We start from the raw sequence: 72089 nt of genomic DNA on the forward strand, positions 1-72089 counted from the left end.
AATGAATTTGTGTATTCAGGCGAGCAGTGTCAAAGGCAATGGTAGAGAGAATTCCAAATTTTGCGGCCCCTTATGTTCATAGAGTTTTTACACAGTGAGATATGGACACAGGGTACACCAAAAAGACATCTGTGTCTTTTGTTATGGTCATGTGTCCTGTTAAGGTTGGTGAGGAGAAATTTTAGTGGAGGCTTTATGTTTGAGTGTGGTATTCTATATATGTAGTAGGCACATGAATAAGTATGGATGTTCTTTACAGTGAGCAGTTTTAGACTTCTAAATGTTGGTGGAGTATGGTGTTGGAAGTGGGAATCTTTTATCATTCTTACTGCAGCCTTTTGCTGGGTTATTAGTGGTCTTACGCAATTTAATGTTGTTAATCCCTATGTACAAATTCCATATGTGAGGTAAGAGTAGATGAGTGAATGATAAAATTCAAGGAGAGCTGATTGTGGAACATAGTACCATATATTTGACAGTATGTCTACTGTCTTAGAGAATTTCTTGGAAGTTTGTTGTATATGGGTCTGGAATTTGAGGCTTCTGCCAAAGGGGATTCCTAGGAATTTTCCCTCTGTGAATCTTGTGATGGGTGACTCGTTTAGCATTATGTTAAGTAGAACATTTGGAGCTCTGTTTCCAAACCGAATGAAATAGGTTTTGTCACTATTGAGGATAAGCTTATTAGTCATCACCCAGGTAGATATTTTCTGCAATTCAGCATTAACAATGTTGGCCAGTATGACTAGGTTTGGGTGAAAGAAGACGTATGTTGTGTCATCTGCAAATAATATGGGTTTCAGTAGTTGTGATGCATTCGGAAGATTGTTGATGTAAATGAGAAAGAGGAGTGGGCCAAGTACACTTCCTTGTGGGACACTGACTGTAATTGGTTGAGTGGAAGAGTTTACTCCATTTGTGTACACATATTAGCTTCTGTTTCTAAAGTATGACTTCAGGTAGTTGAGGGAGTGTCCTTTTATACCATAGTGTGTTAATTTAATGTGCAACAAATCATGGTCGACTGTATCAAAAGCTTTACGTAAATCAATGAAGATTCCCAGCGGGACTTCTTTCTTCTTGAGAGTGGTGTATATTAGTTCTAGCATTGTATAATAGCATCACTTGTGCTTTTATTAATCATGAATCCAAAATGACAGGGGTTTAGTATGTTATGTGAGATGAGGTAGGAATACGTAGATCTGTCTGTGAATTAATTTATCAAAGATTTTAGAGAGCAGAGATAAGTTAGATATTGGTCTATAGTTATTCAAGTCCACTTGATCACCTCCTTTTTGGATTGGGGTGACCCCTCGCTATTTTGAGAATTGCTGAGAAGGTGGCGGATTCAATGGATTTGTTAACCCTTTGACTGTTTCGGTCATATATATATGTCTTATGAGCCACCTTGTTTGACATATACATACTCATAAATTCTAGCGGCTTCAAATCAAGCAGGAGAAAGCTGGTAGGCCCACACATGAGAGAATGGGTCTGTATGGTTAGTGTGCACCATATGAAAAAAATTCTGCAGCAAGCAGTGCATAATGAGAAAAAAAACTTCAACCTTTTTTTTAATTAAAATGCTGAATTTGTGGTCTATTTTCGTATAGTATTTATGGTTGTATTCTCATTTTCTTGGTCTCATTTGATAGAATAGAATATATATTATAGAAATAGAGGTGATTTTGATTGGTTTTACTATAGAAAGAACCTTGAAATGGAGCTCAAAGTAGGGGAATTGCTTGATTTTTGCCTGTGTTCAAAAGTAAACATATGATGTCATTGTCCAATAAATGTCCAACTAGCCATTCTGATATGCACTCATGAATGGGTTGACATTATTTATACAATTGTTGCAATATTGCAGTAGTCTGCATAACAGTAAATCTTCTATTTTTGTTTGAATAAAAATTCAAAATAGAAAGCAAGAGTAATATCAGAGGGGCCTGGAGATGTGATTGATGAACAAAGAAAATGTTATTTTAGAGCGAGGAATGTCTGCATTGTTCATTCTGGACCCTATTTTGAAATTGTCATACTTTTTAATTTTCGTGCAATTGGCCAAATTGTAAATTCCTGACCATGTTATTGGGTAGTTGAAATTGGTAAATGGGGAGTTTCTTGTACTCATTTGATAGAAAAAATGGAGTTCTAAAGAAATAGCTATGAGTTTGGTCGATTGGAGCAATGGAATTAGACAAAAACAGGGCTAAAAGTGAACAAAATCACTGATTTATAAATATTGCTTAGGTCACTAACTTAGCGACAGCGTAATTCCATCAGTTTTCCATCAAATTTCGTTCTTTTGGTATCATTACAGCGGGAAAAGATTCTCTATCTTTTATAAAAAATTTTTTTTTTTTAAATTTTTGTGACACCAGAAGACACCTCAGGATTTGGGGTTGTGACAGTCAAGGTGTTAAAGAGTGTTGCAATAATTGGTGACAATACTTTTGAAGGTTTTTTTGTATATGAAAGTTGGTAAGTTATTTATTTCTCCTGCCTTGTTTTTAAGAGTGTTGATGATCAGCAAGACTTCTGTTGGGTTGGTTGGGGCTAGGAATAGTATATTTGGGTAGGTGCCCATGAAGTAGTAAGAGGTGTTTAATCTTGGGATTTTGCTCGCTAGATTCTTTCCTATGGTGGAAAAGAAAACATTGAGTCTGCTGTTCAGTTGGTGGGAGTAGGGGTTTGTCTGATTTTGTTAATTTGATTGTTTTATTTTAGTTCCTAGAATATCAGATTTGTTTTCCAGGTCTTTTTCATATCACCTTTTATGTTACATAATCTGTTCTCAAATTACAATTTTTTTGACCTTCTCATCAGGCTGGTAAGGATTGATGAGTAACGTTTAGAATGGTCTCTAGTTATTTGACCCATTCTGTACAGTTTTTCATATAGGTACTTTGTGTTAATGGATTTAAGGATGCTGGATGTTAGCCAGGGACTGTTCAGTCTCTTAACTGTGATCTGTTTAGTTTTTTAGGGCAATGCTTGTTATAGAGATAGTTTTTTTTTTTAAATTATTAATACATTCATTTGTATCTGTATATGTGTCAAGCTCATTATGCCAGTCGATGTTATTCATAGCTGTTATAAAGTTATGAACAGCTTCTCGGTGTTGAAGAATTTAAAAAAAAATCATTACCATCTTTTTCCGATGGTAATGATACCAAAAGTATAAAATTTAATGGAAAACATATGGAATTACACTCTTGCAAATTTAGCAGTCACGATGTTATTGATGCATCAGCAATTTCACCCACTTTAAGCTCTCTCTTCTATTGGTCCTTGTTCGACTAACATCTGCTGGTGTCTTATCAACACCTCCCTCTTTTTGTTTCTGGTTGTGTTCATCGTTTAGACTCTGTTTTGGTAGAGTATGTTTTTGGTAGTGAGACGAAACATTTTTCTCGTAACTCTGTGTAACTCTGTTCACAGAGCATAGCCTAGACTTAGTGATTTTCTACGTTTTACTGAGGGTGTGTGCACTGTCGTAGTCGGGGATTTGGTTATGCTGAACCTACATTCAGTATTAAAGGAGTTTTATGCCTTTTATGGAGGATCTGTTGAAGGTCCCCAGTTAAGGTTGTTATTTTGTCTTCTTGTTCCTGACAACGTGTTGCTCCTGCTTGTATCTTTATTGCTCTTGATGAATGGTTGCCGTGCTGTTCAAGCAAGCTGTTCTGATTGCCAGGTTGGTCAGGAAGATAGATTATTTGAGGACGTTTAGTCAGTTGCTGGTTAAGTCGAGTCGAATCTTGAGACATAGCAGACTACTTGGAGCACATACATACACACATTCTTACACACTCACTTGTATATAAATTAGTACAGTAGGCCCCCAGTTATCGGCCATTCCTGTTATCGGCCAACTCGGTTATAGGCCGGTTTTTCTGGTTCTGGTTATCGGCCATTATTTTGCTTATCGGCCGTATGGGATGCTGGGATGTGTCAACCCACCCACTGCCACTGCAGCCAGTCTGGCTGTGCCTCTGGGAGAGACGTGTAAATTCTAGCACCTTCAAATCAATCGGAAAAAGGCTGGTAGGCCTGCATATGATAGAACGAGTCTGCATGGTAAGTCTGCACAGTAAGAAAAAATCTAACCACCTGCATTGCATTGTTTGTGGGAGTGGTAATTCAATGCGCCTTTGTCACCAAGCCAAGCGGTAAGGAATGCCTCACTCTCCGTCAGTGTTGGTGGTGGGGAATGCAGTAGGGGGGAACAAGGCAGTGTGGGTGGTGGGGAAAGGAGCATGGGTTTGTGTAAACAACATGGCTGGCTGGCAGGCTGGCCAGCTGGCTGGTGAGCTGGCTGGCTGTCTCTCTCTCTCTGTGTCTCTGTCTGTCTGTCAGTCTGTCTGTGTGTGTCTCTCTCTCTGGCTCTCTCTCCCTCTCTGGCTCTCTCTCTCTGGCTCTCTCTCTCTCTCTGTCTCTCTCTCTCTCTCTCTGTCTCTCTCTCTCTCTCTGTCTTTCTCTCTCTCTCTCTCTCTGTCTCTCTCTCTCTGTCTCTCTCTCTCTGTCTCTCTGGCTCTCTCTCTCTCTCTCTGGCACTCTCTCTCTGGTGCTCTCTCTCTGGCGCTCTCTCTCTGGCGCTCTCTCTCTGGCGCTCTCTCTCTGGCACTCTCTCTCTGGCGCTCTCTCTCTCTCTCTCTCTCTCTCTCTCTCTCTCTCTCTCTCTCTCTCTCTCTCTCTCTCTCTCTCTCTCTCTCTCTCTCTCTCTCTCTCTCTCTCTCTCTCTCTCTCTCTCTCTCTCTCTCTCTCTCTCTCTCTCTCTCTCTGGCTCTCTCTCTGGCTCTCTCTCTGGCTCTCTCTCTCTCTCTCTCTCTCTCTCTCTCTCTCTCTCTCTCTCTCTCTCTCTCTCTCTCTCTCTCTCTCTCTCTCTCTCTCTCTCTCTCTCTCTCTCTCTCTCTCTCTCTCTCTCTCTCTCTCTCTTCTCTCTCTCTCTCTCTCTCTCTCTCTCTCTCTCTCTCTCTCTCTCTCTCCTCTCTCTCTCTCTCTCTCTCTCGCTCTCACTCTCTCTCTCTCTTTCGCTCTGGCTCTCTATCTCTCTCTCTCCTCTCTCTCTCTCTCTCTCTCTCTCTCTCTCTCTCTCTCTCTCTCTCTCTCTCTCACACACACACACAGGCACACGTAAATACAATTATACATAGTGTAAACAACCTAGGATAACCCAAAAAATCCAGGCTGGCAAATAATAAGTATCAGACTCAGATGTGACTACTGCCTTGAGTGTAAAACATGTTGGTTCACTAGTGGCTCTCTGAGACAGAGAGACAGAAAGAGAAGCTGACAGACAGACAAACAGAAAGAGAATCTATACCTGGCTTCTCCAATGAGCATATTGTTGGAGTCATTATATGAGTCAAGAGCCTTCAGTGATGAAAAAAAAAACGTAGAATCAGTAATGATGATAGAGTCAAGCTCAGTGTCACAGGTTAGCTTTAGTGCCATTAGGATTGCCAATAATTCAGTTTGCATTGTAGATGCCCTGTTGTTAATTCTTATGCCTAACTCAACAAATTTATTATTGTTCTTAACTAGGGAGGTGGCAACAAGAGCAGATGCAGCCCTGCCAGAAGACTCCTGATCCATCAGTGTATATAATGTGTGATAACTTATTACTACCAACTAGGTGAGAAATTTCTTCTTGAGCAGTTGCTTTAACAAGTGATATAAGGAAGGGATTACTAGCAATGAGCTAGGTATGTGATATTAATGCAGGTATGTGATATTAATGATATTAATATTAATGCAGGTATGTGATATTAAATGAACACATCTTCCATGGAGGGGTGAAATGCTCTTGTTGTCTACAGTGATACAGTTCATGCAGGATATAAAACTTAATGCATTGCATGTTTTCACAATCCATTTAGATCTGTGTGTATTTACCTCTAGACACTTGGTAAGATGCATTGTGACAGTGTCTGGTTCATTTCTTAACATTCTAATACCAAGTACAGTGTTAATCTCAACAATCCTATCACTGATACTAGAAATACCAAGCTCCTTCCTCATATTAAGAACCTTTGTAGATTTGGGACACCCAAGAATAATTCTGAGAGCTTCATTTTGCATTAACTCCAAGGGTCAGAGAAAACTTTCTCTAGCTAATATCAATATGGGAGAAGCATAATCAATTAAGGACCTAACATAGGCTATGTACATCATTCTCACGATTCTCACATTAGCACCATAGTTGGGGTTATACCCAGCAACAGCTTTGAGAGCATTTAGCCTTTCATTCCATTTCTTATTTAGTTGTGATATAGTGGATTTGTTAAAGGGGGCATCTACACCAAGATATCTGTAAGTTTTAACGTGGCTAATGTTTTCACCCTGCAAATAGATGGGTGGGGGATGTCGTTTGCTTGTTAATATCTTTGTTTTAGAGGAAGATGTTATGAGGCCTAGTTGATTACAAATTGCTTGAACTTCATTAAGAATGGCACTCATCTTCTTATGCCCTGTTGTATGTATCATGATGTCATCAGCATAGATTATAGCTATATGTTTAGGTGAGGCAGGTAGAGCATTTAGGAGAGCATTGATCAGAATATTAAATAGCATGGGACTAAGAACTCCTCCCTGTGGTATACCTAGAGACATGTCTTTCGACTCGCTTCTAAAGCCTTGACAGAGGACAGAGGATACTCTATTTGACAGGTATCCTATTATCCAGCAGAGTAAGCTACCACCAATATTCATTTTGGCTGGTTCATGTAGTATAACGGTTCTGTTCGCAATATCAAATACAGATTTTAGATAAAAAAAAGTGGTAAAACTTGTAGAGGTGTCTGCAGTGAGAATGGTGGAAATACAGTTGTGCACACTTTTACCTTTCATGAACCCATAGAGGTAGGGGGAAAGTTGGTGTCTGATTCTGTAGTTCAGTCTGTTAAGTATCATTCTTTCAAAAGTTTTACAAAGACAACTAGTTAAGGAGATCAGTCTAAATGTATCAGGCTGCTGGGGCTTAGGGATAGGCACAGTGACACTATTGGTCCAGAAAGCAGGAAGAACTCCTTCAATGTAACTGGTATTATACAGTGCCAACAAAGGGTTTTTATTCACATGCCTTAAAGTTCTGAGAATATCATAGGTTATACCATTGTCTCCAGGAGCAGTTGATCGACCTTTAGTTAATGCATTATCTAATTCATACTCGATAAAGAGGCAATCACTCTCATCAATATTTTGGCTCATAAAATTAATCAGTTTCAACATTTCTTCAGAAGTACTCTCTAAATTTTTTCTAATATGAGATGCCTGGATGTTTTAGACCACTCATTTATGAGGTCATTTGCTTTTTCAAGAGGAAAGGGAAGAGCAACATTGCCAGTCTTCTTCCTGGTTATTAAAATAACCAGGTGGACCTATTTAATCCACTAACAAATTGTTTGCATTCCTGTTGCCTAAGTTCTTACTTTCTATTCCTTGCATTTGTTAGTGCAGCTTGGAATGTTCTGAGCAGGTCTGGGGTTCTAGCTATAGTAGTAGTTTAATAAGTGCTTATAACTCATAAATACCTTATAAGGTACTTCTCCAGCTGTTTATGGGTGACCAAAATCCTCCTGCCCAGGGTGCAGCGGGACATCGACGTCTTGCTTGGGTTCAGTGTCTTGATGAGGCTGACAAAGGTGGGGGATTCCACTATATGCAGCGATAGTATGTTTACCTGGAGTTTACCTGCAGAGGGTTTCGGGGATCAACATTCCCGTAGCTCGGTCTGAGACCAGGCCTCATGTTGCAGACATAATAGACAAAATAGTCATCCAGGTAGAGCCACAGGTTCTGCGACTCCTAGCCCTCAGCCTGAGTGGCCTCTGCTTCATCCACAGCCGCTGCAGACTCCTCAACAACACCCTCAGGTGGAACAGAAACGTCTTCCCTGTTCATAACAATAAGTGACAATGCACCCTGGTGATCGCTGACACTGTAGGACTATAAAAATGTTGCTCAGATGCTGCTGCTGCGTTTACAAGTCACGTTTACATGTAGTTAGCCAATAGTATGCCTGACTGACTATTGGAGAAATGCCTACAACAGACAGGAACAAACATGTATGCCATTGAAAAGGCTTTGCTTTCTGACTACCAACAATGTATGAATTTCTTTTTTAGCAGACTCAAAGTGAGCGAAACTTTAGCAGAAGCTAATTGGTTCACTTACGGTTCTTAAAGTTAGCAGAAATGCTAATATTTTTATTATTATCACACTGGCCGATTCCCACCAAGGCAGGGTGGCCCGAAAAAGAAAAACTTTCACCATCATTCACTCAATCACTGTCTTGCCAGAAGGGTGCTTTACACTACAGTTTTTAAACTGCAACATTAACACCCCTCCTTCAGAGTGCAGGCACTGTACTTCCCATCTCCAGGACTCAAGTCCGGCCTGCCGGTTTCCCTGAACCCCTTCATAAATGTTACTTTACTCACACTCCAACAGCACGTCAAGTATTAAAAACCATTTGTCTCCATTCACTCCTATCAAACACGCTCACGCATGCCTGCTGGAAGTCCAAGCCCCTCTCACACAAAATCTCCTTTACCCCCTCCCTCCAACCTTTCCTAGGCCGACCCCTACCCCGCCTTCCTTCCACTGCAGACTAATACACTCTTGAAGTTATTCTGTTTCGCTCCATTCTCTCCACATGTCCGAACCACCTCAACAACCCTTCCTCAGCCCTCTGGACAACAGTTTTAGTAATCCTGCACCTCCTCCTAACTTCCAAACTGCGAATTCTCTGCACTATATTCACACCACACATTGCCCTCAGACATGACATCTCCACTGCCTCCAGCCTTCTCCTCGCTGCAACATTCATCACCCATGCTTCACACCAATATAAGAGCGTTGGTAAAACTATACTCTCATACATTCCCCTCTTTGCCTCCAAGGACAAAGTTCTTTGTCTCCACAGACTCCTAAGTGCACCACTCACCCTTTTCCCCTCATCAATTCTATGATTCACCTCATCTTTCATAGACCCATCCACTGACACGTCCACTCCCAAATATCTGAATACATTCACCTCCTCCATACTCTCTCCCTCCAATCTGATATCCAATCTTTCATCACCTAATCTTTTTGTTATCCTCATAACCTTACTCTTTCCTGTTTTCACTTTCAATTTTCTTCTTTTGCACACCCTACCAAATTCATCCACCAATCTCTGCAACTTCTCTTCAGAATCTCCCAAGAGCACAGTGTCATCAGCAAAGAGCAACTGTGACAACTCCCACTTTATGTGTGATTCTTTATCTTTTAACTCCACGCCTCTTGCCAAGACCCTCGCATTTACTTCTCTTACAACCCCATCTATAAATATATTAAACAACCACGGTGACATCACACATCCTTGTCTAAGGCCTACTTTTACTGGGAAATAATTTCCCTCTTTCCTACATACTCTAACTTGAGCCTCACTATCCTCGTAAAAACTCTTCCCTGCTTTCAGTAACCTACCTCCTACACCATACACCTGCAACATCTGCCACATTGCCCCCCTATCCACCCTGTCATACGCCTTTTCCAAATCCATAAATGCCACAAAGGCCTCTATAGCCTTATCTAAATACTGTTCACTTATATGTTTCACTGTAAACACCTGGTCCACACACCCCCTACCTTTCCTAAAGCCTCCTTGTTCATCTACTATCCTATTCTCCGTCTTACTCTTAATTCTTTCAATAATAACTCTACCATACACTTGGCCAGGTATACTCAACAGACTTATCCCCCTATAATTTTTGCACTCTCTTTTATCCCCTTTGCCTTCATACAAAGGAACTGTGCATGCTCTCTGCCAATCCCTAGGTACCTTACCCTCTTCCATACATTTATTAAATAATTGCACAAACCACTCCAAAACTATATCCCCACCTGCTTTTAACATTTCTATCTTTATCCCATCAAGCCCGGCTGCCTTACCTCCTTTCATTTTACCTACTGCCTCACGAACTTCCCCCACACTCACAACTGGCTCTTCCTCACTCCTACAAGATGTTCCTCCTTGCCCTATACACAAAATCACAGCTTCCCTATCTTCATCAACATTTAACAATTCCTCAAAATATTCCCTCCATCTTCCCAATACCTCTAACTCTCCGTTTAATAACTCTCCTTTCCTATTTTTAACTGACAAATCCATTTGTTCTCTAGGCTTTCTTAACTTATTAATCTCACTCCAAAACTTTTTCTTATTTTCAACAAAATTTGTTGATAACATCTCACCCACTCTCTCATTTGCTCTCTTTTTACATTGCTTCACCACTTTTTCTCCATATACTCTTCCCTCCTTGCATCACTTCTACTTTGTAAAAACTTCTCATATGCTAACTTTTTCTCCCTTACTACTCTCTTCACATCATCATTCCACCAATCGCTCCTCTTCCCTCCCGCACCCACTTTCCTGTAACCACAAACTTCTGCTGAACACTCTAGCACTACATTTTTAAACCTACCCCATATCTCTTCGACCCCATTGCCTATGCTCTCATTAGCCCATCTATCCTCCAATAGCTGTTTATATCTTACCCTAACTGCCTCCTCTTTTAGTTTATAAACCTTCACCTCTCTCTTCCCTGATGCTTCTATTCTCCTTGTATCCCATCTACCTTTTACTCTCAGTGTAGCTACAACTAGAAAGTGATCTGATATATCTGTGGCCCCTCTATAAACATGTACATCCTGAACTCTACTCAACAGTCTTTTATCTACCAATACATAATCCAACAAACTACTGTCATTTCGCCCCACATCATATCTTGTATACTTATTTATCCTCTTTTTCTTAAAATATGTATTACCTATAACTAAACCCCTTTCTATACAAAGTTCAATCAAAGGGCTCCCATTATCATTTACACCTGGCACCCCAAACTTACATACCACACCCTCTCTAAAAGTTTCTCCTACTTTAGCATTCAGGTCCCCTACCACAATTACTCTCTCACTTGGTTCAAAGGCTCCTATACATTCACTTAACATCTCCCAAAATCTCTCTCTCTCCTCTGAATTCCTCTCTTCTCCAGGTGTATACACGCTTATTATGACCCACTTCTCGCATCCAACCTTTACTTTAATCCACATAATTCTTGAATTTACACATTCATATTTTCTTTTCTCCTTCCATAACTGATCATTCAACATTACTGCTACCCCTTCCTGTGCTCTAACTCTCTCAGATACTCCAGATTTAATCCCATTTATTACCCCTCACCGAAACTCCCCTACCCCCTTCAGCTTTGTTTCGCTTAGGACCAGTACATCCAACTTCTTTTCATTCATAACATCAGCAATCATCTGTTTCTTGTAATCCGCACTACATCCACGCACATTTAAGCATCCCAGTTTTATAGAGTTTTTCTTCTTCTCTTTTTTAGTAAATGTCTACAGGAGAAGGGGTTACTAGTCCATTGCTCCCGGCATTTTAGTCGCCTCATACGACACGCATGGCTTACGGAGGAAAGATTCTTTTCCACTTCCCCATGGACAATAGAAGAAATAAAGAAGAACAAGAGCTATTTAGAAAAAGGAGAAAAACCTAGATGTATGTATATATATATGCATGTGCATGTCTGTGAAGTGTGACCAAAGTGTAAGTAGGAGTAGCAAGATATCCCTGTTATCTAGCATGTTTATGAGACAGAAAAAGAAATGCTAATCCGCTTGACAAATAGTTAGTTCCACTATTAGCGGTTAGTGGATTAGCAGAGCTGTGCCCACCACTGGTTAATACTAATGTTTACAGACTACTTAGGAATTAAAAGTAGGTTAATGAGTAGTTTTATGTTAACAAACTGGCCATATCCCACTGTGTCAGGGCGCCCTAAAAATAAATGAAAGTTTTTCTTTTTAAATTTAGTGTTGTTATTCTTCTTGGCTCTTGAGCTAAGTTCGAAGTGTAGTATTGAGTAGGTAGTATTGAGTAGGCATTAAAAATAGTACAAACAAGGAGATAATATTTTCTTTAAGGTTGAATTATGATTGCAAGTAATGAGAATAAGAATATGTATAGAGAGTTATTTACATGTTTGTGGTTGAGTGAGTGTTAAACATTTTTAACATATTAAATTGGTGGTTTTAACATAATACATTGTTTCTACAGAAATGGGTGGTAATGCAGATTTTGTTGTAAGTATATTGTTATTGAAGGTATACAAACACAAGAATAAGAGTACAGTGGTACCCCAAGTTTTGGCCATAATTTGTTCCAGAAGGCTGAGTGCCGTTACTGAACGAATTTGTTCCCATAAGGAATAATGTAAATTAGATTAGTCCTTTTCTGACCCCCAGAAATACACTTACAATAGCACTTACAATAATACATCTACATAATTGTTCGAGTTGGGAGCTGTACGAAACTCAGGGTACCACTGTATTGATGCTTATTAACATATTTATGGTTAAGCAAATTGTTAAGCACATTTAACACATTAACCCTTTGACTGTTGCAGGCCTCTTTCTGAAACTATCATTCTATGTCGCAAAATATTCGAAAAAAAAAGAAAAAATTTTTTATGAGTGTTTTAGTCCAAAAAAAATTTTTTTGCCATCAGTACTTACCGTGATATAGAGGCGTGAAGTTTGCAGAAAATAAGCCGTGTATGGCAACAGCGGCGACTGTCGCTCACCCGGTAAACTTTGGTTTACTTGTATTTGAAGTTTTTTTTTTTTCACTATTTTATTTTTTCACATAACTTATGTGGCCTGTGAGACAAAAGTAAGGTGCAATGTACATATATGCACTCGTTGTATACAACAGAATAAGCACACAAACATGATTATCAATATATTGTTTACAAAACTTGTTTACAAAAACAAACAATACAAAAAATTTTTTACTACTATTGTTCTATAATATATATACCAATGTACAGTCACCGAACATATTCCTAGAAGTTCTGCAGCTTGTGGAACTCTTTGAAATATGTTTTCATACACAATGGTGTTTTACACTCCTCACACATAAAACGAGTGTGTCTGCATTTTTGTGGACTTTTTTTTTATGTGCAAAGACAAAACACCTCCTCTAAGCAGTTTTCTTCAAAGTATTAGCAGGCAGTTGATTATGTAGTTATCCTAGGTAAATGGTCGTGTGTCATCATTCCTTCCTTCCTGCATTTGTTTCGTACCTTCCTACCTTCCTGCGTTCCTTTCCTAACTTCCTGCATTCCTTTCCTACCTTCCTGCATTCCTTTCCTATCTTCCTGCATTCCTTTCCTATCTTATTTCCTACCTTCCTGCATTCCTTTCCTACCTTCCTGCATTCCTTTCCTACCTTCCTGCAATCCTTTCCTACCTACCTTCCTGCATTCGTTTTCTACCTTCCTTCCTACATTCCTTCATCTTTCCTTACTTTTTTCCTTCCTTTCATCTCATCCTTCCTTCATTCCTGCCTTCCATTCTTCCCTCCTCCTGGTTTCTATAATATATTTTATTTATTTATTTATTTATTTATTAACAATTTGAGCACACATACAGAGGTACAAAAAAATACAGATAAGAGCAGCATGCCAAAGCCACTTATACTATGCATAGCATTTTGAGCTGGCTTAAAATTAACTTACGATTAACTAAGCAATGATGAAATCAGTGATAAAACATTAATGTAAACAGATTACTATAAAGCACAAGTGAGTATTACAAAGACAGGTCATATGGTTGCATGCATTGTTGTACATTCAGTCGTATGGAGTATTCCGTTAGATTGGGTATTAGGTTTAACATTTATGTGATATAATTGTGAGAAACATTTAAGATATACAATTTATAAGGTTCAGTTATTCAGTATTTATTTGATTTTGGGTGAGTAAGTGATCTTTGAGAAGAGAATTGAATTTATAAACAGGTAGTGTTTCTTTTATATTTACAGGTAATGAATTCCAGATTTTAGGGCCTTTTATGTGCATTGAGTTTTTGCATAGTGTGAGATGGACACGAGGAACATCAAAGAGTGATCTGTGCCTTGTGTTATGGTCATGTGTTCTGTTGAGGTTGGCAAGGAGATGTTTGAGGGGAGGGTTAATATCAGAGTTAAGTGTTCTATGTATGTAATAGGTGCAGTAATAAGTATGGATGTTTTGTATGGTGAGTAGGTTTAGTGTATTGAATATTGGTGGAGTGTGCTGCCTGTAGTGAGAATTTGTTATCATTCTAACTGCAGCCTTTTGTTGGGTAATTAGTGGTCTGAGATGGTTACTTGTTGTTGAGCCCCATGCACAAATTCCATAGGTGAGATAGGGGTAAATAAGAGAGTGATATAGGGCCAGGAGGGCTGACTGTGGAGCATAGTACCGTATCTTCGATAGTATGCCTACAGTCTTGGAAATTTTCTTAGAAATTTGTTGTATATGTGTATGAAATTTGAGTCTATTATCAAGGTGGATTCCTAAGAATTTTCCCTCTGTTAGCTTTGTGATAGGTGATCTGTTTATCATTATCTTAAGAGGGACATCTGTTGCTCTGTTACCAAACTGAATGAAGTAGGTTTTGTCAATGTTTAGTGTAAGTTTGTTAGTCCTCATCCAGGTAGATATTTTCTGTAATTCGGTATTTACAGTATTGGCTAGCGTGACTGGGCTCGGGTGGGAGAAGACGTATGTAGTGTCATCTGCAAATAGTGTGGGTTTGAGTAATTGCGAAGCATTTGGTAGGTCATTTATGTACAGGAGAAAGAGAAGAGGGCCAAGGACACTTCCCTGTGGGACACCAACTGTAATTGGTTGTGCAGAAGAATTTGCCCCATTTGCATACACATATTGGCTTCTGTTGCTGAGGTATGACTTGAGGTAGTTGAGGGAGTGCCCTCTTATACCATAGTGTGACAATTTTACGTGGAGCAAGTCATGGTCAACTGTATCAAAAGCTTTACGTAAGTCAATGAAGATCCCCAGTGGGACTTCTTTTTTCTCTATTGCAGTGTATATATGTTCTAGCATGTGTATAATAGCATCATTAGTATTTTTATTAGGCCTGAATCCAAATTGGCAGGGGTTGAGTATGTTTTGGGAGATAAGGTAGGAGTAGATTCGTTTATGAATTAATTTTTCGAAGATTTTTGAGAGAGGGTGTAAGTTGGATATTGGCCTATAGTTATTCAACTCTGTTTGGTCTCCTCCTTTGTGGATCGGGGTGACCCTTGCTATTTTGAGTACTGTAGGGAAGGTGGAGGATTCAATGGATTTGTTAAAGATTGTTGCAATGATTGGTGATAGCACTTTTGACACTTTTTTGTATATAAAGGGTGGTAAGGTATTTAAATCTCCTACCTTGTTTTTTAGTGTGTTGATAATAAGGGAGACTTCGTATGGGTTAGTCGGAGCTAGGAACAGTGTGTTCGGGTAGTTGCCGGTGAGGTAGTCATTTGGTGGGGTATCTGAGCTTGGGATTTTATTGGCAAGGTTTTGTCCTATAGTGGAGAAGAAATCATTGAGTCTGTTTGCTGTTTCTGTTGGTGGGAGTTGGGGTTCATCTGATTTTGCTAATTTTATTTCGCTATTTCGTGATATCTTTTTTGTTCCTAGAATTTCTGATAGGGTTTTCCAGGTCTTTTTTATATCACCTCGTAAGTTGGATAATCTGTTCTCGTAATACAATTTTTTTGCCCTTCTTATCAGGCTGGTTAGGATTGAGTAACGTTTTGTTTGGTCTCTGGTTATGTGACCCATTCTGTACTGTTTTTCATATTGGTGTTTTGTATTTATGGATTTGAGAATGCTGGGTGTTAGCCAGGGACTGTTCAGTCTCTTAGCTGTCATCTGTTTAGTTTTTTTAGGGCAGTGCTTGTTATAGAGGTATTGGGTCTTTTTTAGAAAATTATTAATACATTCGTCAATATCTGTATAGATTTCTAGCTCAGTGTGCCAGTCAATATTTGCTACTGCTGTTGTGAAGTTATTAATGGCTGCCTCATTGTGAAGTCTGAAGGTGACTTTAGTAGTGTCTTGGGGTAATTTACCAAGAGTTGTTATGAGGAAAGTAGGGTAGTGGTCTGTGGTATTATCTGTAATTATGCCTGATTTTAAAGGGGATATGGTGTTGGTCCAGATGTGGTCAAGTAGGGAAACACTAGTCTCTGTAACTCTTGTAGGTTTTGTTACTGTTGGTAGCAACATACAGTTACTCACTGTGTTTGTGAATTCAGTAACGTGTGGGTCCTGGTCTTGCAGGAGATTTATATTGAAGTCACCTGAGAGTAGTAAGTGATCTTTGTTCATGTGTGCATCAGTTATCATACTTCCTAGGTTTTGACTAAATTGGCTATTGTTTGACTGTGGAACTCTGTAGATGTTTATCAATGTGAGAGGTTTTTGTAGGTATTTGGATTTGAATTTGGCTATTATATATTCCCCATGTTCATCCCTTGTGCAAGTATTAGTGATACATTCTAGTTGGTCTGAGTAGTATATGGCTGTGCCACCCCCTTGTTGGTCTGGCCTACAGTTGTGTATGGCTGTGTAACCAGGAATGGCATAGACATCTGTACTATCAGGCTTTAGCCAGGTTTCAGTTAGTGTAATGATGGACATATTGGCATGTAAGGAATTTAGTAATGCTATGAGGTCATCGTAATGCTTGCTTAAAGATCTGATATTGTAGTTAAAGATAGTTATGTTGTTGTTGGCACTGAGAAGTGCCTTTGATTGTTCTGCAGTGTAGTAATTACAGTAACTGTTTGATTCATTTAAGTCATTAAATAAGAGGTTGGTATCAGGATCAATGCTTGTAATCATAAGATTTGTAGTGAATCTATAGTTAGAATTAAGTATAAAACAAAGTAAATAGTCTTAAGCTAAAAAATAGCACCTGAATTATTTAACAAATGTAAAATAATGAGCTAAGGTAGTTTTTTTTTTTTAAGCTAAAATAAAGGAGACAATATATAGTCACTATTTTCATATAACTTCTATTATCTTCATTCAGCAAGCTTGTCTTGTGTGGGAGTGTGTGGCTTATAATTGTTTTGAGTCAGGAGTTGGCAGCTGTCAAAATGACAAATTATCTCATTACTCACTCCCCCTACTGCCTGTCAAAACAATGGGGTCAGATGCTGCTTCCCCTCCATTCTTTCTAATTATCTTTCTCCCTCATTCTATCTCTTTCAATCTGTCTCTCTCTTTCTGTCTATCTCTGTCTCACAGGTACACATAAATACAAGTATACAGAGTGTAAATTACCTAGGATAACCCAAAAAATCCAGACAAAGTGCTATACTCTGCTTGAAGATGTGAGTAAAGGTGATGATGACACAGTCTTGTGGCTCTCTCTGAGACAGAGAGCTAGACGGATAGACAGGGAGCTTCACAGACAGACAAATAGACAGACAGAAATGTTTTAGTACCAGCAAAAACAAAGGGAGGGGGATGGTCATCTAATCTTTTCTTATCAGCTGCACCCTCCCCCACCCTCATTTACGCTCATCAAACGTCAGCTCTTATCAGATGTCATCTCCCTTTATCTTGTCACTGTCATGGGGTGGACTTTTTTTTTCTTGCTTCAAGGGAACATTATTACATCTTCTTCTTCTTCTTAAGAACATAAGAAAGGAGGATCACTGCAGCAGGCCTGTTGGCCCATGCTCGGCAGGTCCTTTACAATTCATCCCACTAACGAAACATTTTCCCAACCCAATCCTCAATGCTACCCAAGAAATAAGCTCTGATAACTCTATCCATGAATGGACTTATAAAGGATGAGGTTAATCATAGAATTGATGAGGGAAAAAAGGTGAGTGGTGCATTGAGGTATATGTGGAGTCAAAAAATATTATCTATGGAGGCAAAGAAGGGAATGTATGAAAGTATAGTAGTACCAACACTCTTATATGGATGTGAAGCTTGGGTGGTAAATGCAGCAGCGAGGAGACGGTTGGAGGCAGTGGAGATGTCCTGTCTAAGGGCAATGTGTGGTGTAAATATTATGCAGAAAATTCGGAGTGTAGAAATTAGGAAAAGGTGTGGAGTTAATAAAAGTATTAGTCAGAGGGCAGAAGAGGGGTTGTTGAGGTGGTTTGGTCATTTAGAGAGAATGGATCAAAGTAGAATGACATGGAAAGCATATAAATCTATAGGGGAAGGAAGGCGGGGTAGGGGTCGTCCTCGAAAAGGTTGGAGAGAGGGGGTAAAGGAGGTTTTGTGGGCAAGGGGCTTTGACTTCCAGCAATCGTGCGTGAGCGTGTTAGATAGGAGTGAATGGAGATGAATGGTACTTGGGACCTGACGATCTGTTGGAGTGTGAGCAGGGTAATATTTAGTGAAGGGATTTAGGGAAACTGGTTATTTTCATATAGTCGGACTTGAGTCCTGGAAATAGGAAGTACAATGCCTGCACTTTAAAGGAGGGGTTTGGGATATTGGCAGTTTGGAGGGATATGTTGTGTATCTTTATACGTATATGCTTCTAAACTGTTGTATTCTGAGCGCCTCTGCAAAAACAGTGATAAGATGTGAGTGTGGTGAAAGTGTTGAATGATGATGAAAGTATTTTCTTTTTGGGGATTTTCTTTCTTTTTTGGGTCACCCTGCCTCGGTGGGAGACGGCCGACTTGTTAAAAAAAAAAAAAAAAAATCTGTCCACTCACTTGCAAGTCTCATTCAAATCCAACCCCTCTCACTCATATGTTTATCCAACCTAAATTTGAAACTACCCAATGTCCTAGCCTCAATAAGCCAACAAGGTAGACTGTTCCACTCATCAACTACCCTATTTCCAAACCAATACTTTCCTATGTCCTTTCTAAATCTAAACTTATCTAATTTAAATCCATTACTGCTGGTTCTCTCTTGGAGAGATATCCTCAAGACCTTATTTATATCCCCTTTATTTATACCCAACTTCCACTTATACACTTCGATCATGTCTCCCCTCATTCTTCGTCTAACAAGTGAATGTAATTTAAGAGTCTTCAATCTTTCTTCATAAGGAAGATTTCTAATGCTATGTATTAATTTAGTCATTCTACGCTGAATGTTTTCTAATGAATTTATGTCCATTCTGTAATATGGAGACCAGAACTGAGCTGCATAATCTAAGTGAGGCCTTACTAATGATGTATAAAGCTGCAGTATAACCTCTGGACTTCTGTTGCTTACACTTCTTGATATAAATCCCAATAATCTATTTGCCTTATTACGTACGCTTAGGCATTGCTGTCTTGGTTTAAGGTTGCTACTTACCATAACCCCCAAATCCTTTTCGCATTCTATACTGCTAAGTTCAACCTTATTAAGCTGGTAGGTGCTAGGGTTATGAACATTTCCGAGCTATAGAACTTTACATTTATCTACATTGAACTGGATCTGCTACTTTTCTGACCACGAATTGAGTTTGTCTGAATCCTCCTGAAGTTGTGAAACATCAACGTCTGAATTGATTATCCTACCTATCTCCGTGTCATCAGCAAATTTGCTTATGTCACTAGTAATTCTCTCGTTAAGGTCATTTATATATATTATAAACAACAGTGGGCCTAAAACTGATCCCTGCGGAACGCCACTTGTTACAGATCCCCACTCGGATTTAACCCCATTTATGCACGCTCTCTGCTTCCTATTAGTGAGCCATGACTAGATCCATGACAGCATTTTTCCCCCAATACCATGAGCAGCCACTTTCTTCAACAGTCTCTGATGTGGTACTCTATCAAAAGCCTTACTAAAATCTAAATAGACAATATTGAATTCTTTATCCTGATTAACGGCCTCAAAAACTTTGTATGTAAAGTAAAAGGACACAAGTGCAACTAATGTGACATTTTATTGTGGCAATGTTTCGCTCTCCAGTAGCTTTATCAAGTCATTACAAACAATACATGGACACAGAGGGTATATAAAGGCTCAGAGTGAGGTGCAATACTAGTGAGGTACCATCTCGATGCTCACTAGTGGTAGTAGTAGTAGTAGTAGTAGTGACAAAAGTAATACAATATGGTAGAGCAATTAATTCATACATGAGTAAAAGGATATAAAAGCTATTACTTGGGTAACATAATAATAGGTTGGACAAATATAGACTGGAAAGAGGCAGGTTGTTTCAGTGTTCGCTCTCTGTAAAGTGCTTTGTGTAGTATAACAGGAGAGACTATGTGATGGCAGGGTTTACTGTTTTCAGGAGGATTCTTGCTAAGACTTCGGAGATGGTGAAGCTGCCGTTGTTTTGTTTAATTGTTTTCGAAACAGCGATCAGTGCTGATTCGAGGCACTAGGGTCTGCGGAAATTAGTTTCTTTGATCACTAATTGGGCGTCTCTGAATTTCATGAGATGATTGGTGGAATTTCGGTGTTGTACACAGGCGTTGTTCAAGTTATCGTTCCTACATGCGTAAATGTGTTTATTGAAGCGGGTGTCGAGGTTTCTTGCTGTTTCACCTACGTAAATCTTGTCACAGCCTCCACAGGGTACAGTGGACCACCGCATACCGGACGCCTTGCATAACGGACAATCCGCATACCGGACGCTTTGATAGCTAAAATTTTGCCTCGCATACCGCCCAAAAACCCGCTCAGCGCCCTTCGTCCGAGACGCGTCCAATGTGCGGCCTGAACCATGCTCACATGTTCCGCCGGTGGCATTGTTTACCAGCCAGCCTCCGCGGTAACATCCAAGCATACAATCGGAACATTTCGTATTATTACAGTGTTTTTGGTGATTTTTTTCTGGAAAATAAGTGACCATGGGCCCCAAGAAAGCTTCTAGTGCCAACCCTACAGCAATAAGGGTGAGAATTACTATGGAGATGAAGAAAAAGATCATTCATAAGTATGAAAGTGGAGTGCGTGTCTCCGAGCTGGCCAGGTTGTATAATAAACCCCAATCAACCATCGCTACTATTGGTGGTACAGCTGCTGCTGCTGCTGCTGTACCACCGTCAGCTGCTGCTGCACTGTCAGCTGCTGCTGCACTGTCAGCTGCTGCTGCTGTACCACCGTCAGCTGCTCCTGCTGCTGTAGTACCGTCTGCTGCTGCTGTAGCATCGTCTGCTGCTGCTGTAGCATCGTCTGCTGCTGCTGTAGCATCGTCTGCTGCTGCTGTAGCATCGTCTGCTGCTGCTGTAGCATCGTCTGCTGCTGCTGTAGCATCGTCTGTTGCTGCTGTAGCATCATCTGTTGCTGCTGTACCACCGTCAGCTGCTGCTGCTGCTGTACCACCGTCTGCTGCTGCTGCTGCTGTAGCATCGTCTGCTGCTGCTGTAACATCGTCAGTTGCTGCTGTAGCATCGTCTGCTGCTGCTGTAGCATCGTCTGTTGCTGCTGTAGCATCGTCTGTTGCTGCTGTACCACCGTCAGCTGCTGCTGCTGCTGTAGCATCGTCTGCTGCTGCTGCTGCTGTAGCATCGTCTGCTGCTGCTGTAACATCGTCAGTTGCTGCTGTAGCATCGTCTGCTGCTGCTGTAGCATCGTCTGTTGCTGCTGTAGCATCGTCTGTTGCTGCTGTACCACCGTCAGCTGCTGCTGCTGCTGTAGCATCGTCTGCTGCTGCTGTAACATCATCAGTTGCTGCTGTAGCATCGTCTGCTGCTGCTGTAGCATCGTCTGTTGCTGCTGTACCACCGGCAGCTGCTGCTGCTGCTGTAGCACCGTTGTTGGTGTGGCTTATTGAGAATACCAAGAAACAATTAACCCCAGAGGATTTGCCACCCAGGATAGCCCAAAAAAGTCAGTGTCATCGAAGACTGTCTATCTTATTTCCATTGGGGTCCTTAATCTTGTCTCCCAGGATGCAACCCACACCAGTTGACTAACACCCAGGTGAACAGGGAAAATGCCTGGAACTAGTGCTCATATTGGTGAATTTAGAGCCAGCAAAGGTTGGTTTGAGAGATTTAAGAATCGTAGTGACATACACAGTGTGATAAGGCCTGTTCTGGAAGAAAATACCAAACAGGACCTACAGTACTCAGGAGGAAAAGGCACTCCCAGGACACAGTGTCTCATCAGTCATTGCTGCATCTTCAATAAAGGTAAGTGTCATTTATTCTTCATTTAGTAGAGTAGTACATGCACAATATATATTGTGCATGTACTACTCTACTATTGTGCATGTATCCTTCTCTTTGTGTGTAGGAAAATGTATATTTCATGTGGTAAAATTTTTTTTTTCATACTTTTGGGTGTCTTGCACGGATTAATTTGATTTCCATTATTTCTTATGGGGAAAATTCATTCGCATACCGAACATTTCGCATAACAGCCAGCCCTCTTGCACGGATTAAGGTCGCTATGCGGGGGTCCACTGTATAGTGTAAACTCCTGCATTGACTGGTTCGTGGTGCTTGGATTTTGTCCTGGTTAGATCCTTTATTGAAGTGCTAGAAGCAATGGCGACTCTGGTGTTAGCTTGTGAAAGTACTTTTGAGACGTTCAGTGCAACCTGGCTGTTGGGAAGAATTATAATTTTGTTGGGAGTGGTGTTGATGCGTGGAGAATTAATGATCTGAAGAGCTCTTTTCTTGCAGTCTTTGAGATGAAAAAAGAAGGAAAATGTAACTCAGTGAATGTTTGGTGAATGTATGTACATTCCTCATCAAGAAACTCAGGACTACAAATTTGGTATGCTCTTAGAAAAAACCCGATGATGATGCCTCTTTTGGTCTTGGTATCTTGACTGGAATAGAAGTGTGTGAGATCATTTTTATTGGTGGGTTTCCAATAAACTTGAAATCTTAGGTTGTTGTCTACTTTGTGAATGAGGACGTCGAGGAAAGGTAGCTTGTCATTGGACTCTTCTCGTGTAAACTGGATCGCCGGTTCAAAGTTATTATGAGGACGTCGTCCACGTAACGTAACCAAGTGACGCTTGAAGGGATGATGTTGGCAAAGTGTTTGGACTCTAGGTGTTCCATGTATAAGTTGGCTAGGACGGCACTGATGGGGGACTCTATTCCCATGCCGTAGGTTTGTTTGTAGAGCTTGTTATTGAAAGAAAAACAGTTGAAATTAACACAGAGTTCAATCAAGTCAACAAAATCTCCGGGAGGTAGAGGAAGATTAAGGTCCTGATTGACTTTACGTCGTAGAACCTCGATGGCTTTTTTGGTAGGTACTTTTGTGAAGAGGGAAGTCACATCCAAACTGCTTAGTTTCTTGTTACAGATGGAGAGGTTTTGGATGCGGTTGAGAAGGTCGCCTGAGTGTTAAGATGAGCGAGGGTGATGGTCCCCAGAAGGCAGGAAAGATGTTTGGCAAGAACTTCGGCTAGTTTGTGTGGAGCACTGCCTATTCATGACCTGATTGGTATGAGAGGAATATTGTAAGAAGAGTCCAATGACAAGCTACCTTTCCTCGACGTCCTCATTCACAAAGTAGACAACAACCTAAGATTTCAAGTTTGTCGGAAACCCACCAATAAAAATGATCTCACACACTTTTATTCCAGTCAAGATACCAAGACCAAAAGAGGCATCATCATCGGGTTTTTCCTAAGAGCATACCGAATTTGTAGTCCTGAGTTTCTTGACGAGGAATGTACTTACATTCACCAAACATTCACTAAGTTACATTTTCCTTCTTTTTTCATCAAAGACTGCAAGAAAAGAGCTCTTCAGATCATTAATTCTCCACGCATCAACACCACTCCCAACAAAGTTATAATTCTTCCCAACAGCCAGGTTGCACTGAACGTCTCAAAAGTACACTTTTACAAGCTAACACCAGAGTCGCCATCGCTTCTAGCACTTCAATAAAGGATCTAACCAGGACAAAATCCAAGCACCACGAACCAGTGGGACATAAAAATCTTTTTCCATCTTCTGGACATTTCCATGCTCAGTGCTTATAATATGTATAATTGATCAAAGCGACAGAAATCTTCTTTTCCACTTCCATCAAAGTCAGAACTATCAGTCACAGCAATTTGCCTCGGAGTGAGAGCTGCCTTGCGGCGAGGCATGGTGAACAATGGTTACTGAGGCTGCATTCCCACAATGCCATGTGGGTGCCTATAATTTTTGTTTATGGTGCATATACACCATGTAGACCTGTTGTCTCAGATGTAGGCCTACCAGCCTCTTTGTGCTAAATTTGACGCCACTAGAATTTTGGCATAGATCTACGGTTTGGACCCTCAACGTATAGCCCTAGATCTATGGCACGGACCCTGAAAATGTTATTAATTTCTTAGTATGTACATATTATATTAATTATTATTATTATTAATACATATGCATTATTATTATGTTTATTATTATTATTATTAATTTAGGGAACTGGAGCACAGATCCAGTTCCCTAGATCAAGAGCTCATCACCACATACATATTAATAATAATAGTAATAATAATAATAATAATAATAAAAATAATAACAATAATAACAGTAAGGAGAAACTTCAAAAGGCTGCCAGTAATTGGTGCCACCATCAGCAAAACATTGGTAACCACTACTAGTACACTTTTCACCTGTCTAGACATAAGTAGTCTATTATTATTATTAGGTTAAGTCTCCCCAAAAATGCCTTGGCATGATAGTGGCTTTCTTTGCTCCATTCATATTATATGAAAACACACATTGTAACCTTAACAAAGAAATAAATATTTTATTTATTTGTTTATTTAAGGAACCTCCCTTGAGGGGGAAGTTCGCATCCTGAAATTTCGTTCGTATCCAGAAGCAAAATATTGACCAAAGGACGGTTCATATCCTGAAAAATTCGTATGGTGGGGCATTCGTAAGCCGAGGTTACACTGTGTACCTTTTTTTTCTCATTTTTCTATTATTTCATATAGTTTTTATGTTCTGATTTCATAACCAATCTTTGTTCGGATACTAATATCAGGTAGTGAAATTCTACTCAAATTGTCACAAACACACTGACAGGTAGACATTTACACCTGCGTTGGCCATTTACTATTGTCTAGGAATACATACAAAGTATTTATAGGTCCCAGCAATGTTTTGGATACACAGGAGCATAGAAGAAGAAGAAGAAGAAGCAGAAGCAGAAGCAGCAGCAGCAGCAGCAGCAGCAGCAGCAGCAGCAGCAGCAGCAGCAGCAGCAGCCGCCGCAGCCGCAGCAGCAGCAGCCGCCGCCGCCGCCGTCGCCGCCGCCGCTGCCGCCGCCGCCGCCGCCGCCGCCGCCGCCGCCGCCGCCGTCGCCGCCGCCGCCGCCGCCGCCGCCGCCGCCGTCCTCGTCGTCGTCGTCGTCGTCGTCCTCCCTACCTTGAAGTATGATGTAACATAAGTGTCGGTGACAAGCTCTGCAGGGTGCAGTGATAATAATAATATCTTTATTTACTACAAGTACATGTACATGGTATACAGGCCTAGCTGACAACAATGACATTCTACTATATAGAAAGCCCCTTGTTATGCTCTGCATTTCGGGCAAATTAGGTCAGTGTCCCAGGATGTGACCCACACCAGTCGACTAACACCCAGGTACCCATTTTACTGATGGGGAACATAGACAACAGGTGGAAAGAAACACGCCCAATGTTTCTACTCTGGCTGGGAACAGAACCCAGGCCCTCGCTGTGCGAAGCGAGAGCGTTAGCCACCAGGCCACCAGAGCCCCAGAGTGGTGACATTTGATGAGCCCATGGGAGGGTGCAATGATAAGATGAGATAAGGGGTGATATTTGATGAGTGTTGGCATCTGTCTCTGCTTATGTGTCTGTCTGCTTGTCTCTCTTTCTGTCTCTCTGATTATCTCTCTGTCTCAGAGAGAGCCACTGTGAACCAACAGGTATTCTTACGCATTATATTTACAAGCACAGTATAGCACTTTGGATTTTTTGCGATATGCTAGGTAATTTACACTATGTATAATTGTATTATGTGTACCTGTGAGATAGAAATAGAGACAGATAGAGACAGATAGACAGACCTATTCATTGTGTTTGGTGCTTGTTTATTAACTCTGACTGTCACAATCCCCTTTCTGAAACTGTCATTCTGTCACAAAATATTCGAAAAAAAAAAATTTTTCTTATGAAAATGTTAAGATTATTTTTCTGATTGTTTTAGTCCAAAAAATTTTTTTTTGCCATCAGTACTTACCAAGATATACAGGCATGAAGTTTGCAGAAAATGAGCCGCATATGGCAACAGCGGCGACTGCCTCTCACCCGGTAAACTTTGGTTTACTTGTATTTGAAGAATCAGTATTGATAAAGCCACTGGATGGCGAAACATCTACAGTAAAGATAACCAGATGTTGCACAATTGTCTTAACTTTCATGAGTGTAAAGGCCTATTCATTGTTTTTGGTGCTCGTTTATTAAGTGCAACTGTGAAGTAAGCTACCATGGTGGTGATGGTGGTGGTGGATGTTATTGGTGGATGGTGGCAGTGGTGGATGGTGCTGGTGGATGGTTGTAGTGATGGTGGTGGTGGATGGTGGTAGTGGATGGTACTGGTGGATGGCAGTGGTGGATGTTATTGGTGGTAGTGGTGGATGGTTTTGGTGGATGGTGGTGGATGGTATTGGTGGTGGATGGTATTGATGGATGGTGGTGGTGGTGGATGGTATTGGTGGATGGTAGTGGATGGTATTGGTGGTGGTGGTGGATGGTATTGGTGGATGGTTGTAGTGATGGTGGTGGTGGATGGTGGTAGTGGATGGTGGTAGTGGATGGTACTGGTGGATGGCAGTGGTGGATGTTATTGGTGGTGGTGGTGGATGGTGCTGGTGGATGGTTGTAGTGATGGTGGTGGTGGTGGTGGATGGTGGTAGTGGATGGTACTGGTGGATGGTGGTGGTGGATGTTATTGGTGGTGGTGGTGGTGGTGGATGGTTTTGGTGGATGGTGGTGGATGGTATTGGTGGTGGATGGTATTGATGGATGGTGGTGGTGGTGGATGGTATTGGTAGTGGTGGTGGATGGTATTGGTGGATGACAGTGGTGGATGGTGGTGGTAGTGGTGGATGGTGGTGGTAGATGGTGGTGGATAGTGGTGGTGGTGGTGGATGGTGCCTTCTTCAGAGATCAAGGAGATTTGTGCAATGTGGAATAGGGTGCAGGCATTTGCTGAAAAATATCACTCTGAGCAAGCTGAAACAAGCCATCTCTGCAACAAGTTCAGTGACAGAACCCTGTCCCATTTTAGGGAAATCTTAGAGGCGCCAGAGACAGAGGACTGTGGATAGTTATTTTGTGAGACAAGGGTCCAGTGACTCTCAAGCTGGTCCTAGTGGCATTAAAAGACAAAGAAGAGAACTAACCCCAGATAAGGACTTGTTACCTAAAGTCTTTATGGAAGGGGATTCCCCTTCCAAACAATAAGTGCTCCCTCACTCCTCACTATCTTCCAAATTCCATCAACAATCTTCAGTAAAGGTAAGTAAAAATGTTATTTTATATGCTTATTTAAATGTTTATTTATCTATTACTAATTGTACTGTGTAAGTTTATTGTGTGTATGTAAAACTATAATTAATCTCTATAAAATGTATTTTTTTCTGAATATTTTTGAGTTTCTGGAATGAATTAATAGTGTTTACATAATTTCTTACGGGAAATATTGCTAAGAATTTAAAATGTTTTGACTTTAGAACTAGCTCCTGGAATGGATTAAGTTTAAAACTCAGGGTTGCACTGTATATTAGTATGAGCAGCTCTCGGCTATTTTGTGTATACTTTTATCTACTAAAAGTGACACAAAGCACCCAGAACTCACCACGAGGAGGTGGCTGCTAATAGAGTTCCATTTTTTTTTTTTTTTTTATTTTTTTTTTTTTTTTTTTTTTTTTTTTTTTTTTTTTTTTTTTTTTTTTTTTTTTTTTTTTTATGTACGAATGAGTATGAACCTTGTTGATAGATGGAGATGTTGGTTGGTGTGTCTGAGTATGGTTATCATACTGGGCATAACATCAATCTCTTCACATCCTTTTGGACTTTTCGTTTTTTGTTTTTTTGCCCTTACCTGTTGACTCCTTTTTTATTTTTTTGCCCTTACCTGTTGACTCCTCCTTTTTTATTTTTTTGCCCTTACCTGTTGACTCCTCCTTTTTTATTTTTTTGCCCTTACCTGTTGACTCCTTCTTTTTTATTTTTTTGCCATTACCTGTTGACTCCTTCTTTTTTATTTTTTTGCTATTACCTGTTGACTCCTTTTTTATTGTTCTAGGTTTACCGTCACGTCTAAACAAACCATAACCATCATAGAGGTCATCATAGTAGTCGATGACATGGTTGTTGTCGAGGGATTCATGGTGGTCAGGGAGGTGGCTCCTCTCAGGGAATTTGTTGTTGCTGGGGACATTGAGGGTCTCACCGAATTTCTTCTTCTTCTTCTTCTTCTTGTTGCAAACATAGTGCCACTCACCAAGTTCATCATTGTTGGTGGTGGGGCACCTCTCTCCCTGTGGTATCTTCTTCTTCTTCTTCTTCTTGGAAGTGCATTCATAGTTGTTGGGGTCATGGTTGTCACAGTAATTCTCAAAGTCAATGTGGGCAACTCTTCTGAACAATGCCATTGTTGATACTAAGATGTGGAGGCTCAGAACAATTATTAGATTTAGCTGGAAATCCACAAATTTCAGATGATCAGTTAATGATAATTTATTGGAAATTCAGAGTTAATGTGATCCAAATAAAATATATGAGAAATATAGTGACCTTCGAATTCTGGTACTGCCTATGTGTATACTAGTGGTAATAAATGTGGAAAATAGTGTGATAATATATAGTGAATAATGATAGAAGTGATGTATAGTGATGGTGAAGGATGTGGTAAATAGTGAAGGTGATAAATGTAGAGCATAATGATAAATGTGGTATATAATGATGGTGATAGATGTGGTATATGGTAGATGTGGTAATTTTATATAGTTATGTTGTTTATTGTTGCTGATTAGTGATGTGTAGTGATACTGATTTGTAGTGATGTTAATGTGTAGTGTTATGTATTGATGTTGAGACCACTGTTCCTTGAGACCACCATATTTTGAGATCACTATTCCTTGATTAAGACCACCATTCATTGAGAACACTGTTCCTTGAGACCACCATATTTTGAGACTACTATTCCTTGAGTCACTGTTCCTTGAGAGAACCATTCCTTGAGACCACCATGCCTTGAGTTCACTGTTTCTTGAGACCTCCATTCCTTAAGACCTCTATATCTTGAGTCTACTCTTCCTTGAGACCACTCCTTGAGACCACTATTTCTTGAGACCACTGTTCTTTGAGACCACCATTGCTTGAGACCAGTATTCATTGAGACGAATGTTCCTTGAGACCTCTATACCTTGAGACTACTATTCCTAGAGTCCACTTTTCCTTGAGACCAAAAGTGAAAGCGTTAGCCACCAGGCCACCAGAGCCCCAGAGTGGTGACATTTGATAAGCCTATTCGAGGGTGCAGTGATAAGATGAGATAAGGGGTGATATTTGATGAGTGTTGGTATCTCTGTCTCTGCTTATCTGTCTGTCTGCTTGTCTCTCTTTCTGTTTCTCTGCTTCTCTCTCTCTCTCTGTCTCAGAGAGAGCCACTGTGAACCAACAGGTATTCTTACGCATTATATTTACAAGCACAGTATAACACTTTGGATTTTTTGGGATATCCTAGTTAATTTACACTATGTATAATTGTATTATGTGTACCTGTGAGATAGAAATAGAGACAGATAGACAGACAAAGACAGATAGACAGACAGAGACAGATAGAGACAGATATAGATAGAGACCGACAGAGACATAGATACAGACAGACAGACATGCAGAGATAGTCAGCCAACCAGCAGCCGTACAGCCAGTTGGCCAGCCAGCCAGCCTGCCAAACACTTACTACACGTTTCAGAATTGTTTCTCTTTACTTAGAGCATAGGTTAAAAAACATTCTGAAAGGGTACTCACCTATTTGTACTCACCTATTTGTGGTTGCAGGGGTCAAGTCACAGCTCCTGGCCCCGCCTCTTCGCTGATTGCTACTTGGTCCTCTCTCTCCCTACCCCATGAGCTCTATCATACCTCGCCTTAAAACTATGTATGGTTCCTGCCTCCACTACATCCCTTTCTAGGCTATTCCATGGCCTGACTACTCTATGACTGAAGAAATACTTCCTAACATCCCTTTGATTCATCTGAGTCTTCAACTTCCAATTGTGACCTCTTGTGTCTGTGTCCCATCTCTGGAACATCCCGTCTTTGTCCACCTTGTCTATTCCGTGCAGTATTTTATATGTCGTTATCATGTCTCCCCTGACCCTCCTGTCCTCCAGTGTCGTTAGGCCGATTTCCCTCAACCTTTCTTCGTAGGACAATCCCCGTAGCTCTGGGACTAGTCTTGTTGCCCAAATGTTGTACATGGCTTATTATCACTTTTTTTTATATTTCCTTGACCACTTATGGCCACATTGACGTGAAAGCCACCAAACTTGGGGCTAACATCACTTTCCTCTTTAAAGGGGAGCATTAATATGACATGACATCAGTGAATCCTTGAAGTTTGCAGTGCTGTTTTCTCTAGCTGGCACTCAATGTAACTGGTGCTCCCACAAGATACTAAGTGATTCCAGATTTTTTTAATTGTGTGCTCACTGAGTGTTAAGACCTGCAAGACAGGTATGCAATACCGACAAGATGAAAGTTAAGACACTTGTGCAACATCTGGTTATCTTTATTGTAGACGTTTCGCCATCCAGTGGCTTTATCAATACAGATTCCTGGACATAATAAGAAAACAGAAGAACTATGTACAAAAGATGAGGTAATCAGTCCCTCAGCCTTGTAGGTGGTGTTTTCTTATTATGTCCAAGAATCTGTGTTGATAAAGCCACTGGATGGCGAAACATCTACAATAAAGATAACCAGATGTTGCACAAGTGTCTTAACTTTCATGAGTGTTAAGACCTATTCATTGGATCTTAGTCATACCAGTCTCCTAACACCCAGGAACTGACCGACACCATTCTACTAACATGCAGGATGTGACCCACATCAGTCCACTAACACCCAGGATGTGTCTCACACCAGTCCACTAACACCCAGGTTATGATCCACAACAGTACACTATCACCCAGGACACCACCCACACCAGTCCATTAATTCCGAGCATGCCACCCACACCAGTCCATTAATTCCGAGCATGCCATCCACACCAGTCCAATTACACCGAGGATGCCATCGACACATGTCTCTAAACACCTAGTATATGACACACACCAGTCCACTAACATCCAGCATTCCACCTTCACCAGTCCACTAATGCCTAGAATGCCACCCACACCAGTTCACTATCACCCAGGATGTCACCCACACCAATTCACTGACATCCAGGAAAGGACCCATGCCAGTCCACTGACACCTAGGATATAACCCACACAAGTCCACTAACAACCAGGATGTGACCCACACCAGCCCACTAATTCCCAGGATGCCATGTACACCAGTCCATTAACTCCTAGAATGCCTCCTACACCAATCCACCAACAACCAGGGTGTGAGTCACACCAGTCCACTAACACCCAGGATAACACCCACACCAGTCCAATAACACCCAGGATGCAACCCACACCAGTCCACTAATACCCAGGATGCCACCCACACGAGTCCACTAACATGCAAGATGCCATCAACACCAGTCCACTAACACCCAATATACCACTAACACCAATACACTAACACACAGAGGATGCCACCCACACCAGTCCACTAATTCCCAGGATGCCACCTACACTAGTCCATTAACTCCTAGAATGCCTCCCTCACCAATTCTTTAAAACCCAGGATGTGACCCACACCAGTCCACTAATTCCCAGGATGCCACCTACACTAGTTCTCTAACACCCAGGATGCCACCTACACTAGTCCATTAACTCATAGAATGCCTCCCACACCAATACTGTAACACCCAGGATGCCACCCACACCAGTCCACTAACACCCAGGATGCAACCCACACCATTCCACTAACACCCAGGATGCCACCCACACCAGTCCACTAACACCCAGGATGCAACCCACACCATTCCACTAACACCCAGGATGCCACCCACATCACTCCACTAACACCCAGGATGCCACTGACACCAGTCAACTAACACCCAGGATGCCAGACACTCCTGTCCATTAACTCCTGGGATGGGACCCACAGCAGTCCACTGACACCCGGGATGTGACCCACACCAGTCCACTGACACCCAGGATGTGACTCACGCCAGTCCACTAGCATCCAGGAAGTGACCCACACCAATCCAATAACTCCCAGGATGTCACCCACACCAGTCTAACACCCTGGAAATAACCCACACCATTCCACTAGCATTCAGGATGTGACCCACACCAGTCCACTGACACCCAGGATGTGACTCACACCAGTCCACTAACATCCAGGAAGTGACCCACACCAATCCAATAACATCCAGGATGTCACCCACACCAGTCTACTAACACCCTGGAAATAACCCACACCATTCCACTAGCATTCAGGATGTGACCCACACAAATCCACTAACATGCAGGATGTGACCTACACCAGTCCAACAACACCCAGGATGCCACCCACATCAGTCCACTAACACCCGGGATGACACTCACACTAGTCCAGCAACAACTAGGATATGATTCACACCAGTCCACTAACACCCCAGGATGCCACCCACCTCAGTCCACTAACACCCAGGATGCCACCCACCTCAGTCCACTAACACCCAGGATGCCACCCACCTTAGTCCACTAGTGCCCAGAATGATGCTCACACCAGTCCACCAACAACCATGAAGTGACCCACACCAGTCCCCTAACACCCAGGATACCACCTACACCAGTTCTCTAGAATGCAGTATGCCACCCACATCAGTCCACTAACACCGAGGATGACACTCGCACCAACAACCAGGATGTGACCCACTCCAGTCCACTAACACCCAGGATGCCACCCACATCAGTCCACTAACACACAGGTTGCCACCCACATCAGTCCACTAACATTATGGATGACACCCACACCAATCTACCAACAACCAGTATATGACCCACACCAGTCAACTAACACCCAAGATGCCATACACATCAGTCATCTAACACCCAGGATGCCACCCACCAGTCCACTAACACCGAGGATGCCACCCACAGCAGCCTACTAATGCCCACAATACCACCCACACCAGTCCACTAACACCCAGGATGCCACCCACATCAGTCCACTAACATGCAGGAGGGGAACCACACCAGTTCAGTAACACCCAGGATGTTACCCACACCAATCCACTAACACCAAAGATGTGAGCCACACCAGTTCATTAATACCCAGGAAGAGACCCATACCTTTCTTCTATCATTCTGGATATGACCCACACCAGTACACTAACATGCTAGATGTGACCCACACCAGTCGACTAATAACCAGGATATGATACACACTAGTCCAATACCACACAGGATGCCACCATCACCAGTCCACTAACCCCCTGGATGCCACCCACACCAACTCAATAATACCCTGGGTATGATGCACACCAGTCTACTAACACCCAGGATGCTACCTGCACCATTCCAATAACACCCAGGATGTGTGCCACACCAGTCCACTAACACCCAGGTTAGGACCCACGCCAGTACAATATCACCCAGGATGCCACCCACACCAGTCCATTAATTCTGAGCATGTCAGCTTCACCAGTCCACTAATGCCTAGAATGCCACCTACACCAGTTCACTAACACCCAAGATGCCACCCACATCAGTTCACTAGCACCCAAGATGCCATGCACACCAGTCCACTAACACCCAGGATGCCACCCACATCAGTCCACTAACACCCAGGATCCAACCCACTCCAGTCTACTAACAACCAGGATGCCTCCCACACCAGTCCATTAACATGCAAGATGCCATCTACAGCAGTCCACTAACACCCTCTGTGCCACTCACACCAGCCCCCTAACACATAGGATGCCACTTACACCAGTCCACTAACACCAAGGATGACACCCACAGTAGTCCACTAACACCCAGGATGCCATGCACATCACTCCACTAACACCCAGGATGCCACCCACAAAAGTCAACTAACAACCAGAATGGCAGACACACCAGTCCAGTAACACCCAGGATAGGACCCACAGCAGTCCACTGACACCCAGGATTTGACCCACACCAGTCCACTAACACCCAGGATGTGACTCATACCAGTCCACTAACACCTAGGAAGTGACCTACACCAATCCACTAACACCCAGGATGTCACTTACACCAGTCTACTAGCACCCAGGGAATAACCCACACCGTTCCACTAGCATTCAGGATGTGACTCACACCAATCCACTAACATGCAGGATGTGATCGACACCAGTTCAATAACACACAGGATGACACCCACACCAGTCCATTAACACCCAGGATGCAGCCCACAGCAGTCCACTAACACCCAGGATGCCACCCACACCAGTCTACTAACATGGATGATGCCATCTACTCCAATCCACTAACACACAGGATGCCACTTACACCAGTCCACTAACACACAGGATGCCAGCCACAGTAGTCCATTAATTAACACCAAAGATGCCACCAACATCACTAAGACCCAGGATGCCACCCATACCAGTCAACTAACAACCAGGATGCCAGACATACCAGTCCAGTAACACCCAGGAAGTGACCCACACCAATCCACTAACACCGAGGATGTCACCCACACCAGTCTACTAACACCCAGGAAATAACCCACACCATTCCACTAGCATTCAGGATGTGACCCACACCAGTCCAATAACACACAAGATGCAACCCACACTGGTTCACTAATTCCCAGGATGCCACTCACATCAGTCCACTAACACCCAGGATTACACCTTCACCAATCCACCAACATCCAGGATGTGGCCCACACCAGTCCACTAACACCCAAGATGCCACCCATGTAAGTCCACTAACACCCATGATGCCACCCACATCAGTCCACTAACACCCATGATGCCACCCATATCAGTTCACTAACACCTAGGATGACACCCACACCAGTCCACCAACAACTAGGAAGTGACCCATACCACTCCCCTAACATACAGGATGCCACCACATCAGTCCATTAACACCCAGGATGCCACCCACATCAGTTCACTAACTTCCAGAATGACACAAACACCAGTCCATTAACATGCAGGATGCGACCCTCACCAGTGCACTAACTCCCAGGATGTGACCAATACCACTCTACTAACATCCTGGAAGTGACAGATACCATTCCTCTAACATGCAGATTATGACCTACATGAGTCCACTAATACCCAGGATATCATGCACACCAGTCCAATAACACTTAGAATGCCACCCACACCAGTCCACTAAGACCCTGGATGCCACCTTCACCAGTCCAGTATTAACTAGGATGCCTCAACACCAGGCCACTGACACCCAGTATGCCACCCACACCCATCCACTAACACCCAGGATGCCACCCACACAAGTCTACTAACCCCCATGATGTGACACACACCAGTCCACTAAGACTGTGGATGCCACCTTCACCAGTCCACTAATGCCTAGGATCCCCTTAACACCATTCCACTAACACCCAGGATACCACCCACACCATTTCACTAACACCCAGGATGTGTCACACACCAGTCCAGTAATACCCAGGATTCCACCCACACCAGTCTACTAACACCCACAATGTCACCCACATCAGTTCACTAACACCTATGATGCAGCCCACCAGTCCACTGACACCCAGGATGTCTCGCACAGTATTCGAATAAAATCCACAATTCCACGTACACAAGTCCACTAACTCCTAGGATGCCACCTTCACCAGCCTACTAACACCGGAATGCCACCCACATCAGTCCTCTAACAACAAGGATACCACCCACACCAGTCCACTAAGTGTAGAAAGTCACCTACAACAGTCTACTAGCACCTAGGATGCCACCCACACTAGCCCACTAACACCCAGGATACCACCCACATAAGTCCACTAACACCCAGAATACCACCCACACCATTGCACTAACACCCAGGATGCCACCCACATCACTCCACTAAAATCCAGGATGCCTCCCACAACAGTCAGCTAATGCACAGGATGTGACCCTCACCAGTTCACTAACACCCTGGATGCCTCCCACACCAGTCCACATGCTGGTACCCATGCTGCTGAGTCAGCTCAGCTGCAACAAAGACCACCCTCACCCACCTACTGACCAAACCTACCTCCACAACCACAACTTTCACAACCACCTGTCAGTATCTAATATCCACCAGCAGACCGCACCTGGGATTGGCAGGAAGCTGCCAATTTTGTTTACAATCCCCATCACTTTGATGAAAGTCAAAGTGGACTACAGGCATCTTGTACACTTATGTGTAATATGTATAAGTTGAAGACCAGAAACAAACCACTATATGGTCAATTTTGTTTGTCTGTCATCAGACAAATATTATTCAAGTACCAAGTAACAACACATGCAATAGAACAACGCCTGCGAACTGATCATAAACTACCCTCTCGTCTGAGGCATGGTGATCACTTCCTAATACAACTGCCTGCTACTGCTTTGAAGACAAGGCTCAGAAGACGTGTAAGGAGAGGTGTTTGAGGTAATCAGTCCCTCAGCCTGGAGTTGATGTGTTCAGTCCATCAATCTTGTAGAAAGTACAGCATAGGGCCATAGAGGTGGCTCATATACTGTAGTCAGGTAAGGCAAAGCAGGAGGAGGCAGGGTCATAGTGGTACCATCCACTAGTCAAAGTAGGTCTTCATCCAAAGGTTGGACAAGGGTGAAGAATTCTTTGTATCAAGATCCCATGATGTAGCAGTGTCTGACAGATGTGATAAATGGTTTTTTAAACTATTTATCACATGTCACCTGAGATTCCCAATAACATCCTGGTATCTTTCAATGTTTTACTTCCCGTGTATACAATTACGTCCAATACCAGGCCACTGTCACAGTCACAGAATACAAACAGTTTTTTACTTAAGCATTTCCTGTTGCTCAGCATATACTGCATGAACAACAATCTGCCTTTGAACAAAATCAAAGACTTGTCAATTACAAGATTCTTGAATGGATAAAAGTACATGTTGAACTTTTGTTTCAGATGCATAAAAACATTTCTAATCTTGTATAACCTGTCATTTCTGTCAGGCCTCGTTTTGTCAGAGAAGTGCAACATACGTAACTGTGAGACAAATCTATTCACTAGGATGCCTTCACTGAAGGCCGGGGTACAAATTAGCCGATCTGTGGACCAGTATGATTTTTCTATTATGCAAAAAACAAATACATTTCAGCCACAGTTGTCTGATTCCACCAGTGTAGTCTTGACTGTGGTGATATAATTGTATTTGAAATGGTGTACTCAAAATACTTATTACTTTCCCTGACAATATTTTCCATCAAGGGCTGGTCAAAGAATAGTTCAAAGAATTCCAGTTCATTTGCAGTGTTTCCAAGGGAACAAGATGGCAGGATTCTACTTTTGAGTGTCATCAAACTGATAGGGAATGGGAATAAAATTGGGATTTTCCTGCCAATCCCAGATGCAGTTTGCTAGTGGATACTGGACATCATAAGCTGGTTGTGGTTGTGCAGCTTGTGATGTGGGGGTGGATGATGCTCCGCTTTATCCTGGATTTGATGAGTCAGTGGCATGGGTCCTAGCCTGGGCTGGTGCGTCATGCTGTATGCCCTTGGCACCACCACTATCACCACCACCTACTTAAGCCTGTTGTCTATACATACAGATTATATCCACATCATCTCTTCACTTTCACTGTTTATTCCATGTGTAGGGCCACAGGATGTACTCCAGAATGTACTCTGTCCCCTTGGAACTCCACATGATACACTGCCTGAGTGCGTGCAGTGGTATATATACTGACGCTTCACTGGTGAATATGATTTCTCACTATCACAACTCGAATGGTTATCAAGAGCAATAAAATCAAAGTCCACTTCACTGTCATCACCATTACTCAAGTCTGAGGTCTGGCCAGGTGAAAATATTACTTTTCTCTTGCGATGAGGTACAACTGAATGTGACTGAGACGCACCAGCACCCGAGGTGGAAGGTTGAGGGTCGTCAGGATTTTCGGCACTCTTTTTGATATCTTGAGCATTGCTTTCAGTCACAAATTGATCAAAACCATGGAATTTTTCTTCAGATTCACTTCTATCAATGTCAAAACTATCAGTTAGGAAGAGGAGAGTCCCAGTTTGCCTTGGAGTGAGAGCTTCCTTGCTGTGAGGCATGGTGAACAAAGCGTACTGAGATGGCATTCCCACAATGCCATGCCGGTGCCCAGATTTTTTGTTTACTGTGCACACTGACCATGCAGACCCATTCTCTTAGATGTAGGCCTACCATCCTTCTCACGCTAAATTTGAAGCTGCTAGAATTTTGGCGAAGTTCTACGGTTTGGACCTTTGCTTCAAAGCCATAGAAGTATAGGACAGACCCTGAGAGGGTTAAAATTAATATTAAAACTAAAAATGTATAAGGCACTGGGTATAAGAGTCAATGAGAAGTTAACTCTTAAGCACTTGGTTTAGTGCCTTGTTTTTGCAACTAATAATTTTAAGTAACGTACAGTTTTAAAAATATAGTAAAAAATACACTTATAACAATATGGTAAATAATCACTTATGACAAATAGTTAGACAAACAAAAGGATAGAGTGTATTACACTGTACATGGTTGATATTATGTTGTGATGCTGTTTAACCCTTTCAGGGTCGGTGCCATAAATCTACGGCTTTACATTGAGGGTCCAAACCGTAGATCTACGCCAAAATTCTAGCTGCGTCAAATTTAGGGCGAGAAGGCTGGTAGGCCTACATCTGAGGGAATGGGTCTGGGTGGTCAGTGTGTACACTATAGAAAAAATATGGACACCTGCATGGCTTTGTGGGAACGCCACCAAAGTAGCTTTGTTCTTCGTGTCTAGCAGCAAGGAAGCTCTCACTCATAAATTCTAGCAGCTTCAAATCAAGCAGGAGAAAGCTGGTAGGCCCAGGTGTGAGAGAATGGGTCTGTGTGGTCAGTGTGCACCATTTAAAAAAAATCCTGCAGCACTCAGTGCATAATGAGAAAAAAACTCTGACCCTTTTTTGTAATTAAAATGCCGAATTTGTGGTCTATTTTCATGTTGTGTTTATGGTTGTTTTCTTGTTTTCTTGATCTCATTTGATAGAATGGAAAACATATTATAGAAATAGAGGCAATTTTGATTGGTTTTACTATGAAAAGAACCTTGAAATGGAGCTCAAATTAGGGGAAATGTTTGATTTTTGCCAATGTTCAAAAGTAAACAAATGATGTCACTTTCTAATAAATGTCCAAGAAGTCATTCTAATATTCAGTCATGAATGGGTTGACATTATTTATACAATTATTACAATATTGCAGTAGTCTGCATAACAGTAAATCTTCTATTTTTTGTTTGAATAAAAATTCAAAATAGAAAGCAAGAGTAATATCAGAGGTGCCTGGAGACATGACTGATGAACACAGAAAATGTCATTTTAGATCCAGGAATGTCTGCATTGTTCATTCTGGACCCTATTTTGAAATTGTCATATTTTTTTAATTTTCGTGAAATTGGCCAAATTGCAAATTTCTGACCACATTATTGGGTAGTTGAAATCAGTAAATGGGCAGTTTCTTGTACTCATTTGATAGAAAAAAGGGAGTTCTAAAGAAATAGCTATGAGTTTGGTCAACTAGAACAATGAAATTAGCTGAAAATAGTACTCAAAGTGGGTGAAATCGCCAATTTGTAAATATCACAGAGGTTACTAAATTTGCAAGAGCGTAATTTCGTCAGTTTTCCATCAAATTTCGTTCTTTTGGTGTCATTACAATCGGGAAAAGATTTTCTATCATTTCATAAGAAATTTTTTTTTTTTTAAGTTTTGCGACACCAGGAAACACCTCAGGATTTGGGGTTGCGACAGTCAAGGGGTTAGAGGTAGGAAATTCTAAGAGGGCTTTTACTTTGGCATTCAAGGGAGCAACTTCTCCTTGTCCAATATGCAAATCCCAAGTATTTAATTTTCCCTTGGCCAAATTCACATTTGGACAAATTCACCATAAAATTATGTCTACTTAACCTTTTGACTGTTTACGCCATATAAATACGTCATACGTGCCATTGTTTCTGATGTATTTATATGCATAAATTCTAGTGGCTTCAAATCAAGCAGGAGAAAGTTGGTAGGCCCACATGTGAGAGAATGGGTCTCCATGGTCAGTGTGCACCATATAAAAAAAAATCGGGGAGCCAGTGGTGCATTGTGGGAATGCCATTTCAGTCGTCCTTTTTCAGCATGCTTAGCCGTAAGAAATATGTGACTCCCCAGCAAATCTGGGGCTCTTCTCTTCCCAAGTGATGCTCTAACACAGAAGTGTCAGTGAACAGCAATTTCATGATTTTGATGAATTTGAGACCAAAAGCAATGGAGGAGGAGGAGGAAGAAGAAGAAGAAGAAGAAGAATAGGAGGAGGAGGAGGAAGAAGAGGAAGAGGAGGAAGAGGAGGAGGAGGATGTCATGATGTCATTGGCAGTAAACACCTGCACGTCATCACCACGAGCACCTGAGTTGAGCCTGGGCATATGTTTACGATTAGAACGCACTGTGCCACACACATCTGTCTTGTTCACTTGCAAGAAATCACTGAGTAATGGGCTTGTGTACCAGTTATCAGTATATGTATAATGTATGCCCCTTACCAAGATAAGGTGCCATCATGCTTCTCACTACGTCACCTGAGATACCCAATAACATCTTGGTATCTTTCAGTGTTTTACTTCCTGTGTATACAACAATATCCAATACCAGGCCACTGTCACAGTCACAGAGTACAAACAGTTTTATACCAAAGCGTTTCCTCTTGCTCAGTATATACTGCTTGAATGACAGCCTACCTTTGAACAAAAGCAAAGACTCGTCAATTACAAGATTCTTGAATGGATAAAAGTACATGCTGAACTTTTGTTTGAGATACATAAAAACATTTCTAATCTTGTATAACCCGTCACTTCTGTCAGGCCTGGTTTTGTCATTGAAGTGCAACATGCATAACAGTAAGATAAACCTGTTCACTGGGATGATTTCAATGAAGACCTGGGTAGAAATTAGCCGATCTGTGGACCAGTATGCTTTTATATTATGCTTATAGACATGAGGCATAAGCATTATTGTTGCAAAAAGCAAATACATTTTTGCAACAGTCGACTCTTTCCATCGGTGTAGTCTTGGCTGGTGATATGATCATATTTGCTATGGTGTACTCAAAATACTTGTTACTTTCCCTGACAATAGTTTCCATCAATGGCTGGTCAAAGAATAATTCAAAGAATTCCAGTTCATTTGCAGTGTTTCCAAGGGGACAAATTGGTAGAATTCCACTTTGTCATCAAAGTGGTAAGGCTTGGGAACAATATTGGGATTTTGCTGCCAATCGCAGATATGGTTTGCTGGTGGATACTGGACATGATAGGCTGGTTGTATGGGTAGTTGTGGTTGTAGTGGGCTGGTGGCTGATGCACCGCTTTGTCCTTGAACTGCGGAGTCAGCAGCGTGGGTCCCAGCCTAGGCTGGTGAGTCACGCATTGCCGTGGCACTACCATCACCACTACCACCATCTACTGATGCCTGTGGTCTTTCCATGTCAAGTGTAGCCACATCATCCTCACTATCACTATCTATACCTGGTGTAGGGCCACGGGATGTACTCCGCGGCGAACGTACCGATGCTTCACTGGTGAATATGTTTCCTCACTGTCACTACTCGAATGATCGTCAAGAGCAATGAAATCATAATCCATGTCACTATCATCATCATTACTGAAGTCAGAGGCCTGGCCACGCGAAAATAATAGTTTTCTCTTGCGTTGAGGTACAACCGACCGTGACTGACAAGAGCCTACACCAGAGGTAGAAGGTTGAGGATCGTCAGGGTTATCTGCACTATTATCGATATCCTGGTCATTCATTTCGGTCACTAACTTATCAAAGCCAAAGAATTCGTCTTCATTTCCACTTCCATCACTGTCAGAACTATCAGATAGGAAGAGGAGAGTCCCGATTTTCCTTGGAGTGAGAGCTGCCTTGCGACCAGGCATGGTGAACAAGGGTAACTTAGCCGGCTTTCCCACAATGCTATGCGGGCGCCTAGATTTTTTGTTTATGGCGCACACCCACCACGTAGACTCGTTCTCTCACATGTAGGCCTATGAGCATTTTCGCGCCAAATTTGACGGCATTAGAATTTTGGCGTAGATCTACAGTTTGGACACTCAATGTGAAGCTGTAGATCTATGGGACGGACCCTGAAAGGGTTAAAACAAAAAAAATTTTTACATGAAATATAGATGTAGTACATAAACAATACAATGGGACATGATGAATGAAACATTAACAGCATAACACTTACCTTTATTAGCGATTCTTCTTAGTGTATTGAAGACTAGGGGAGGAGACAGATTGTATTAGTTACTCTTTGGAAGGGGAATCCCCTTCCATCAACTCCTCAGGTACCAAGTGCTTTTCTGGGGTTACTTCTCTTCTCTGTTTCTTAATGCCACTAGGACCAGCTTGAGAGTCACTGGAGTCCTGTCTTGCAAAAAAACTGTCCAGAAAGCTCTGTTTCTGGCATCTCTTTAACACTTCCCTAAAATGGGCCAAGACTTTGTCACTGTACATGTTGCCAACATGGCTTGCAACAACCTTGTCAGGGTGATGTTTCTCCATAAATCTTTCCATCTTACCCCACATTTCAAAAATCTCCTTAATTTCTGAAGAAGGCAACTTCTTCCATCTCTCTTCCTCCTCCTCTCCTCAGTGGTGAGCTCTTCGTCGTGGTCTTCCACCAACTCTTCCACATCCTCCAAACTCACATGTAACCCCATGGAACTCCCCAGTGCCACAATAGATTTAACAACTGACATGGGCTCATCAGGGTCAGCCCCAAACCCTTCAAAATCTCTCCTGTAGACACAATCTGGCCACAATTATCCCCAAGCAGAGTTCAGAGTCCTGGTAGTCACTCCCTCCCAAGCCTTACCTATAAGACTTACGCAATGGAGGATACTGAAGTGTTCCTTCCAAAAATCTCTTAGGGTCAAGTGAGTGTCTGAGGTCACATTAAAGCACCTTTGAAACATTGCTTTGGTGTAGAGTTTTTTAAAGTTTGAAATGACCTACTGGTCCATGGGTTGGAGGAGAGGAGTGGTATTCAGGGGCAAGAACTTTACTGTGATGAACCCAAACTCCTCCAAAATTAGGTCATCCAAGTTTGGAGGATGAGCAGGTGCATTGTCCATTGCTAGGAGACACTTGAGATCCAATTTCTTTTCCAGGAGGTAATTCTTCACACTAGGGGTAAACACTTCATTGAACCACTCGACAAAAATTTCCCTCGTGACCCATGCCTTACTATTAGATTTCCAAAACACACACAATTTACTCTTCATAACATTGTTTTTCCTGAACACTCTGTGATTTTCAGAATGGTACACTAGTAACGGCTTCACTCTGAAATCCCCACTAGCATTAGCACAGAACATGAGCGTCAGCCTGTCTTTCATAGGCTTGTGTCCTGGCAGTGCCTTTTCTATCTGAGTAATGTAGGTCCTCTTTGGCATTTTCTTCCAAAAGAGGCCTGTTTCGTCACAATTGAACACTTGTTGAGGTTTCAGTCCTTCAGCCTCTATGTACTCCTTGAATTCACTTATGAATTTTGTAGCTGCAATTTTGTCTGAACTGGCAGCCTTACCATGCCTTACCACACTGTGTATGCCAGTACGGTTCTTAAATCTCTCAAACCAACCTTTGCTGGCCTTAAATTGACAAATATCAGTACTCTGTTGCAGGCAATTTCTTTGCCAGATCATCGTGCAACTGCCTAGCCTTTTCACAAATAATCGACGTCATAAGACTATCTCCTGCTAATTGTTTCTCGTTTATCTACACCAATAATAACTTCTCAACATCTTCGAGCACTGGTGATCTCATTTTTGTCAGCATATTTACCCTCTTTGCAACAACAGCTTCCCTGATTTCCTTTTTCTTGGCTACGATGGAAGTTATGGTTGTATGGGGTTTGTTATACATCCTGGCCAGTTCGGCCATATGTACGCCACTTTCATATTGTTCAATGATATTTTTCTTAAATTCAATCGTATTTCTCACTTTCTTTACCAAAGGCTTGGCACTAGGAGCTTTCTTTGGAGCCATGGTAGCTTATTTAGTAGTTGCAAGCACTAAAATGAATGGAATATTATGAAATATTTCATATGAGCAAGTGAAAGGACCGTCGCTCACTGGTAAACAATGGCACACTGGCTGGGAACGGCTCAGAGCCGTGCGTACGTGTCCCAGACGAATGACTATTCGCGAGTCAAACTACGATTACGGAACCAGTGTTTTGACGAAAATAATGTTAAGATTTTTGAAAATTGCGACTATCAAGCCTTACGATTATCGAGGGACCACTGTATTGGGTTCAGCAGTGCAGACGGGGGATTATGTGCAGGTTTACCTACTAGTTGACACAGGGAACAGCATCTTATGTACTGTTCTACTTGTTCCTTCATTTTTGACCATGTAAAGTGCTTAGTGATTTTTCCAAAAGTTTTCTTTTGTCCCAGATGTCTGCCTTGGGGACTGTCGTGAGCAGATTTACATGCTAAGTTTCTAAACGGTATCCAGTCAGTGAATTAAAATGACAATTCACTGTTATCAATGAAATGAGACTGTACAATGAGGAACGTAATTCTATGTTCAAATTCTTATAAATTAAGGACGTATAATAAAATATTTACAATGAACAGTCAAAATAAGAACATCTAATTTGTCACTCCTAGCGTTCAACGACTATGGGAGCTTTAAGGAAGTAAATTAGTTATCCTTCCTAAGCAGAGGAGTTATCAGATTTTGGGAATTAACAACAAAGTTAAGACAATAGCCATGATTTAAAATTCTTGACTAAGTTAAGAGCCCTGGGTTGAAGACCCCATCAGGGTCAGTGTTATGATATGACTGACTGTTCAAATACAGTGGACCCCCAGTATTCGATGGCATCGGTATTCGATAAATCCAGTATTCGATGCATTATATCGCAAAAAATTTTCCTCGGTATTCGATACAATTCGTACGAGACCTGTCCATGTGTGGCCTGAACTGCCCCGTGTGTGCCAGTGTTTACAAGCCAGCCAGTGTGCGCACATCTAAGGATACATTCAGTACATTCCATATTATCCATATTATCACTGTGTTTGGTGCTTGTTTCTGCAAAATAAGTCACCATGGGCCCCAAGAAAGCTTCTAGTGCCAACCCTGTGGTAAAAAGGGTGAGAATTAGTATGGAAATTAAGAAAGATTTTGAAGGGTTTGGGGCTAACCCTGAGAAGCCTATGCCAGTTGTGGAATCCATTGTGCCTACTTCAAAAATTAAGGAAATGTGTGCACAGTGGGTTGAAGTGCAAACCTTTATGGATGAATATCACCCTAACACAGCTATTGCAAGCCGTGCTGGTGACTATTACAATGACAATGTTGTGGCCCATTTTAGACAAATCATAAAGGAACGGGAGGTACAGAGCTCTATGGACAGATTTGTTGTGCGACAGAGGTCCAGTGACTCTCAAGCTGGTCCTAGTGGCATTAAAAGAAGAAGGGAAGTAACCCCAGAAAAGGACTTGCTACCTCAAGTCCTAATGGAAGGGGATTCCCCTTCTAAACACTAACACCTCTCCCCTCCTCCCATCCCATCAATCATCACCAGATCTTCATTAAAGGTAAGTGTCAATTATTTTATTGTTATTGTAATTATTCTATTGCATTAAACTTAATATTTCATGTAGTAAAATTTTTTTTTTTCATACTTTTGGGTGTCTTGCACGGATTAATTTGATTTCCATTATTTCTTATGAGGAAAATTGATTCGGTTTTCGATGAGCTCTCAGGAACGGATTAATATCAAATACCGGGGGTCCACTGTACTCAATGGTCTGACGTCAGGTCGGTCAGGAGGTGGTGCGAGGTGCCAATTCTGGAAGCATCAACCAGTCCCCAAAGTAGTGGTTTCCCACTTGCATAACAGAACACAGCAATTAACCTACTATAATACAACATTCATGACATGTGTATGATACAAATAGAAATACCTAATGAGTAATATAAATCTTATTAAGTACAACCTTGCTCGAGAGTAACTGTAATTTATACAATACCCGATAATAATATATAGTCAAACCTTCTTATCTAGCTAGTAATAAAGCAGTTCACATTATAATATTACAGAACTTATTATAGTCAGGCCTTTTAATTTTTGTATACAAGGGAGCATAATGGAGTGGTGTGTAACAAAAAATATAGCTCCACTCCACAAAGGATGCAGTAAAGCAATTGCAAAGAACTACAGACCAATAGCACTAACATCAAATATCATAAAAATCTTTGAGAGGGTTCTAAGATGCAAGATAGCCAACCACCTAGATACCCATCAGTTACACAACTCAGGGCAACACAGGTTTAGAGCACGTCACTCCTGCCTGTCCCAGCTACTGGACCACTATAACAAGGTCCTGGATGCTGTAGAGGATAAACAAAATACAGATGCAGTATACACAGACATTGCAAAAGCTTTCGGCAAGTGTAACCATGGTGTAATAGCACACAAATTGCAGGATAAAGAAATAACGGGAAAAGTTGGTAGATGGATATACAACTTCCTGACAAATAGAACACAAAGAGTAATTGTAAACAGAGTAAAGTCCCAGGCAGCCATGGTAAAAAGCTCTGTTCCACAAGGCATAGTACTCTCTCCCATTCTATTCCTCATCTTCATTTCTGACATAGACAGAGATGTAAGCCATGGCTCCATGTCTTCCTTTGAAAATGGCGCCTGGATCGCCATGGCAATGTCCTCCATCGAAGACACTGCGAGTCTCCAAGCGGACATCAACCAAATCTTCAAATGAGCCACTCAAAACAATATGAAGTTCAACGAGGAGAAATTTCAAATGCTCAGATATGGAAAACTTGAAGAAATTAAAGATGGGTCAGGGTATACCACAAATTCTAACCATACAATAGAGCAGAAAAGTAGTGTGAAGGACCTGGGAGTGATAATGTCAGAAGATCTCACCTTCAAAGACCACAACGATGTATCTACTTCATCCGCTAGGAAAATGATAGGTTGGATAAGGAAAATTTTAAAAACTAGGGATGCCAAGCCCATGATGATTCTCTTCAAATCGCTTGTGCTCTCTAGGCTGGAATACTGCTGTACACTAACGGCCCCCTTCAAGGCTGGTGACATTGCAGACCTGGAGAGTGTACAAAGAACTTTCACGTCACACGTAAGTGCTATAAGGCACCTATACCTCTATGAATGGTTGAAGGTCCTTGATCTGTATTCCCTCGAATGCAGGTGAGAGAGAGATACATCATAATATACACTTAGAACATCCTGGAGGGATTGGTACCAAACCTGCACACGAAAATCACTCCATATGAAACCAAAGACTCGGCAGGAGATGCAACATTCCCCCCATGAAAAGCAGGGGTGCCATGAGTATGCTGAGAGACAACATAATGAATGTCTGGGGCTCAAGACTGTTCAATTGCCTCCCAGCATATATAAGGGGGATTACCAATAGACTCCTGGTTGTCTTTAAGAAGGCAGTGGACAGGTACCTAAAGTCGGTACCTGACCAACCGGGCTGTGCTTTGCATGCCAGCTTGCATGCAGCCAGCAGTAACAGCCTGGTTGATCAGACCCTGATCCACCATGAGGCCAGGTCTCAGACCAGGCTGTGAAGGCATTGACCCCCAAAACCGTTTCCAGGTAAACTCCAGGTAATGCGTATGTTTACCTGAATGAACTGATTGACTCATATGTTTGGCTGGCAGACTGGCTGGCTGGCTGGTTGGCTGTCTTTCTGGCTGGCTGGCCAGTCTGTCCTTCAAGAAATTTACACCAAACAAACATAATTACTGGAATGACAGAACAAAATCAAGGACTGAGTTAATTTAGGCACAGGTGCACATAAGTGCAGTTATCATACATAGCATAAATTACCTTGGATAACACCAAAAAAACAAAGTGCTATACTGTGCTTGTAGATATAAGGCATAACATGGCTATGGCAAGTAATACACATTTTAGCCATAGTTGTATTTTTCCACTTGTTTAGATGTGACGATTCTGCAACATGTGTAATATCTGTTTGGATAGTTTACGATCATTTGTCCGTATATACGTGTCCCATACAATTCTCAGTTACGTGTTTGTTATTAGCTTAGTTGATTCCTGAACACCAGTTACTATATGCTGTGTTTACATATGCTGCTATATGTACCTGGAGTATACCTGGAGAAGATTCCGGGGCTCAACGCCCCTGTGGCCCAGTCTGTTACCAGGCCTCGTGGTGGATCAGGGCCTGATCAGCCAGGCTGTTTCTGTTGGCCGCATGTAAACTGAGGTACAAACCATAGCCCGGCTAGTCAGGTATTGACTTTAGGTGCATGTCCAGTGCCTGTTTGAAGACAGACAGGGCTCTTTTGGTAATCCCCCTTATGTATGCTAGGAGGCAGTTGAACAGTCTTGGGCCCCTGACCCTTATTGTGTTGTCTCTTATTGTGCTAGTAGCACCCCTGCTTTTCATTGGGGGGATGTTGCATTGACTACCGAGCCTTTTGCTTTCATAGGGAGTGGTTTTTGTGTGCAAATTTGGTACTAATCCCTCTTTGATTTTCCAGCTGTATGATGTATGATAATTTTTTTAACTGTATTTATGTGTATGTTTACCTGAATAAACTGACTTAATGACTTGACTGACTGGCTTTGCTGACTGACTTACTGATAGCACTGACTGTCCTACTGATTGACCGTAGTTACTTGACTGACTGACTATAGTGACTTTTCTGACTGACTGACTATAATAACTAGACTGACTGACTGACTGACTGTAGTGACTTAGCTGACTGAATATAATGACTTGACGCTGAAATGCTTGATGCTGAGACGCACTGCCATTTCCATGACTAAACTTCCCATACAGCTTACTACACTGACTGGTTAGAGAGCTGCTTATAAGTCTGAGCAGTCATTAAACAGGTAGGTTGTTAAGTGAGGAGTACCTGAATTGAATAGCTTTAACATTGTTAGTCATAAAGACAATGATTAACCAGTAAACGGTCCTAACGTATATACACCTACCATCCGACTTACAACCTGCTCGACTTACGACCACTCGACTTACGACCGTGTTTTTCATGCTAAATTTCTGGGAAATAAACAACTATTTGTGTTGTACACAGTGTTTATCCTAAACCTTACAGTATAAAATACAGTACTAACATCATAAAAAGTAAAGTAAAACATGAAATACCAAAATAAAACAATAAAATAGTCATTACTAAAATGTTTTGTTGATATTCAGTAGTAAAGTTCGACTTACAACCGGTTTCTCGGATGGTAGGTGTATATGTTTTTACCGCTAGTTCCCCAAACGTATATATACGTTTTATTTTTTCTGCCTTCAAATTTGGCATGATTGGCCTGAGGTGCCCTTGTCAGCATAGAATGGGTCCTAACACTCAGTGTGCATGGTATTAAAAAAATCTGGGACCACTTAGTACGTTGTGGGAGCACCAATTCAAATGAGCACCAGCTAGAGCAAACAGCGTAGCAAACATCTGGGATTCACTGATTTCATGTAGTATTAACTCTCCAGTTTTAAGAGGAAAGTGATTTTGACCCCGAGTTTAGTGGTGTTCAGTTGGTGTTTATTCATCTCTGAGTCAGTTCTAATGTTTTTTAGCTTATAGCAGAATGTGTAAGAATTTGTGTTAAGTAACCTGTAGACTTTTACAACTGTAATAGGATTTTTTTTAGCTTCTTAGATAAAGATTTTGCAATTATATATTCACCATTTTTGTCCCTGATGCAAGTACATTTAATATCTCATAAGTCATGAGAGTAGTAGATAGCAGTGCCACCTGCTAGTTGATTATGACTACAGTAAGTCATGAGAGTAGTAGATACAGTGTCATCTGCTAGTTGATTATGACTACAGTAAGCCATGAGAGTAGTAGATACAGTGCCACCTGCTAGTTGATCATGACTAAAGTAAGTCATGAGAGTAGTAGATACAGTGCCACCTCCTCCCTGTCTTCCATTCATCAACAACAGCCTTCAGTGAAGGTAACTGTCATGTTGAATGTTCATTCTTTGTGCATGTAAATCTATCTGTAAAGGAGAAAAAAAATTTTGTTGATAATTCTGGGTGTCTGGAACGAATTAATTGGGTTTACATTATTTTTTATATGGAAAATGGATTAGCAAATCATCAATTTCAATAATAGTCACACTCTCTAGAATGAATTAATTATGATAAAATGAGGGTCCACTGTATAATTTTGATTAGTTTCATGCCAGAAAGTACCTTAACCCCTTTTGGGCCCAAGGCCAAAATCTGAAGTGGTGCTCCAGTGTCCAAGAAATTTTGAAAAAAAAAAATTATTTTTTCTTACAGAATTAAAGAGCATATTTTTGTGAAGGTAATAAGACAAAAAAAAAATTCTGATCAGTACTTACCGAGATACAGTGCCAAGAAGTTTGTCCAAAATGACCTGGTGGCGGCAACATCGACGATTTCCACATACGCGCATTACTTTACTTAGCAGTTTATGTAGTTTTTTCTTTTTTCCAATTTTTTCTTTTCCTACTAACATTTGGGGCCTGAGAGACCAATACTGTATATAATGTATATATATAAACTCACTGTATTGAACTCAATAACTGCACTAAAGTTATTATCATATTATTGTTTACCACTGTTGTTTATTACAATAAACATGCACAAATCTTGTATAATACTAATGTTCCATCATATATTTACATATTTACAATCACTGGACATGGTTTTAGAACTGCTGGAGCTTGTGGAACTCCTTGAAACAAGGCACCATGCACAGAGGTACCTTACATTCCTCACACATAAACCGAGTGTCTTTGCGTCTTTGTTGCCGTCGTTTTGTTTCTGCACAGATGATGCATCTCTTCTGAGCAAATTTTTTTTGAGTTGAAGGAAGCTGTATTATGAAATGATCACCTTCCCTCCTCAAACGCTTGGGTATATCCTGAGGAGTTTGAGGACCTTGTTGTATAGCAGGTGTTGTTACCTGGTACTTCATTATGAGTTGTCTGACAACAGACAAACAAAATTCACCATACGGTGGTCTGTTGCCAGTCTTCATTTGGTACATATTATATGCGTTGAGCATTGAAATGTCCATGAGGTAGAAGAAAAATTTCATATACCACTTGTAACTTTTATGAACACAATCAACAAAGCCAATCTGCATGTCACATTTGTCAACCAAGCGCATGTTTTGTGTATAATCAATCACTGCCACTGGTTTTCGAATACGTTCATTAGTCACTCGATCAACTTTGCCACTGTCTTGCATTTCGTTACGGTGAATGGTTGTCAACAATGTGACATCTCATTTGTCATGCCGCCGTAATGCCATGATGTCATTGGCAGTAAACACCTGCACGTCATCACCACGAGCACCTGCGTTGAGCCTGGCCATATGTTTACGATTAGAATGCACTGTGCCACACACATCTGTCTTGTTCACTCGCAAGAAATCACTGAGTAATGGGCTTGTGTACCAGTTATCAGTATACGTATAATGTATGCCCCTTACCAAGATAAGGTGCCATCATACTTCTCACTACGTCACCTGAGATACCCAATAACATCTTGGTATCTTTCAATGTTTTACTTCCCGTGTATGCAACAATATCGAATACCTGGCCACTGTCACAGTCACAGAGTACAAACAGTTTTATACCAAAGCGTTTCCTCTTGCTCAGTATATACTGCTTGAATGACAGCCTACCTTTGAACAAAATCAAAGACTTGTCAATTACAAGATTCTTGAATGGATAAAAATACATGCTGAACTTTTGTTTGAGATACATAAAAACATTTCTAATCTTGTATAACCCGTCACTTCTGTCAGGCCTGGTTTTGTCAGAGAAGTGGAACATACCTAACAGTAAAATAAACTTGTTCACTGGGATGATTTCACTGAAGACCTGGGTAGAAATTAGCCAATCTGTGGACCAGTATGCTTTTATATTATGCTAATAGACATGAGGCATAAGCATTATTGTTGCAAAAACCAAATACATTTCTGCAACAGTCGTCTGTTTCCACCGGTGTAGTCTTGACTGTGGTGATATGACCATATTTGCCATGGTGTACTCAAAATACTTGTTACTTTCCCTGACAATAGTTTCCATCAGTGGTTGGTCAAAGAATAATTCAAAGAATTCCAGTTAATTTGCAGTGTTTCCAAGGGAACAAGTTGGTAGAATTCCACTTTGAGAGTCATCAAAGTGGTGGGGCTTGGGAACAAAATTGGGATTTTGCTGCCAACCCCAGATATGGTTTGCTGGTGGATACTGGACATGATATGCTGGTTGTGCGGGTAGTTGTGGTTGTGGTGGGCTGGTGGCTGATGCTCCGCTTTGCCCTTGAACTGAGGAGTCAGCAGCGTGGGTCCCAGCCTGGGCTGGTGAGTCATGCATGGCCGTGGCACTACGATCACCACTACCACCATCTGCTGATGCCTGTGGTCTATCCATGCCATATGTAGCCATATCATCCTCACTATCACTATCTATACCTGGTGTAGGGCCACGGGATGTACTCCGGGATGTACTCCGTCCCCTGGGCACAGCATAGAGTACACTACCCGAGCGCATGCGGCGACGTACATACCGACGCTTCACTGGTGAATATGATTCCTCACTATCACTACTCGAATGATCGTCAAGAGCAATAAAAATCACAATCCACATCACTATCATCATCATTACTGAAGTCAGAAGCCTGCCCATGCGAAAATAATAGTTTTCTCTTGCGTTGAGGTACAACCGACCGTGACTGAGGAGTGCCCACACCAGAGGTAGAAGGTTGAGGATCGTCAGGGTTTTCTGCACTATTATCGATATCCTGGTCATTCCTTTCGGTCACTAACTTATCAAAGCCAAAGAATTCGTCTTCATTTCCACTTCCATCAGTGTCAGAACTATCAGATAGGAAGAGGAGAGTCCCAATTTTTCGTGGAGTGAGAGCTGCCTTGCGACGAGGCATGGTGAACAAGGGTATCTGAGCCGGCGTTCCCACAATGCTATGCGGGCGCCTAGATTTTTTGTTTATGGCGCACACCCACCACACAGACCCGTTCTCTCACATGTAGGCCTATGAGTGCTTTTGTGTTAAATTTGACGGCGCTAGAATATTGGCATAGATCTACAGTTTGGACACTCAACGTGAAGCCGTAGATCTACGGGATGGACCCTGAAAGGGTTAAAATTGAGATGAAGTAAGAGAAATGTTCGATTTTTTTTCGATGTTCAAGAGTAAACAAGTGACGTTACCATCGAATACATGTCCAACTGAATGGTCTAATACACAGTCATGAATGGGTTGACATTATTTACGCAATTAATACAATAATGCAGTAGTCTGCTTAACAGTAAATCTTCTATTATATGTGTGAATAAAAGTTCAAAATGAAAAACAAGTGTAATATAAGAGGGGTGTGGAGACATGACTGATGAACAGAGAAAATGTTATTTTAGTGCTAAGAATGTTTGCATTGTTTATTCTGGACCCTATTTTGAAATTGGCATCTATTGAAATTTGTTTGAAATTGACCCAATTACCGATTTCTGACCACTGTTAGGTAGCTCTAATAGGTAAGTGGATTTTTTTTTTTTTTTTTTTTTTTTTTTAGCATACAAACAGAGGTACAAAAAATACAGGTAAGAGCAGCATGCCAAAACCACTTATATGCATAGCATTACGGGCTAGCTTAAAATTAACTTTTACTCAAAGGACAGCATAGAATGAATACTAGTGAAGTAATTCTTTTGGTAGACTGGAATGGACCAAAAATGGGGCATGAAGTTGGTGAAATTACCAATGCGTATATATCGCTGTTGGGTTAAGTGTATTCTAACCTAACAACTCTGTAATCTGTCAAAATCACTAATCTGGCACCTTACAGGTCTCGATGATGCCGGATTATTGATGGTTAACCTGTAGTTATAAAACAAACCATGTCCACTATCAACGATTCCTGGCCATCAGCATCATAACTTTTTTGTTATAAGTATATACAGTGGTACCTTTACTTATGAGTGCCCCAACTTAAAAGTTTTCAAAGTTATGAGCTGTCACTTGGTCGATTTTTTGCTTTGAGCTTCGAGCCAAAATCCAAGTTTTGAGCGAGCTTCAGATACATCACCACTAGTTTGTGCAGCAAATGCCACAACATCTGCCCAGCATCCCATGTCTCACCCTTCTTTGCATATGGTTACCTCACCGTGGAAACATCTCTCTTGTGTTGTGCTTACATTTTGTTCTTTTTGTGCAATTATTTTACCAAATTTCTCTTTTCTAACCATGGATCATAAGAAAGTAAGTGCAAAGGACACTGCTGAGAAGAAGAGGATGTTGTCCATTGAATTAAAGCATGAAATCATAGAAGAACATGAGCGAGGTGTGTGTTTAGTAGTTCTATGATATGTACCATACTAAAGCAGGAGTCGATAAAAGCTGAAACACCAACCAAGGGTGTTAAAATAATTTTGCAGTAATTATGCAAACCAATGTAAATATCTCAAGTAACCCTTTCAGGGTCCGTCTCGTAGATCTACGGCTTTACGTTCAGGGTCCAAACCGTAGATCTACGCCAAAATTCTAGCGGTGTCAAATTTAGCGCGAGAAGGCTGGTAGGCCTACATCTGAGAGAATGGGTCTGGGTGGTCAGTGTGCACACTATAGAAAAATCTGGACGTCCACATGGCATTGTGGGAACGGCGGCAAAGTAGCTTTGTTCATAGTGCCTGGCGGCAAGGAAGCTCTCACTCCCCACTCACTCTCTGGGCGAATTCTGACTCTCCTCTTCACAACTTACAGTTCTAAGACTGATGGAAGTGGAGCTGAAGAGAAATTCTATGGTTTTGAACCACATGGTACCATTGTACCATATGGTACAATGGTACCATATGGTACAATGGTGCCATGTCATACAATGGTATCACATGGTATAATGTGCCATATGGTACATTGTACCATATGGTACATTATACCATATGGTTCATTGTACCATATAGTACAGGGTACAGGGACCCTAATGGATATAAGTCTCTCTGACTTTTTTGAGTTATCCTAGGTTCTCCAAACATATGCTGCTAAGTATGATATTCTATGCAACTTTATTTGTGTATACCTAAACAAACTTACTTACGATGCCACATGCGCTTGAGTAAGTTTATTCAGGTGTACACAAATACAGTTACATAGATTATCATACATAGCAGCATATGTATAAAATCCTAGGATAACCCAAAAAAGTCAGGGTGACTTATTTCCAGAGGGATCCCTGTATCTGTACCATATGGTGTCCTGTACCATATGGTACTCTGCACCATATTGTTCCCTGCACCATGTGGTACCCTGCACCATATGGTACCCTGCACCATATGGTACCCTGCACCATATGGCACCCTGTACCATATGGTACCCTGCACCATATGGTACCCTGTACCATATGGTACCCTGCACCATATGTTATCCTGTACCATATGTTATCATGTACTGTATGGTACACTATAGCATATATTACAATGTACCATATGGTACCCTGTAACATATGATACCGTGTACCATATGGTCAATAGGACATGTTTGTGGCAGCAGGCACCAGCCAAGACTGAGTGAGTGGTGACGCAAGCTAGCTACTGACTCAGCAGTTTCCAAGACAAACCGCTCTGTCATCCACCTCAAGTAACGTGTCGAGTTCCTGTACACTTGCAAATATACTGTATAATAGAACATTACTAATATACAGCATTTTTGCATATTTTTGTTGTAAACAATTATTGTAAACAAAATAAAGGTGAAAATATTAGTGTGTTTATTGTGTTGAATACAACAGTACCATATGGTACCATATGGTACAATGAACGATATGGTATCATTGTACTATATGGTACAATGTACCATATGGTACCATTGCACCATATAGTACCATAAAGTACCATTGCATCATATAGTACCATAAAGTACCATTGCATCATATGGTACCATTGTATCATATGATACCATTGTACCAAATGGTGCCATTGTACCATATTCTACCATATGGTACCATTGTATCATATGGTACCATTGTATCATATGATGCCATTATACCATATTGTACCATTGTACCATATCGTACAATTGTACCATATGGTACCATTGCACCCTATGGCACCATTGTACCATATGGTACTATATGGTACTGTTGTATTCAACACAATAACTGCACTAATATTTTCATCATTTTGTTTACAAGAATTTTACAAAAACAAGTTTTGTAAGCAATATAATGATAAACAAATTAGTGCAGGTATTGTGATGAATACAATGAGTGTACACTTATACAATATACATTATATTGGTCTCACAGGCCACAAATGTTACTACAAAAAGAAAAAAAAATAGAAAAAAGAAAAAAGTATAAAAGCAAAATAAAAAAAATGTGATTTTGAGGAAGTCACTGATGTTGCCGACACCGGGTCATTTTGGGTCAACTTCCCTCCGCTGTATCTCGGTAAGTACTGATCAGAAATTTTTGTTTTGTTTTATTACCTTCACAAAAATATCTCTAATTCTGTAAGGAAAATTTTTTTTTTTTTTTTCAAAATTTCTTGGACACTGGAGCACCACTTCAGATTTTGGCCTTGGACCCTGAAAGGGTTAAGCGATAGAGTATACGATGAACGAACGATAGGGTATATGATGAAGCAATAGAGTATATGATGAATGAACCAAAAAAGCACGAAATGAAACGAACTCCTCCATTGTCCTCTGCCTATCTTTTCCAGCATCCACCTCTGCCCGCATCTTCAGTTAGCCCAAGTCGTCTGATCTCCAAGGTAAATACACTTTATAAAACTGGTTTATTTCTTTACATTCTCTTTTATTATGTTTTATGTTTTTATACAATATTTCTTACTTATAAATACATTTGTCTTATTTAAAAACCTGTAACAAAAAAATTGGGGTGGTTTTTTGGTGGGCTGGAGCAGATTAATGGCATTTCAATTAATTTTAGTGAGGAAAATTGATTTGATATATGAGCAAATTGAGTTACGAGCTCAGTCACAGAATGAATTAAACTCGTAAGTCAAGGTATCACTGTATGTAAAACAAAAAAAAAAAAGACTTGTATATAGGGGTTCATTACCTTCCATGTTTTCAGGCAGCTATGGTAAGTCTTGGAACAAATCACCCATGGATACAGCGAGAACTACTGTATAACAGCCTAAATTATCTTGTTACTGTATACTACTGCTTATGTTGTGCCAAGTACCTGACTTCACTTGTCACTGTTGTCAGTGATTTACCAGGTGAAGAATATTTTGTTTTAATTATTAACTCTAATGGTTAGTAACCTAGGAAAACCCAGTAAAGTAAGTTGGTCATTGGCGTTCTTTAACCCTTTGAGGGTCGACAAGCCCTCTCCGAAACTCGTTCTCAGGGTCGGCCAAATTTAAAAAAAAAAAAATTATTTTCTCTTATGAAAAGATAGAGAATCTTTTCCCGATCATAAAGACACCAAAAGTTTGAAATTGATAGAAAACTTACGGAATTATGCTCTCGCAAAGTTAGCGGTCTCGGCGATGTTTACGCATCGGCGATTTTGCCCACTTTGAGCCCCATTTTCGGCCAATTTCCCTGTACTAGTCGGCAAAAAACATGAATATTTCGCTAGAACTCCATTTTTTCTATCGAATGGGTGCAAGAAACCACCCATTTATGAAATTCAACTATCCAGTACAGTGGTCAGAATTTAGCAATTTTGCCAATTTCACACAAATTTCAAAAGATGCCAATTTCCGAATAGGGTCCAGAATAAACAAGAAAGACATTCCTGGCACTAAAATGACATTTCCTCTGGTCATTAGTCACGTCCCAAGGCTCCTCTTATATTCTTTTGCTTTCCACTTTGAATTTTTATTCTCACAAAAAATATAAGATTTACTGTTATGCAGACTACTGCATTAGTGTAAAAAATGTTATAAATATTATTGGTGCACTTGTGAAAGAATATTAGACTCACCAGTTGACGTGTATTGCACGCTTGGCACGATTTGTTTACTTTTGAAGTTTGGTAAAAATCGAACATTTCTGCTACTTTGAGCTCAATTTCAAGGCACCTTTCATTGTAAAACCAGTCAAAATCATCTCAATTTCTGTAATATGTCTTCCATTCTATAAAATGAGACCAAGAAAACTAGAATACAACAATAAATACCATACGAAAATACACTGCAAAGTCGCTGATTTATTCCAAAAAAATGGTCAAAGTTTTTTTTTTCTCATTGTGCTGCAGGATTTTTTTTAGACTGTGCACACTGACCACATAGACCCATTCTTTCATATGAAGGCCTACCAGCTTTCTCCCACTAGATTTGAGGCCGCTAGAATTTATGCGTACTAGTACGTCAAAAACCCCTACGCGTAAAACGTACTAGTACGACCAAAACCCTCAAAGGGTTAAAAATTCTCCCCCAGTATAATATCTACTACAGTTAGTTAACATTATCTGTGTCTGAGAGCAATCCTCCAGTTTCTCAGTATGTAGCTTAGGACACTATTAACGAAGCCACCTTTCTGCCTGGATAACTCACTGTTGATATTGCTGATTTACCAATGTAGTGAAGTAGCTTGGTCCCCCATAATCACACATTCATAAATGTTCTATTGAATGTTTGTAGTGAATGCTTCAAAATTGCTCTAATTGTTGAATGTTCAGTTATATCATTTTCTCTCTTACTTAATACAGTACAGTGGATCCTCATTTATAGTAATTAATCCGTTCCAGAGAGTGTGACTACAGCTGAATTTGATGATTTCAAAAATTAATTTTTTCCCTTTAGAAATAATGTAAATCCAATTAATCCATTCCAGACTCCCAAAAGTATTAAACAAATTTTTTTTACACGAAATTTACACTTACCTACACAGACAACAATGAGACATGAAGAATAAAACATTAATAACATGACAGTTACCTTTATTGAAGACTCTTCTTAGTGTATTGAAGATGGGAGGAGGGGAGAGGATGAAGAAATTACTGTTTGAAAAGGGAATCCCCTTCCGTAAAGACTTCAGGTACCAAGTCCTTTTATGGGGTCACTTCCCTTCTTTGTTTGTTAATGCCACTAGGAACAGCTTGAGAGTCACTGGACCCCTGTCGCTCAAAAAAGTGTTCCAGGGAGGTCTTTCTGGTGCATGTTAGGAATTGTGGTGGTGGCAAGGGAGCGTGTTGAGAGACAGGACAACATAGTCTGTCAATACGACACTAATATCAACTCTATGGCTAATTTATCTAGCACAATTCATCTCATGTGACATAATAAACAACAGTATTAATAACACAGAAACATGATATATACAGTGGACCCCCGCATACCGTACGCATCACATAACGTTCAATCCGCATACCGCTCGCTTTTATCGCAAAAATTTTGCCTCGCATACCGCTCAAAAACCCGCTCACCGCTCTTCGTCCGAGACGCGTCCAATGTGCGCCCTTAGCCAGCCTCACATGTGCCGCCGGTGGCATTGTTTACCAGCCAGCCTCCGCGGTAACATCCAAGCATGCAATCAGAACATTTCGTATTATTACAGTCTTTTTGGTGATTTTATCTGCAAAATAAGTGACCATGGGCCCCAAGAAAGCTTCTAGTGCCAACCCTACAGCAATAAGGGTGAGAATTACTATAGAGATGAAGAAAAAGATCATTGATAAGTATGAAAGTGGAGTGCGTGTCTCCGAGCTGGCCAGGTTGTATAATAAACCCCAATCAACCATCGCTATTATTGGTGGTACAGCTGCTGCTGCTGCTGTAGCATCGTCTGCTGCTGCTGTAGCATCGTCTGCTGCTGCTGTAGCATCGTCTGCTGCTGCTGTAGCACTGTCAGCTGCTGCTGCTGTAGCATCGTCTGCTGCTGCTGTAGCATCGTCTGCTGCTGCTGTAGCACTGTCAGCTGCTGCTGCTGCTGCTGTAGCACCGTTGTTGGTGTGGCTTATTGAGAATACCAAGAAACAATTAACCCCAGAGGATTTGACACCCAGGATAACCCAAAAAAGTCAGTGTCATCGAAGACTGTCTAACTTATTTCCATTGGGGTCCTTAATCTTGTCTCCCAGGATGCAACCCACACCAGTCGACTAACACCCAGGTGAACAGGGAAAAATGCCTAGAACTAGTGCTCATATTGGTGAATTTAAAGCCAGCAAAGGTTGGTTTGAGAGATTTAAGAATCGTAGTGGCATACACAGTGTGATAAGGCCTGTTCTGGAAGAAAATGCCAAACAGGACCTACAGTACTCAGGAGGAAAAGGCACTCCCAGGACACAGTGTCTCATCAGTCATTGCTGCATCTTCAATAAAGGTAAGTGTCATTTATTCTTCATTTAGTAGAGTAGTACATGCACAATATATATTGTGCATGTACTACTCTACTATTGTGCATGTATCCTTCTCTTTGTGTGTAGGAAAATGTATATTTCATGTGGTAAAATTTTTTTTTTCATACTTTTGGGTGTCTTGCATGGATTAATTTGATTTCCATTATTTCTTATGGGGAAAATTCATTCGCATACCGATCATTTCGCATAACAATGAGCCCTCTTGCACAGATTAAAGTCGCTATGCGGGGGTCCACTGTACTCTAGAATGAATGAAATGTGTCATTAGTATATGCCGAGTGGTGTTGTGCTCTTTGTTGTTGGGTGTATAAGGGCCACAGCAACAAAAGGCGGCGGTGTTTTCAGTAGCCCTATATACCTCCAACAACATTGGAGGAGTCAGTTTCGTGCTGTCCTTCTTCTGTCATTTAATTGCTTAACTTACTTAATGCTACACTTTATCACTGGCTGGTGCTATAGCCTTTATTGACTCCTGCTGCTTTAGTATCCTACATATCGTAGAATCACTGAAGAAGGCACATTCTCCTCTCTCTCTCAGCCCTTTACCAAAGGGCTGGCTGGCATTAGGAACCTTCTTTGGGACCATGGTAGCTTATTTAGCAGTTACAAGCACTAAAAAGAATTGAATAATACAAAATGTATCATATGAATGGGTGGGAGCGTGCTCACTGGCTAATAAACAATGGCACACTGAGTGTTGCTGTGCTGATGCGTTTGGGACGAATCACTATTATTGAGCTCGATGATCACTGAGCCAATATTTTGATGAAAAAAAGTTACGATTTCCAAATATTACGAAATCCAACGACTACAATATCCAGGGGTCCACTGTATATTATTATGTAACTAAGGTGTTGTTGAAGATATGCCATTTGATAAAATTCACTTTCCTGAATCATTGGTAATTGTTTTTCCCTTTTATAAAATCTGTGTGGAAATTTGTCTAGACTGCCTCCATGTGAGTTGCTTACCCTAGCAAGCTCTGTTGACACCAAACTCTGAGGTCTGTACCTCGGCCTCACAAGTGGCTTATTGGACAGATTTCCGTAAATGACTGATGTTGCAAGAAAATCTCGCCTGCTTGCACGAATAAAGGGCTAACTTGGTGTTGGAGAATATATTCCAATCTTCAACCTTCCTAAGCTTTAACCCCTCTGGACTTCCCCTCAGAACCATGTGCAACCGGGAGCCTTAATTCCTGCAATATTCAGTCGAAATTAGTGACCTGCCTGCACCTCAGAAATTCCTGTTTCCAAGGGGGTGTGTATTCCCTAGCATAACTATGCAGAAATAGACACTAGCTTCTAAGACCTAACCATGAAGAGTCGCCGGCACGTACCGATCATTGGGCCATCCAGCTGCACAAAGACCCACAGTTCAACTCACTTGCAAATTCCCCCCAGAAACTGGCCAGAATACTGAATGAGAAAGGGAGGTCTCGTCTTACTGTATGGGCCTGACGGAGGAGGTCATCTACGGTACTTAGAGGTGCCTCCACCAGTTTTCTCCAGGGCCTAGTATGTGTAGACATGTGGGGCGCTGCCCTGATGCTCACGGCACTTGTTACTCGGTTGGTGTCTGGCCTTAGAAGAAATGGCACTGCGGTCTCAGACCCGTGCCCCAGTATTCAAACTTGGGCTGCCAGTTCTCCCTGGCTAATATAACCTAGGGTATGCCTACATTATCGGCCTATTACTACCTACGTTAAGGTCTTAGGCCTGCATTATTATTATCTACAGTTGCCTCAATAATCCTAATATTAGTTCACTAAAAGTATAAACTACCTACCTCTTCCTTGAAGGGTAAATCTATCAATTAAGAAGTACCTTCCAACCACCTTTGCCAACCCGGGTGTGTGTGTGTTTTGGGTGGGTGTAAGGGCCACCCAACAAAGCTGTTCCATCCATGACATGTTGGGATCTTTGTACGACGTATCTGTCCTGTGGAACTTTAGGACTGAATAAATTTTCACAATCTGCACATTTTTCTGTCTTGAAAAATGTGATATTAACCCTTTGAGGGTCGACAGGCCCTCTCCGAGACTTGTTTTCAGGGTCGGCCAAATTTAAAAAAAAAAAAGTTTTTTCTTGTGAAAAGATAGAGAATCTTTTCCTGGTCATAACAACGCCAAAAGTATGAAATTTGATGGAAAACTTACGGAATTATGCTCTCACGAAGTTACCTGTCTTGATGATGTTTACGCATCGGCGATTTTGCCCACTTTGAGCCCTATTTTCGGCCAATTCCAGTGTACTAGTCGACAAAAATCATAACTATTTATCTAGAGCTCCATTTTTTCTATTGAATGAGTACAAGAAACCACCCATTTACTGATTTCAACTATCCAATACAGTGGTCAGAATTTAGCAATTTTGCCAATTTCACACAAATTTCAAAAGATGCCAATTTCCAAATAGGGTCCAGAATAAACAAGAAAGACATTCTTGGCACTAAAATAACATTTCCTCTGTTCGTCAGTCACATCCCCATACCCCTCTTATATTTCTTTGGCTTTCCACTTTCAATTTTTTTCTTAGAAAAAATAGAAGATTTACTGTTATGCAGACTGCTGCATTAGTGTAGAAATGGTATAAATAATATCAGCGCACTTGTGAAAGAATATTAGACTTACCAGTTGACATGTATTGGACGCTTGGCATGATTTGTTTACTTTTGAACTTTGGTAAAAATCGAACATTTCTGCTACTTTGAGCTCAATTTCAAGGTACTTTTCATTGTAAAATCAATCAAAATCATCTCAATTTCTGTAATATGTCTTCCATTCTATAAAATGAGACCAGGAAAACTAGAATACAGCAATAAATACCATATGAAAATACAGTGCAAAGTCGCTGTTTTACTCCAAAAACATGGTCAAAGTTTTTTTTTTTCTCATTACTCACTGTGCTGCAGGATTTTTTTTTTATACTGCGCACACTGACCACATTGACCCATTCTTTTATATGTATGTCTACCAGCTTTCTCCCACTAGATTTGAGGACGCTAGAATTTAGGCGCACTAGTACGTCAAAAACCCTGGGTCATAAGCCATACTAGTATGGCCGAAACCCTCAAAGGGTTAATACAGCCTCTCCTCATTTAGCAATGTACTTGTTTACTGATGACTCTGACTTATGATGGGCTCTCTGACCAGTATGCATACCTAAATAATGTATATTAAAGCTGATTTTCTCATTTCTGTTTAATATAATGTACAGTACACAGCTGTATAAAGAGGTGTGGGATAAAAAGATAAAGAATCTAGGAGAAAGTGGGCGTTGTCAGAGTTGTTCTTTGCTGATGACACTGTGCTTTTGGGAGATTCTGAAGAGAACTTGCAGAGGTTGTCGGATGAGTCTGGTAGGGCATGTAAAAGAAGGAAATCAACCCTTTCAGGGTCGCCCAAATTTAAAAAAAAAAATTATTTTTTCTTATGAAAAGATAGAGAAATTTTTCCCGATCATAATAGCATCAAAAGTGAAATTTGATGGAAAACTTATGGAATTAGGCTCTCGCGAAGTTAGCAGTCTCGACGATGTTTACGCATCAGTGATTTTCCCCACTTTGAGCTTTATTTTCAGCCAATTCCAGTGTACTAGTCGACAAAAATCATAGCTATTTCGCTAGAACTCCATTTTTTTCTGTCAAATGAGTACAAGAAACCACCCATTTACTGATTTCAACTATCCAATAAAGTGGTCAGAATTTAGCAATTTTGCCAATTTCACACAAATTTCAAAAGATGCCAATTTCCGAATAGGGTCCAGAATAAACAAGAAAGACATTCCTGGCACTAAAATAACAAGTTCTCTGTTTGTTAAGTCACATCCCCAGGCCCCTCTTATATTTCTTTGGCTTTCCACTTTGAATTTTTATTCTTACAAAAAATAAAAGATTTACTGTTATGCAGACTAGTGCATTAGTGTAGAAATGGTATAAATAATATCAGTGCACTTGTGAAAGAATATTAGACTCACCATTTGAGGTGTATTGGACGCTTGGCATGATTTGTTTACTTTTGAACTTTGGTAAAAATCGAACATTTCTGCTACTTTGATCTCAATTTCAAAGTACTTTTCATTGTAAAACCAGTCAAAATCATCTCAATTTCTATAATATGTCTTCCATTCTATATACTAATGAGACCAGGAAAACTAGAATACAACTATAAATACCATACAAAAATGTAGTGCAAAGTCGCTGTTTTAATCCAAAAACACAGTAAAAGTTTCTTTTTTTCTCATTATGCACTGTGTGCTGCAGGATTTTTTTTATACAGCGCACACTGACCGCATAGACCTATTCTTTCATATGTAGGCCTACTAGCTTTCTCTCACTAGATTTGAGGGCGCTAGAATTTAGGCGTACAATTTTTTTTATTATTAACACACTGGCCAATTCCCACCAAGGCAGGGTGGCCTAAAAAAGAAGAACTTTCACCATCATTCACTCCATCACTGTCTTGCCAGAAGGGTGCTTTACACTACAGTTTTTAAACTGCAACATTAACACCCCTCCTTCAGGGTGCAGGCACTGTACTTCCCATCTCCAGGACTCAAGTCCGGCCTGCCGGTTTCCCTGAATCGGACTTGAGTCCTGGAGATGGGAAGTACAGTGCCTGCACTCTGAAGGAGGGGGTGTTAATGTTGCAGTTTAAAAACTGTAGTGTAAAGCACCCTTCTGGCAAGACAGTGATGGAGTGAATGATGGTGAAAGTTTTTCTTTTTCGGGCCACCCTGCCTTGGTGGGAATCGGCCAGTATGTTAATAATAAAAAAATAGTACGCCTAAATTCTAGCGCCCTCAAATCTAGTGAGAGAAAGCGTACTAGCACGTCAAAAACCCTGTGGAGTAAGCCATACTAGTACGGCCGAAACCCTGAAAGGGTTAAAATTGAATATAGGAAAGAGTAAGGTGATAAGGATAACAAAAAAATTAGGTAATGGAAGATTGGATATAAGATTGAAAGGAGAGAATATGGAGGTGGTGAATATACTTAGATATTTGCGAGTGGACATGTCAGCAGATGGATCTAGGAAAGATGAGGTAAATCATAGAACTGACGAGGGGAAAAAGGTGAATGGTGCACTGAGGAGCATGAAAGGAAAGAGGGGAATGTATGGGAGTATAGTTATACCAGGACTAATAAAAACACAAATGATGCTAATATACACATGCTAGAACTAATATCACCGCACTCAAGAAGAAAAAAATCCCACTGTGAATCTTCATTGATTTACATAAAGCTTTTGATACAGTTGACCATGATTTGCTGCATATCAAATTAATACACTATGGTATAAGAGGGCACTCCCTCAACTAACTAAAATCATACCTTAGTAACAGAAGACAATATGTGTATGCAAATGGAGCAAACTCTTCCACTCAACCAATCACAATCAGTGTCCCACAAGGATATGTTCTGACCCGCTCCTCTTTCTCATTTACATCAGTGACCCACTGAATGCATTGTGGCTACTCAAACCTGTATTATTTGCAGATGACACAACATAAATCTTCTCTCGCCCAATCCCAGTCATGCTGGCTAACAATGTTAATTCCGAATTGCAGAAAATAACTGCCTGGTTGATGACAAATAAGCTTACCCTCAATACTGACAAAACCTATTTCATTCAGTTTGGAAACAGAGCTACAAATGTTCCACTAAACATAATGCTAAATGGATCATCCATCACAAGACTCAGAGGGAAAATTCCTAGGAATCCACCTTGACAGTAGACTCAAATTCCAGACACACACACTACAAATTTCTAAGAAAATCTCTAAGACAGTAGGCATACAATCAAAGATATGGTACTATGTTCCACAATCAGCTCTCCTTGCACTGTATCATTCACTCATCTACCCTTATCTCACATATGGAATTTGTGCATGGGGATCAACAGCATTAAATCACCTAAGACCACTAATAACCCAGCAAAAAACTGCAATCAGAATGATAACAAATTCCCTCTCCGGACAGCATTCTCCACTAATATTCAAAAGCTTAAAACTGCTCACCGTTAAGAACATCCATGCTTATTCATGTGCCTACTGCATACACAGAACACTACACTCAAACACAAACCCTCCACTCAAACTTCTCCTCACCAACCTTAACAGAACACACGTCATAGAATACTACACTCAGACATAAACCCTCCACTCAAACTTCTCCTCACCAGGACACACGATCACAACACAAGACACAGATCTCTTTTTGATGTACCCCGTGTCCATATCTCACTGTGTAAAAACTCTATGCACATAAAGGGCCCCAAAATCTGAATTCATTATCAGTAAATACTAAAGTAACCAGGTCTTAACACCAATTTAAGGCTCTTCTCAAAAGCCACCTACTCACTCTAAACTAAATGCTCAATAGTCAATATTTAACTTTACCAAAAGTCTCCCAATTACCCATTACCCAAAACAATAGTGCCTTACACCCAATTGTAGCATACTCATACTGTAATCTACTTTCAGCAACTCACAATGTTGTATTACAATAATATAATTTCAATATTTATTTTTGAAACTATTGTAATTAGAGTAAAATTACTGTCAACTATAAATATAAAAAAAGATGTACAACTTAAACAAACTATGATCAATTTCTTTAGTATTAAGTAGTCTGCAAGCCTTTAAATTAAGTCTGCCCATAATGCCTAGGCATGATAGTGGCTCTTTGCACTGCGACTCATTATTGTAATTTCATAATCTCAGTGTAATCTTGCAAAGAAATAAATTTTGTTAGTTTGAAAATGTCATGTTTGAGGGTAATGTGTGGTGTGAATATAATGCAGAGAATCTGTAGTTTGGAGATTAGGAGGAGGTGCAGGATTACTAAAACTATTATCCAGAGGGCTGAGGAGGGGTTATTGAAATGATTTGGACATGTAGAGAGAACTGAATGAAATAGAATGACTTCAAGAGTGTATAAATCTGTAGTGGATGGAAGGCAGAGTAGGGGTCAGCCTAGGAAAGATTGGAGGGAGTAAAGGTTTAATGTGCAAGGGGCTTGAACTTCCAGCCAGCGTACATGAGCATGTTAGATAGCAAATTGAGACAAATGGTTTTTAGGACTTGACGTGCTGTTAGAGTGTAAGCAAGGTAACATTTATGAAGGGATTCAGGGAAACTGTCAGGCCAGACTTGATTCCTGGAGATAGGAAGTACAGTGCCTGCACTGTGAAGGAGGGGTGTTAATTGTAGATGAATGGTTCAGAAAACCGACACGTTGATAAATTAGACACATGTGCAACTCTTGGGTATCTTTATTGAGGAAATGTTTTGCCACACAGTGGCTTCATCAGTCCATACAAAGGAGAATCTTGAATAACAGGAGGAGAATGAGGTAATCAGTCCCTCAACCTTGAGTCGATGTAGTCAGTCCATCAATCTTGAATAGAATACGGCATAAGTGTGGACAGGAGCTTATAAACCGTAGGCAGGTTGAGGGACTGATTACCTCATTCTCCTCCTGTTCTTCAAGATTCTCCTTTGTATGGACTGATGAAGCCACTGTGTGGCAAAACGTTTCCTCAATAAAGATACCCAAGAGTTGCACATGTGTCTAATTTATCAGCATGTCGGTTCTCTGAACCATTCATCTACAATCCTGTCAGACACTGCAACTTGTTGAGATCTTAATACTTGGGAATTCTTTGCTTGGCTAACCCTTGGGCATGACCTACTTCCACATTAAACAAATGTGACACCACCTATGACTGCTGCACCTCTCCTGCCTACGGTTTATAAGCTCCTTCTCCACACTTATGCTGTATTCTATTCAAGATTGATGGAGTAACCACATCAACTCGAGGTTGAGGGACTGATTACCTCATTCTCCTCCTGTTCTTCAAGATTCTCTCCTTCGCATGGACTGATGAAGCCACTGTGTGGCAAAACGTTTCCTCAGTAAAGATACCCAAGAGTTGCACATGTGTCTAATTTATCAAGGGGTGTTAATGTTGCAGTTTTATAACTGAACATTAAAATGGTATAAAATACCGACAGGTTGTTAGGTAAGACACATATGCAACAGTCAGGTATCTTTATTTCGAAACGTTTCGCCTACACAGTAGGCTTCTTCAGTCAAGTACAGAAAAGTTGATAGAAGCAGAAGATACTTGAAGATGTAATCAGTCCATCACCCTTAAAGTTTTGAGGTGGTCAGTCCCTCAGTCTGGAGAAGAGCATTGTTCCATAGTATGAAACAATATTGTTTCATACTATGGAACAATGCTCTTCTCCAGACTGAGGGACTGACCACCTCAAAACTTTAAGGGTGATGGACTGATTACATCGTCTTCAAGTATCTTCTGCTTCTATCAACTTTTCTGTACTCGACTGAAGAAGCCTACTGTGTAGGCGAAACGTTTCGAAATAAAGATACCTGACTGTTGCATATGTGTCTTACCTAACAGTTTTATAACTGTAGTGTAAGCACGCCTCTGGCAAGACAGTGGCTGAGTGAATGATGAAAGGTTTTTCTTTTTCGGACCACCGTGTCTTGGTGGGAAATGGCTGATATGTTAACCCTTTCAGGGTTTTCGATGTACTAGTACGGCTTACGCACCAGGGTTATTGACATACTAGTACGCCTAAATTCTAGCACCTTCAAATCTAGCGAGAGAAAACTGGTAGGCCTACATATGAAAGAATGGGTCTATGTGGTCAGTGTGCACAGTATACAAAAAATCCTGCAGCACACAGTGCGTAATGAGAAAAAAAACTTTGTGTTTTTGGATTAAAACAACCACTTTGCACTGTATTTTTGTATGATGTTTATGGGTGTATTCTAGTTTTTCTGATCTTATTTTATAGAATGGAAGACATATAAATTGAGATTATTTTCACTGGTTTCACAATGAAAAGTACCTTGAAATTGAGCTCAAAGTAGCAGAAATGTTCGATTTTTACCAAAGTTCAAAAGTAAACAAATCATGCCAAGCGTCCAATACACATCAACTGGTGAGTAATATTCTTTCACAAGTGTGCTGATATTATTTATATAATTTCTACACTAATGCAGTAGTCTGCATAACAGTAAATCTCCTATTTTTTGTAAGAATAAAAATTCAAAGTGGAAAGCAAAAGAAATACAAGAGGGGCCTGGGAGACGAGACTAACAAACAGAGAACTTGTTATTTTAGTGCCAGGAATGTCTTTCTTGTTTATTCTGGACCCTATTTAGAAATTGGCATCTTCTGAAATTTGTGTGAAATTGGCAAAATTGCCAATTTCTAACCACTTTATTGGATAGTTGGAATTGGTAAATGGGTGGTTTCTTATACTCATTCAATAGAAAAAATGGAGTTCTAGCGAAATGAATATGATTTTCGTCTACTAGTACACAGGAATTGGCCAAAAATAGGGCTCAAACTGGGCAGAATCGCCAGTGCGTAAACATCGGCGAGACTGCTAAATTTGTTAGAGCATAATTCCATAAGTTTTCCATCAAATTTCATATTTTTGGTGTCATTATGATTGGGAAAAGATTCTCTATCATTTCATAGGAAAAATAATTTTTTTTTCCGAAAATTTTTTGACCCTGAGAACAAGCTTAGGAGATGGCCTCTTGACCCTGAAAAGGTTAAAAAAAATGCTGTATAATCATTTAAAAATATGCAAGAAATGTTATAAGTGGTTCAATGGTGACATTAAGACTATATCAAAGATGGTTGACACAAACCTATTACCATTATAATATGCTCCTCACTTAGCGACCAATTTGCTTACCGACATGGTCTTAGGAATAGAACTGTCATTAAGTGAGGAGAGGCTGTAGTACAGTATGATTATTTTCCTTTTCTTTTCAATGCACCTGCTATCTTCCACAAAGGCAGGGTGACCTAAAAAGAAAAGCAAAAGCTCTCATGTGTAGTAATTTGTACAGGAGAAAGGGTTACTAGCCCCTTGCTTCCACTATTTTAAGTCACCTCCTATGGCACACACATTACTTATGGAGGAAGGATTACAGGTACTCCTCACTTAATGGCCGAGTTAGGTTCCTAAGAGTAGGTTGATAAGCGAATTGGTCGTTAAATGGGGAACCGCCCATTACTGATAATTCAAGCATACTGTACTGGTAGTGGGTTTGTGTCAACCATCTTTAGAGATTGTTTTAATGTAACCTTTTGCACCATATGTAACATTTTTAGTACACAGTAGGGCCCCACTTTATGGCATTCCACCAATACGGTGATTTCAAATCATGACCCAAGCTTCCTATATGGCGAGCGGTCTTTCTAATACGTCATGCCCCAGCTGGTTTGTTTACATTCTCCTTGAGCACATCTCTATTATGTCTGGAAATTTTCCAGAATTTCAAGTGTTTTGAAGTTATTGCATATTTATATATACAGTGGAACCTCTACTTGCGAGCGTGTCCACGTGCGAGTTTTTCCAAATACGAGCAGTCGATAGGCCAAATTTTTGCTTCCATACATGAGCAAAATTTCCACAAGCGAGCAGACCTCAAGGCAGGTTCCTTGACACTGGTGAGGGGCTCTTGCTCTTGATCTCGGGAATTGTATCTCATTTGCTTGTTGGACTATCTCATTGAAACTTGGGCAATGTATGATGGAAAGATGCTTCTTAACGTACACCAAAAATGAAAGAAATCTAAGTATAAATAATGGAGTTCGCTTTTCAGCAATTAGGCACCCCTTAGAGGTAATTTTGAATGGTTTTTATGGTTGTATTCTCGTTTTTTTGGTCTCATTTGATAGAATGGAAGATATATTACAGAAATAGATATGATTTTAACCCTTTCAGGGTCCAAGGCCCAAATCTGGAGTCACGCACCAGTGTCCAAGAATTTTCAAAAAAAAAATTTGTTATTTTTTCTTATGAAATCGTAGAGAATCTTTTTGTGAAGGTAATAAAACAAAAAGTACGAAATTTGGTGGAAAATTGACGAAATTATGCTCTCGCAAATTTTGATGTGTCAGCGATATTTACGAATCGGCGATTTTGCCGACTTTGACTCCCATTTTAGGCCAATTACATTATTCCAATCAACCAAATTCTTAGCTATTTCACTAGTATTACTTCTAGTCTATCGATTGAGCACAAGAAATCGCCAAGTCAACTGTTTCAACTACAAAATAAAGTGATCGGAAATTGTTAATTTGGCCAATTTAACACAAAGTTCAAAATATTCCAATTTCAAAATAGGGTCCAGAATGAACAATGTAGGCATTCCTGGCACTAAACTAACATTTCCTCTGTTCATTAGTTATGTTTTGAGGCTTTACAAATAAATTCCATTTTGATTTTTTATTCACATAATGAATTTTTATTCACACCAAAAAATTGAAGATTTACTGTTATGCAATACTGTAATAATTTTATAAATATCATCACCATATTTGTGAATGTATATTAGACCCACCAGCTGACGTGTATTAGACGTGTGAGGTCGTTTGTTTACTCTTGAATATCGGCAAAAATTTAACATTTCTGCTACTTTGAGCTCAGTTTCAAGCCATTTCCAGTGCTAAAACCAATCAAAATCATCTCTATTTCTGTAATATGTCTTCCATTCTATCAAATGAGACCAAGAAATCGCAAATACAACTATAAAAAAC

General features: G+C 40.8%; 1 long non-coding RNA gene across 1 annotated transcript; it reads left to right on the top strand.

Moving 5' to 3' along the window:
• The first annotated feature begins 5293 nt into the window (after positions 1-5293).
• Positions 5294-57126, top strand: LOC128699295 (uncharacterized). Its single transcript, XR_011393132.1, has 3 exons — positions 5294-5641; positions 12122-12147; positions 56877-57126. It is a non-coding gene; the product is annotated as an uncharacterized lncRNA (long non-coding RNA).
• The last annotated feature ends 14963 nt before the right edge of the window (positions 57127-72089 follow it).

Source organism: Cherax quadricarinatus, chromosome 44 (genome assembly GCF_038502225.1).
Source record: "Cherax quadricarinatus isolate ZL_2023a chromosome 44, ASM3850222v1, whole genome shotgun sequence".
NCBI lineage: Eukaryota > Metazoa > Arthropoda > Malacostraca > Decapoda > Parastacidae > Cherax > Cherax quadricarinatus.